This window comes from Epinephelus moara, chromosome 7 (assembly GCF_006386435.1).
Source record: "Epinephelus moara isolate mb chromosome 7, YSFRI_EMoa_1.0, whole genome shotgun sequence".
Classification (NCBI taxonomy): Eukaryota; Metazoa; Chordata; class Actinopteri; order Perciformes; family Serranidae; genus Epinephelus; species Epinephelus moara.
In genome coordinates this window covers 18,641,428-18,713,516 of record NC_065512.1, presented here as the reverse complement: position 1 = coordinate 18,713,516, position 72,089 = coordinate 18,641,428, and the positions used below count along the sequence as shown (strand labels likewise).

Here is a 72,089-nt window from a genome sequence, read left to right as displayed (position 1 = left end):
TGTGAAAACAGAAGTGTATTTTGAAAGAAGACAATGCATGTAACAGGCAGAACTTGACACGGCATCCCAGAACGTCAACAACCAACACACCCAGGGTACCTTTCATGTCGTGTCAGGATGTGGAAGGTCCATGACCAAACATTGATATGTGGTCGAAGTGAGAATGTGTTGTTTTAACTTGTTTTAACTAACAAAAAAGCCATGTTTTATGTTACAATAAGCATTTAGACAAAATTGTCCCTAACCCTCAGTAATTGATGTTGGTTTGTGTTTTTTTCCCTTTAATTTTGATAAATGTCAAATTGGTCATAATTTCATGCTGAGTGAAATTTAAAAAGTCTCAAAAAGTTCAGTAAATCTAAGGTTACAAATCCCAGCATCACATTTTATTTTTACCAACCAGTATCCACATGAGTAGACCAATTAAACAGATTCTCTTTTTTATCAATTGTCCTAAATTGGGATTCCCCTACCCTACCTCCTCAGCTCACCTTTGACACTGCGAAGAGAAAACCCATAGGATGAGCTGGACTTAACCAGGTAGCAGAGTTTGGGTTTTAGAGCCTGGCTGGTCCCACCATTGACAACTGGTGCGCTCTGAGGGTTGGACAGATTCACTCCCCGTGCTTTGGCCTGCACATAGGAAGCTTCATCCAGGATGTGGAACGTGACTGATGCGCCACTGTTTCTCACCATGTCCACCACCTGTCCCGGAGAAACACATACTCAGCTTATGGAGACCAATAACATAACTTTTTACTATATTTTGTCATTTTAGGGGCTCCATATCAGTCTAGGAGTCATCACTGATTTCATTAATGCACTGCGGTAATTCTACACCCCACTTACTTCTGAATGTGACATTTCATCAACAAATGTTCCATTGACCCTCAGGATGCGGTCTCCATCCTTCATGCCAGCCAGTTCAGCTGGACCTCCCATTTCCAGGCAGCGGATCAGGTGACCCTCCTCATTATGCTCCACCCTCAAGTAGAAGCCAAATGAATGACCCGGCCTCTTGGTTAGAGAGATCACCCTCGGCTTGAAACCGGCCATGTCCTAACATAGAAGAGATGCACACAATCACAAATTACATATCACAATTTTCTTTATCACACAGTTTGCTGTACGTAGTCACTACAGTCATCTCCAAATTAAAAAGAAGTTTATGGGTCATTCTTCAATTATGGTCAATTTTGTTGTATGGTCAAAAAGAACTCATGATTTGTTAGCTTGCTAATGTCTGTTTTAGTTAGCATTAGCAATACACAAATTACACAATATAAAATGTTGTCCTTCTTATTATTTGTACATTGAGGAGATATGAGCTGTTTGGAAATGACGGCTGGTAAATATTTTTTTGGATTAACATCATTCTATTTCGATTTCTTCTTATTTCAGTTCCCTCCATGGAGCTAGCTGCTTCATGTTCAGTCATAAAAAGGTGTGCACCACTTTGCCAAGGATTCCAGCTTGAACATCATGATTCCTCAAAATGTTGCAGTGGTGTGCAATGGGATTCCAGGTATGTGTTCTCTTGTTTGTATTTGTTTGTAGATTTGAAGTCACTATTAGGTGGCTATTTAATTCAAAATTAAGCAGACTTGAATGTCCAAAATGTGGCTCAGGTATAATGGAAATGTAGCAAAAACCACACATAGGCTAAAAGGTTGCTTTTTATATAATTAAAATAAATGACTGATTTATCATCTAATTTTTGTCTGTTCATTTTGGTGTCAAGTAAGTGTGTGACAAAAATAAAGAAAACAGAAATGTGTTTTTACTGACACAATAATCACAACTGTTGAAGATTCCTTCTTTTATCAGCTGCAAAAATCCATTTCATGATACAGAAAATGCTCTTAAAGGATTAGGATTTAGGGCATCTGTTGGCTGAAATGTGTCTAATATTCATAACTATGTTTTTATTACTTTTTAATCACCTGAAAATATTAATAACTGTGTTTTTGTTACCTTAGAATCAGCTATTTATATCTACATATGGAGCGGGTCCTCTTCCATAGAGTCTGCCATGTTGTTCTACAGTAGCCCAGAACGGACAAACCAAACACTGGCTCTAGATGGGCCATTTTCATTTTTGTATTTTTCCATTGACCACTGTTACTGCCCTACATGCCAGGCACATGGGAGACATTTTAGCTCTGCAACCTCACCGCTAGATGCCACTAAATCTTACACACTAGATCTTTACCATATAGACAATGAACATTTTGAGGCTGTGATATAAAAAGTCAAACAAGGGACAGACACACAGTAACATGCTTTGTTCAATATGTTAATCTACCCTTTCAGTAAAGGAGTAGCTGCAGTTATTGGGTTTATTTATAACCTTGAAAAATCCGTCCTCTGTCTCCCTCTTTTCCTGTCACCACTGTCACCCGTTAAACATCTTCATTTAGCAGCACATAACCCTGGACTTAAAGGAGCCATAGAAGTGTTGATAGCGTCAGATGAAAAGTTAATCTTCCATGTCAGCACTCTAGTGGCAGTTAATGGTTAATAGCGGGCACAGCTGACTGCGGTGACGACTCTCCTTCAGAAGACAGCCTGGACTTTGAATGCGCCGTGAGGAATGTCACTGTAATCCTCTTATTGGACTGTTATTTCCATACGTGAAGGTCGTAAAGGACGTGTGTGTTAGTACGTGGACAGGAGTGTATCCCTACTGACTGACAGTTATTATAGGATACTGTGTGCTCTGACAGTGTGTGAAGTGGTTTAAAGTCAGTTATTACCGTTTTTACTGATGCTGTCTGACGCTACATTCAATGCTATTATAAAGTCTTGAAACCCTATCCATGATCTCCCATACAAAATTCTCCCTCTTAAGTTAGTTTAAATTTTAAAAAAAACATTTGGCCATTGTACAGGAGAGGAGTATCTACTTTCTTGACACTGAGCTAACTAATTCATGCTCACGTCGAGTACGATATTCAAACCCAAGACATGTTTTATGACTAAAATGTAGAGGTCCTATACATAATTTTACACACATTTCTTTCAACATTCAGCCATATTAAGTGAATTTGTGCCTTATGAAACTTTGAAATCAAAATAAAATCGTGTAGGTTTGCACCCACTAGAGGGCACTTTGGCGATTGTAAGGTTATTAGGTCCAGTATCAGAAATAAAAGGCACGAGAGATAATAACACACCTCAGTTTAACTACAGTGCCTTTATAAAACTCATCCACACCATTTTTTAAAGTAATGTACGGCATGTTGTAACCCTTTGAAACGAAGCAATGTCTACCCGTAACACCTTACAACGTTTGTAACTATATCAACTAACAAGTGTACTTTTGCGCCATTTATAGAGGACTAAACGGTACAATTATCCAGTAATGTAAAAGAAATAAATGCAAATATTAAAGGAAAGTTTGAAAAATAAAATGTTCTATTTCCCTAATCTATTCATCATTTCATAATCCATCAGATTTGTGATCATATATGTCAGAAAACCACCACATACAGTATGGTGGAGTGTTCTGAAATTAAACTCACCAGCTCGTCTCTGCTCAGTGTCCCAGTCCAAAGGAGGAGCTCACCTGTCACTGCTTGGCTGATATCTAATGTGTCTTCAACCTGTTCTCCTCCTCCTCCTCCCTCCCTCCCTCCTTTCCCCCTCTCCCACTCTTTGTGGGGACTTTGACGGGCCAAAGGTGAGCCTAAAGGCTGAGTTATTTAACAGCGTCAGGAATGTCTCAGGAGGTGATGGCCCTGTGCAATCTGTACTAAAGGAAGATGGAGCCATAAATGAGTCATCTGTTTGGTGGTTAAAGGTGCATGACACAAGCGGCAATAAACAGTGTCAGGAATCATTGTGGTACATGTATCTAGACATCAAGGGGAATAGCATACTCATTTGCATAAATGTTATTGGCACAAAAATAAGTATGGATTCACTGCATGACTTGACAGTATTACTTTATGCTTCTTGAAAACAGGAAGCCAGTGTCATCTTGGGCGTTCTCTGTGAACCAACAAGCACATCATAGTGTGAAATTAAGGCTGCACCCTGAAAGTCAAGGATTCGATCATCAGTCAGAGACTCCTCAGTCGACTGAGATTCTTCACGTGGTTGTTAGCGAGATTTAGCATCAGAGTCAGCGCTCTTTGCTTTCCTGCTGCTCTCCAGGGTAAAATCACTGTCAAGTCCTCGCATCCGCATGGTGAAGGTGTCTGTGACGAGTACAGGCAGCTGCTGACCCAGAGTGAGTCTGAGTGAGATGGAGGCAGCTGCCTGGAAGAGGAGAGGCTTTGCCTGTTTGGGTTCTAAGATAACGTCATCGTCTGCCTTCTGCTAAAGTGGTGAACGTGGTTTGTTTACTATATCATGTGAACGTTGCTGTCACCCTGAAAGTTCAACCAAAACCTGGTTCAAACATCTGGCAGTTCAGTAAAGTGTAAATACAAGCGTAGTGGGTTGGATGTGTGGTAGTTGAGAAACTCTTGTTGAGAGTACACAGCAGGATGGAGACGGATATTCTTGTAAGCAGCACTTTACTCTTCTCCACACTTTGGCAGCTTCCCAACAACTTCATTCCTGGTTACACTTTATTGTTATGGGTCTCTTAACTAACCAATGAGAAGCTAGGAGGACTTAGACTGGGGTAAATGTGTGTGAAAATTACTGAGGTAGATCCAGAAAATTATTTAAATAAAGTAAAATAAATGAATAAAATAAAATAAATAAAATGAAATAAAATAAAATAAAAAATCACCCCCCCTCTATTTTTTTTTAAGATTCATATGCCTTGGAGAAATCATTCAGTTTGTACCATATCGTGTCACCTGTACACTTAATTGCTAGTTTATAAGCTAAAACTCATCCAGTCTAATTCACCTTCCCTGCAACAATAAACTCTACCTCCATGAAGGTTGTAATGTTCACGTTTTGTTTAACTGTTTTGAAGTGAGGTGATGATTTAGTTTTATGGTCACTTAGAAGGCTGTTGTTTGTGGTTCTCTCGGATTGTATTGTGTTATACTGCATGTTAGATTTCTTTATTGTCTCCTGAGGGCCAAATACAGCATTTGCCGCAAGGTATAAACACAAAAACAAAACCACAACAACCAAGAAAAAAAAAAAAAACAACTCAAATTCAACTCAGTGGAAACAGAGTTTTATACTCTGTTTTGTGAAGAACTGTTTCTCCAAAAATTGTAGAAACAAACCATCAGTGATATTCTACTGATATAAAAAAATTGCTAAACATTTGAAAAGTTTATTTAGTTTGTGAAAACAGTTTTTAACCCCTCTCCTAGTGGGCAGTGCCAAGATTTTCACTTAATGTCATCACAGGTTAAAGTTTAACCTCGCTGCCTTTGTGCATCTCTTGCAAAATATATTTTACATGTCAATATGATACAACAGTAAGAATATATGTACCTGAGCAACCCTCTGTTTGAGGGGACTAAATGGACAGAACAACATCCACTCAGTTCACAAAGTTCAGGGTGTAGTTTAGCTTTCCAGGTTTATGGTTGCTACGGCCGGTAACTGTGGGAGAGTCCTTCGGTTATAAAAGGCCTATTACGATACTGCTGTCCTTGGGATGGGACAAAGGTGACAAAAACTTAACCAAAGCCAAGCATAAATGAATCTGCAAACTAAAAGTTAATTTATTACTGTGCAAACCTTGTTTGTAGCATGGCTCTGTTTAATTATTGTACTCTGAATCCAGTTAACAGGATATTGATATTTTTCACAGCCTCCAGGAAAGCTATGATTTTTCGTTAAGGTAAAGCAATTTGATAACGACACCTTATGGTCCACTCATCCATCAGTTCTTCTCCTTCTCTTTCTAAAGCAATACTCATTTTGTGACATGAAGTAGAAACAGTCAAAACAAAGATGTAACTGCTGTGGACTGAGGAGACATAACCAAGCAACACCATCAATCATTGTTGGAGTGAGACTCTGCTGCTGCTGCTGCTGCCATCTGCTGTTGTCATGAGGAGTGTTTCTGGACATTTTCCAAAAATGTACAAACTTGTTGGAGAGGTGCAATTTATTTTCTTTGTATGCACATATTGCAACACATACATTCTATTTTGTATTTGAAGATGCAGACATTTTTTGTGTCCATGTATGTTTAGGGTATTTACTGACCAGTGTGTGTGTTTGTGTGTGTGCACATTGGAGTGTGTGTATAATGGAAGTTGAAGTGCAGTGCAGTAGGGGAAGTGTGCAAACCTTTTGGTGAAGTGAAAGAAGCTACAAAAGAAAACCTACTTCATCACAGGTATAAGCCCTGCATTTAAACTGTATATATCTAAGGTGCACAAGTACAAGTAGTAATGTTATCTCACCATCAATACAATTAGGGTTCTCATTCTAAACCTCTGTGCAATGTGTTCAAATCATTTAAGTATTGAAATGTACAGTAATACCCTTTTTCTACTGTCAGTTTAGACATACCGTGCCACGCCAAGCTGTGCCGGAGATGTACTTTCACAGGAGTAGGTCCAAAAGCCGGGCCACCCGCCCTCAAATGGGTCATGGTGACATCTCTCCAACAGCAGCCAACCCCCAATGACACCGTTTCTCCCCCTCAAACAAGTGTGTGTTGCACTTCACTCACCTCTGTCTGCAGGAGACCAGAGAGAAAAGCGTTTTTAAAAGTCTCTCAGTGCTTTTGTAGCTTCTAACTGAATCTCTGTGGTGTGGAGTTTAGTTTCTCTCCTGCTTCCTGTTTTCACTTTCGATATCTGCTTTATTGTACGTTTATTTTTGCAATCCACTGTATTAGAAGTTGTGTGAAGTCGATGCTTGAAAACTCAACATTTCCTCATTTTGGTGCTTGACAATAACAGTTTATTCATAACAAAATAATGGGAGAGTTTTATTGTGAAGAATTTATGGGAAATGAAGTGTTATTACTGCATCAGTGGAACTTCATTGGCGGCTTCTCTTCCATACAGGTAAGTCTGATAATGCCACAGAGAGGAAGAGTAAAAGCAGAAACAGCCACAGTGAGATGTTGATGAAGAGCTGCAGACAACAGGCTGTACTGCACCTCTGCAAACAGCTCACCTCCAACAGGTAAACCTTTTTTACCTGCCCTGCTGTGCGATGGAAACACACATGCAACAAGAATAACAGGGGACTTATACTATGGATCAGTGCTCTGCTTTCTAAACATCATCACTCAGGACAAGCCTTCATCAGGTTAAGACACACCTTTAAGAAGGTAGTCCTGTTGTAATGGAGATGCAAATCTCTGCTGTGCTGGGCTGATGACTCAAACCAAGCCAAGCCAAGCCGAACCAGCCCATGACTGTCGAAAAGGGGTATAAGCAGTGTTTTCTGCTTACAGTCTGATCGTTGTTTGACAATGTCGTATTATTGTTATTGTTGGGTAAAATCTTCACATAACCAACTTTGATTTGAATGCATTCATATGACTGGCTCCTTCACGGGTTGAAAAAAAAAATTAAGATGTATGACTAGAAGGACATGTTGGAAAAATCTTTCATGTCAACCATTTCAGAGTTCTTCAGCTCAGTATGCAATGAATGCATCATCCCCATCTGATTTTAATAGTCCTAAAATGTCGCACATTTTTAAGATTCAAAGTATCATGATTTTTTTTCCCCCTAACAACAACAATGCTTAAAAATGTATCTCATGTTGGTGTAAAGTCTCACTTTAACCAGAGCTGTCAGCTAAATGCAAGAATCAATACTTTTCTTTTAAATGTCTAGCAGAGTCAAAATCAGCTCCCCTAAAGACAACACTACACTAAACACTAATGTAAGAAAGTATCAAAGCCCTTTTTCAACTAATGAAGCTCAGTGTATCAGGAAGACTTTCTTTGTGCTCATCCATTCCCTATATCGACTATTGATTCATCACCCTCCTTTAATCATACCTTCTCTATGGAGTCTAATTTTTGATTCTTATGTGCACATGTTAATAAATATTCTTTTCAGTTATATTTTGCATCTCTCATGAAACATTCACTGAGTATCTCTGAAACCTGACAAACATCTCCTTTCTCATAAAGCACTTGCAAAGCTTCTAAGTTGATGCTCTGAAACCTGCATTAGTTGCACTTTTATTTTATCCTCCTCTTTTTGGCACACTGCTATCCTTCATAGAGAATTACCGCCACCAGCGGTAATGTATATTGACTGATATGCATAACTGTTGGTGGAAAGATCGGCAGATATCCATTACCATCTTCTGCAGTCTGCAGAAATGTGTATCGAGTTGGCCCATGCCCCTGCTGTTCAGTGCATATAAAGTTGGGGATATAAACAACACAAGAACCCTCTCACTTCCCACATCCCAACTTTAAAGCTGCAAGTGCTGTTTTTTTTTTGTCCACTTGGGGGCAGAGAAAAAAAATCACCTTTTTTTTAAGTTGATATGATGAACTTTTTAGCAAATTATTTATATCCAAGCAACATTATCATTCATTTGGAGTCATGTTTTTAGCCACTCTTTTAGCTCTGTTTTTGGTCTCCACCCACTCCTGAGGAAATCTTTTGGCTCTTTACCTGCCAAATGTTCAGCTATATTCACCCAACCTGTTCTCACTCCAAACTCGTCGGATACCTCTGCTTTGTCACTGATTTTGGAGTCAGACACCAATGTTCCGCGGCACCTTTCACCGCAGTATAACACACACCAGGCAGTGTGTGTTTTTTTCTGACGCTGCCAGCCACAACAGAACTCATCAAATACCGCCGCTTTGCCAGTAGATGTCAGCATCAGACAATGACATACTGAGACACTCTTTGTGATGGCATGAGACGCACGAAGCGGTGGCTTATTGTGACGTTGCTTGTGACAACCTTAGTGTAAAGAGCAAGACAGCCCATACAGTATAGTGCGTGTGGGAGGGGAGGGGATTGGGTCACACGAACACTGGATTTCCAAGGTTCAAGGTTCAAGGTCAATCCCAATGTAAAATCACAGCCACGTAACAGACATTGTGACAGTCAAATCGATCACACAATAGAAAAACAATACAATACAATTTTCATCCAGGAGCCCACTGTTTGTTTCCCATGTGAAACCAAAAGTCATTGTTATTTGAACAACGCAGTGTACTAGTATGTGTAGCATGCTACAGCAGTAGCGTATGTCACATGACGTATGTCACTTACATTACAATTTTAAGAACTGTACTTATTTTAAGTCAAGCCATTTTTATACCTAACCACGTGTTTTTGTTGCCTAAAGCTAAGGAAATATATAAAAACAGTGTTTTATGCACATAGTAAGTTTATTTTGAAAAGGCAGTATGCATGTAACAAGCGTCAGTTGAGATGCCGTCTGTGAACATCAAGAACCGAAACAGGAGGCTACCTAATGCACCATATTTTGATGTTTAGGTCCACTGACAAAGTGGTGGTATTTGATGAGTTGGGGGAGCAGGTTGATTCACCAGCTCACTTACTGTGTCTGTCAACCCTTTGGTACTGAAGAGGTGATGTACAGTGAGTTTTTAAGGCTTCTCCCTGAAAGCTATGACAGCTGTGAAGCGTGAGCAGGACAGCTAAACTGAGCTGAAACTCATTATAAAGCTCCATAAGAGAGAGGGAAGCTGCAGATTCAGGTGATAATTCTTTGTAGGTTCATCACTACAAGTGACCTCTTTGTCACATTATGATTTTATATCAATTAATTAATTCATTATCCGTAACTGCTTATCCCATTAAGGGTCATGCGGGGGTTGGAGCCTATCCCAGCTGACATTGGGTGAAAGGTAGGGCACACCCTGGACAGATAGCCCGACTATTATAAGGCTGACACGTAGATACAGACAACCATTTGCTCGCATGGGAAATGTAGAGTCACCAGTTAACCTAACCTAAGCTGAATTAAACTTACAAAAAGACAAGTTTCTGAGTTGACGAGTTCTGTCTAGCAGAAATTGCCACCACAGTGTTATTAAAAAATATTGATTATAGCCACTGCAAGAAAAGAGCTTACTCACTACCTCTAGTTCAGAAAATAACCATGTTTTTGGAAACAGCACTCAGGTGAAAAATCATGAGGGCGCAGCACTGTCTGCCACAAATCGAGAACAACAGCAGGAAATGGCAGAATCTGTGCAGGATCGAGGGCATCAGTCTCCCTGCTTGTATACACAGACACTCAGATACAGGTGTATGCACCTTGAGACCGGGCACTTAAGACTGCTGATGGATCGGTGCCCTGAGCTCCCCTTTGATAAAACACACACACACACATACACACACCTCCAACCCTACAGCCACACACTCACCGGCCTGGAGCAATGTTTGAACAATCGATCCCAGTGGTCCAGGAGCCACAACCAGAGGAGAGATGAAGTGAGTGGACGGAGACAGAAATTGTCTTCAGCTCGGCTTAGCACTGATGCATTCACTATCCATTACCCTCAGTCATCACCTTGTGTTTGCCGGAAAAAAGGAGAGTTTAATGTATTTCCATGACAGCGACCGCCTGGATTGATGAATCCTCCAGTGCTGCAGTTGTTTATTTGACCTGTAACCTAATCTTTGTGGTGTTTACAGTAACGGCAGAAAAGTATGCATATGCTGCAGCACCAGAGGATACAGTCATGAGCTGTATTCTGCCATCCCAGCAGTGATTATCTCCAACCTGTCTTCATCAGCAGTGGAGCATCAGTAATCAACACGCCATGCCAGTTTGTGATTACCGCACTCAACTGGGAGCACTAGGCTCTCTCCTCATCTTGATTGGCATCCTCACATGGCTTGTTTATCTGGGGTAAGTGGCCCCGCACATGACCTGCCTGAGCCAGCTAATTAGACCAGGAGAAAGATTAGAGCTGGGCCGCTTCAAATAATGGCCCCTTCTTTTTTTTCTCTCTGGGAGTCATTTGAGCATTCAGAGGCCAAGCAGTCGGTCCCCGCTCTCCACAGCAATAACACGCCTCAGAAAGCAGCGACATTTTAACCTCCCAAATGTACAGGTGGCAGGGAAGAGACAGTCTCCGCTCTTCTCCCCAGCTTGGTATAGCGCAATGATGCAGATGGACGGAAACACATTATCTTGATGAAATGATTGATCATAATGGCCTAACCAAAGGATTGTTCTCATCATGACACTTACCAGCCTTTAATAAAAGCCATTAATTTTGCGCAAACCTGTAGAAACATTCTGTCATTGAACATCATTCAGAATTCTAAGCATTTAAAGACAAAACTGAGCCATACATGTAATAAAAATGTTGAAAGTCAGAAACCATCAGTGATATTCAGGCTCTGAATATATCTGGGCGGCATGGTGATGCAGTGGTTCGCATTGTCGCCTCAGAGCAAGAGCGTTCCTGGTTCCTGGTTCGAACTTGGGCCCAATCCCAATACCCCCCCTTGTCCACTACCCCTTGGCCCTAGTAGGGCCGCCCTACCCCTAGCCATTGCCCACTACCCCTTGGCACCTCGAAATGAAGCAACGAGGGGTAGGGGTTGAAATCTTTCCCTAGGAACTGGGACACCACTGACTACGTCACTGCGTCGGTTACGTTCACGCATACGTAACTATTTTAAATAGGAAGCTGCGAGCCATCTATATTTCCAACCGGCATCTACAATGGAGTCTCCAGTTGAGTTCATCCTACCGATCGCGTAACTTGCATTATTCATCATGCTTTGTTTGGTGAACGACAGATGACAGGGGACTTCTGCTAGCTAGATAGCTAGCTAACTAGCTAACATTATGAGGCAGCATAGTTATACTAGCTGGCGTGTTATCGTAATGTGAAAAATCCGACAATTTTGCAGAACAGGACAGATGACAGACGCCAGATAGTGCGAGCTAGCTAGCTAGCTAACAAGCAGCCTGACGACGGTAGTGTTAGCTATGTATGAACTTTTTCCCCTGTCTCTTGCTCGGTGATAGCCATGGCGACGTCTACCCCTCGCTGGCAAGTCAGCATCTGAAATCCCTCGCTCCGAAGGGCTACCCCTACACGCAAAAAGGAATTGGAACACCCCTACCCCTTGTGGGAACGCGCAAATGTAGTGGTAGGGCCAAGGGGTGACATGTCACAGCCTTCCAAATCACATACCTGTACTGACCATTGCAGAACAGCACAGTGTCCAGAGGGAAATGTTGGCACTGATTCTGCACTGAGCTGACTCAGTGGGAGGTGCAGGGATGGTGGATGGTATTGCGCCTCGGTGAGACACTTGCCAAGCAGCAGACCACCGCAGATCACTGTTCGAGACCATCAAAGAGCAAACTGGTTGTGTTAAAGTGACCTGTGACTGTTTTTCCAATGGGAGTAGTGCCACGAAAAGTGATTGTTTTTTACCGAGACTTTGCTGTGTTTTCAACAGGTATAGTGCCAAGAAAGCGATTGTTTTGTACCAAGACGTCGCAGCATTTCTAGCTGGGATAGTGCCACCAAAAGCAATTATTTCTTACTGAGACATTGCTGCGTTTCCACCAGGGATTGTGCCACCAAAGCATGGTATTTCGCACCAAAATATGATCTTTTCCTAAACATAACCAAGTGAACTTAGTGCCTAAACCTAACCACACATTAACCACAGCATTGTTGAAACGTACAAATGTTATGTATCCGTGGTTTGCAGAAACATACAACGCCAAGATCTGGCGAGAGTATTGACTATTGGCAGGAGACAGATCTCACACAGAACATCTGTAAAATGTTTCTGAATGCAAGTGATGCATGGTAAAAACACAGAAAAAAGATGTGGAGGAACCACTGCAGACATTTTGATATCATAAGATGTAATTAGTCTCTTCTAGAGGAGAGGTTAATGGAGTAATAATGATGATTTTGATTATGATAAGCAAGATATAATAAGGAGGATAACCTTTCCAAACGGAAAACCACAATGACTCATACTGTACCTTTCTGCTCAGGCAAATGACTCAGACAAGAATGTGACGTGTATTTCCATATTCTCCAGAAGCTTTTTTATTCACGCAAAGCTCTATAACATGTTGATCTAAAAGACAGGAAGTGCACTCATACACCACATGAGGGCGGCGGTGCGCACACAAACAGCTACAGCTGCTTTTAGCCATGGCCCTATTAAGAGCATGAGGTCATCCATCCATCCGTTATACCCACCTATCCTTGAGGGTCGCAGGGAGGCTGGAGCCACCTCCAGCTGTCATAGGGGGGACGTCTACACCCTTGACAGGTCGCCAGGCCGACACAAAGAGACAGACAACTATTCACACTTAATTTAGAGTCGCAAAATAACCTGCATGCACAACGCGTGGACATTGTTTCCTCTCATCACTCAGATCCAGTCTCTGAATTCTTCGCATTGTTCATTTAAATTGCCCTGCAGTTTAACAATAGATCCCAGGCTATTTTTGTCAACCTAAAATTGAAGAGATATATCTTAAGGTTTGTCACTATGACAAGATGATGTGGACTCAGATATGACAGATAGAGGTGGAGCTATTATTAAAAAAAGGTATTAACTTATTCGTTAACACAGTGTTGCTGCACTTAATGCTTCCAGCTGAGCTCATTAAACTCCTCAATTACTTTTAACCCCACAATGCCATCCCTTCTTTTATACCTCAAGAAAATTAATTAACTCTTCTTGTGAGTGATTCAATATTTTTTTAACACCCGCACAGGGCGACTATGTTTCACACATGGAAAAACGATTCATGTTTTTTCATTTTATGGTTTTTATCGAGCTTTTTAGATTGAGAAAACACCCCTCACACACATACCCACACACACACCACCCACCCACCCTATATGACATTAGTCTCCCACTCCACTCTGCGCTCACTCGCTCTCCATGCGGTTCACTTGGCACAGGCGCAGCCGTGCGCCGCGCTCCTCCTTTATCCTAGTGCGCACCGATCCCTGATTGAGGCGTGTGATGCCAAGTGAGACACATCCACTACAGCAAAGGTGGGAACATAAGCGAACATTTAGTAAAGTGCAGTTTTGTTTTTACATTTGTTTTGCAGAGGTTTGGAAAGCGACAACTTGCCTCGGTCTGAAGTGCGAAGAACCATGGATGAAGAGTTATTTTTACCACTTTAGAGGTTCAGACAAAAACTGACAAAAGGTCTGGATCGAACTCTCCGTAACCTCAATGATCATTATTAAATAAATAAGACATAAACATGGATCTTTATGCGCGAAATGAGACATTTACATCTCCCGAGTGGGTCGGAGCGCAGACTGACGCGCTGCAGAGCGGAGCCGGTAACGGGAGTTTGGAGGCATCAAACATCACCAGCGGCAACGATTCCACACACATACCTCAGCGCGTGAGGTACAAAGGTGAGTGGACACGCAGATTACTCAACGTTTATCATCTGGAGGTTAATTAAAACGTGCAAATGTGACCTCATATTGTATTGAATTTCTTTCTGGGAAGGTGACCTGGCTTGGCTCTCCTGACAAACTCAATTGTGCTGCCAAGGATATTAGATTTCCTTTAAAATACCCTCAGTCTAATGATAGGGTGTTAATGAAGATTTGTTCAGATGTTTGGCTGTAATGGCAGAAGATTTTTGAACTGAAAAGAGGATAGACTGACTTCAAATAACTACAGATAAAAGAAGATTTTGTGTAAGGTTTGGCTCATAATTAAAAATTCTACTCTAAAAAGCAAAAGTGTATTTATCATTTTAGTCATTAATCAATCTATATTTATAACATAGCAGAATACCCTGATGCCCTGATGTGCCTGACTCTATTTTTCAAAGTAAAGCTGCATTGTTGGCCTCTCTTTGGCTTTACTTTACGGGTAAATTAATGGGAAAAAGACAAGCCTTTATTGATCCCCACATGTGCACATGCAGGTGTTTACAGTGAAATGGAGATCAGAGAGCAGTCAGGAATCAAATCCCGGGCACACAGGGAGATTGATTCATAAAAAGAAGTCAAATGGTTTCATACCTGGGCTGTGCTGCATGGCCGTGCTGCTGCTTTCTGCTGTTTTTCAATTTAATATCTTTCTGTGTTATGTACTGTATAATGGAAACATTTCCAATCCCTTAATTTAAACTGAGGGTATAGGATGTGTCTGCATATTGTAGGTTGGACAGACTGTAATATCATTGAGGCAAATATGTGATTTGGAGCTACATTAATACAACTGACTTGATTTGAGCTTGTGAACAAGAAAGAAGAGTGAAATGCGTCATCACTCCTGCAATTTCCTATCTCCACCTACAAGTACTTTTTATCAATCAACACTTGCTATTTTCATCCCTTAACAGTTGTCAGGGTTTCCATGTGTGATGAGGTGTGTGTGTGTGCGTGTATGTGTGGGCTACATGAGTGTAGCAGACACCGCAGAGATTGAGCACCTTCATTACGCTGCTGAGTGTTGACAGCTCAACATCATAAGTGAGAGACACAAGTTTGTTAACTGAATGATTTCGCTCCATTCCAGTGTTTACCTCGCATCTCCTCCACCTGCCACTGATGAGTAATTCCGAGCACCCCGCAGTGAGTGTGACCCATTACACTGAGCTAAATCAGTGTGTTGAAAACCCACTGGGGACACCTGGTGACAAGTACAAATCAAGACCGCCGTGTCTCGCTGTCTGGTGAGAAGTACAGGAAGTTAAGTTGGGAGCTGAAGCCATTTTTATGCTCCATCATTATGTTATTTCGCCCACACACACTGTGTCACTTACAGATTATCACTTTTCCCCACTTTGGCTTTTTGCTCTCTCTGTTAGCATTTCCGCTGTATCTTCCAACAGGACCACACGCCCATCTTCTAGAGAGAATAAATGAGGCTGTCTGACCCTGCACAGCTGCTGTCACCATCATTACTCACTCCGCCACCTCAGACTTTATTTCTCCACTACGTTCGCTCATCTCATTCTATCTCCTCTCTCTGTCCATCACTCTGACACTTGATCTTTATGGAGCAGTTAGAGTTGTGTGTCATCATCAAACCCCCCCTATTTTTCTGCAGACCAGGGATATAAGAGCATGTGCCACTAACCACTTATAGTCTTCCCACATATAGTCTGCAGGTTTTCATTCTCACCAAAAGGCTCTTAGAATTCAATCTTTCCTCTTGGAGAGATGTTACCAAGCAGTGAAATCAACTGAGGGTTGTGTTCAGACTTGATGAAACCAACAAGTCCGCCAAAATAAATGACAAAATGCATTGTTCGTAATTGACCTTTCAGTGTATCCTCATACAGGCATGCAAATACAGTGGTTCATATGGTATCTATTAAATTTTGTTCCTACAAATCAGTGGCGGCTCCCGCCAAATTTCTCAGGGGGGGCAATTGTTGTGATGATGGCTGAGGTGACCCGTTCAATGGGTAAATTTGAATTAATTTGGCTCTACAATGACTGAACAATCCACTGTGGTCATCAACAGACTAATTTTTATCAGTTTGCCCACACAAATATCTTTGAATGTAAACAGAGACCTGTTTTACCGTTAATCAAATAAAATTGAGTAAGGTATTCACTGAGTCATTCTCAGTCTTTATCAGAAAACATTTTATTATAGCTAAGTGGAAATTAATTCTGTGTTCTGATTAAAGATTCCCCTCAATGTTCCCCTCAATGTATATGGTGACTACGGCCCTGTCAGCATGCATTAGGCTACAGTTGTCTGGGTATGCAAAGGTGAAGTGGCTGGTCTTGTCATACAAAGTTTGATGGAGTGTCAACTGGACAATATGGAGATATTTGCATCTTGAAAGCCGGACTACAAATGTGGATAGACAGGGAGAAACACACGCAAGCCTAAGACGTGGTAAGATACGATATTCCTCACTATATGAAGTGACTGATAATGGATTGTAAAGAAATTCGTCAGGTTTTCATTTTGTAGACAATTGATCTGGATTTATAGCGTGATGGGATGACAGCACAATACTGTGTGTGGTATCATTGGAAAGCTCTGCTCCTGTGCTTTCATGTGATATGCGTGGCATTTCTGTGCGAGCCTGCATTTGCGAGTAATCCATCCAAGAGTAATGTGTGTGCAAAGCTGTATGAAAGTTCTGTTATACATCAATTTTAGTGTAACTTTATCATTTTTTTTTCGCTGTGAAAACATTGGACTACCGACAAGTGTCTGACAAAGCTGCAGTTCCGCTGTTTCACGTGATATGTGTGGCTTCTCGCTAACGGTCGCGGAGAAAATCCATAGAGAAGAACGAACAGGTGTGAATTTGGGCGCACTATGTGTCCTTTCTTTTTTCCTATATGGTTAACCTATATGGTTAAAAAGCCTCTTGGATCAGCTGGAAACTTTAGTCATGTTGATCTTGAATGTGACCGCTGCTCAGTGGTGCTGCCTCATGTGATGTCGGAATAATCGGAAAAATGTGTTTCCGACCGTAAAGCAATATTTCAGTGGAAACAGTTGATGACATGTTTTTTAAACATTTTGAGTGATAAAATACAACACATCTTCTTTGTAATGTCCATGATGTCTCCACATTACCACCTAAATGCTCATGAACACACAATGAAGTAAAAACGACTTCCAGACATGGGAAATCGGACCATCTGAAGAGCACATGAATGATACTTGGTGGTTTACGTGTAACGAAAACACGCCCCTCCCAGAACACATAGAGATTGCATTGGAGTGCCTGCATTTAGAAAAAAAAGCATTTTACATGGAAGTCTATGAGAGTGAGTCGGGGCGATTTCCAGCCAGGCTGATATCGCCCCAAAGGGCCTGAACGTGACTTCACACTGCATCTGATTGGATATTCAGAGGCAGGACGAGCTGTTTCAAGTGAAAATTATCAGCATAATTAACATTATTATTGACATCAAGTTACACACTTAACGTAAAGTTACATAGGTTAGATTTTGCAAAAGAAACAGTTGGGCATCGTCATGTCATGCACTTAATGTAGAGTTCCATACATAATGTTAAAATGAGTAGGTTAGGTTTAGGAAAATAAACATGATGACGATGTACTTTATAATAACTCAAAGTTCACTTGATTTCAGATGGGACATGAACACCAGCCTCCTGGGGGAAGTCCTGTGTTTTCCTTCTTCCTCTGACTTTCACTAGTTATACTGCTTCCTTCTAATTCTGGTGCATTACTTTCATAGCTACATGTACAAACAGTGCATGAGAACAGCCTTAACAATGACACAAAGCGTCTTTTTCTGATCTGACACCCCTTTTCAACACATTCTCATTCTGACCTCGTCACATACCGACGTTAGGTCGTGGACTTTCCATGCCCAGCAGCGTCGAGGGAAACGTGACCATCCAACAAACATCGACTTTCACCCACGAGAGCGGTCTTCGCGTCCTGTAAAATTAAAAAGCCAAACCATGTTCTTTTTTTCCTAAACCCAACCACGTGTTTTTGTTGCCTAAACCCAACCACGTGCATTAGTTGTTGAAGGAAAAAAAAACATCAATTCACAGTGTTGTAGCGACAAAAATACCAATAAACGGTATATTTCCTGTGAAAACAGAAGTGCATTTTGAAAGAAGACAATGCATGTAACAGGCAGAACTTGACGTGGCATCCCAGAACGTCAACAACCAACGCGCCCAGGGTACCTTGCACGTCGTATCTGAATGTGGAAAGTCCATGACCAATCAATATGTGATGAGGTCGGAGTGAGAATGTGTTGGTAATAATTTCTTTTGAGGTACATAAATTCTGAAGCATGATCACTCAAATAACCCACATTTAAATCAGTGAGTTTGGAGCTAGGGAGGAGTAAGGGGTGGATCTGACAATAGACTGGGGTGACTCATTGCAGACAACCTGTCACTCAAAGTGGCCACAACCTCAATTGTGCATGAGTTTAAACTTCAATAAAGTTTGAGCCAGTGAGTTACATAAAAATTTTACCCTGTACAGTTGCATGACAGGGGAAATTAGCTATAGAGACCGAAACCATTTTTGTACCAGGCTGTAAACCTGTTTTTTTCTGCTGTAAAGTTGAACACTTTAACATGGGGCTCTATGGGGGTTTACTTAATTTCAGAGCCAGCCTCAGGTGGCCATTCAAGGAACTGCAGTTTTTGATGCTTTCATGTTGGCTTCATTTACAGCCCTGGAGGTTGCCGCTTGAGGAATATGAATGTACTAGTCATCGTGGCTCTTGAGGAGCTTTGTGATGTTCGAGTAAATAACCTCAGAGATTTTACCAGGCTCTGAGACTGCAGTTTATTAAAGGAAAGCCTGCATTAGACACCGGTGATGTGGTGTTTGAACGACATTTACCAGACAGGGAGGGTCAGACAATCTTTTTTTATATATCTGTCTGGAGCACATTCCTCATTTTTATGGGGGTGCAGCACTAAATCACAATAATAGTGCACAATGCAACCCATGGGTTATTGATATCTCTGAGATATTTCAGTGTTTGGGAGATTTTAACCATGGATACCGGCATCCAGCAAACAGGAGCAAACACATCTCAGAGCGAGGAAAATCCTTGCCCATCGCTGGGAGGGAACATATCGCTCAACCACAAACACCTTTCAAAATGTTTTCACATTGGATGCAGCTCAGGTGTTACTTTGAATCTGGAACAGAAACCTGCAGACTCTCTAACTGCTTCATGGCACATGGTTTGGCACCCCTACTGTAGACTTGATATCAGTTATAATGGTTTTAAAGTGAGCCTGTCAGACACTGTGAACTGCACAAGACAATACTGAATAACTATTAATTTATAGAGTCAATAAACATGTTTACAGGTTGTCAGGGATACTGGCTGATCGGGGAGCAATTCATCATACAACAACAGTAGGAGGTCATTACTTTAGAGGTGATGATGATGGTAGCAGGAGGGGTTATCAGTCACTGCCAGGAATGAACCACCATTTTCATTCCTGAACACAAGGCAATCTATCCCTCACAAAAGGCATTTAGACAAAAAATATTAAACCCTCCACTGCTTTTCATTTCCCTCTTCACTCCCACCACACCACTTCTCTCGCCACTCCGTTCCCCCTGTTTGTGTGTATTTTACTATCCGTCGCTCACATCCTCTCATCTCACTGCTTGTTGGGAGCTGAGGTGTTTAATACATGCCTGCACTGTGAGCCAAGCCACCAACATGTTGTTTTGTAGTTTGACCGCAGTGACCAGGGACTCTGCGGCTCGTGTGTTGTATTCTGTCAGTCAACAGGAAGTGATGTGGTTCAGTGCCTCCGTCAACTGTTGGGGGGTGCAGTTGGCTTAGTGACAAGGCTTAGATGACATTTACTATGCTGGATTAGCTACTAGCTGTGACATTTACCGATACCTCGGTCTTACAGGAGCAGAGCCGGTTTTTCCCTGATAGGTGCAGCGAGACGAGGGGCCAACTGGGACAGAAAGTGACACACGCTGCATATGTATTAGACAAAAGGAGGGGGGGATAATTCACAGTCAATAAGAAACAGATGAAACCTTAAATATTCATGGATGAACCCCATTATTAATTAATCCAAGATTTCACTGCATATCTAACCATAGCCCTCGTCACTGCAGTTAACTTTCCACTTGAATTATTTTTTGAGTTATTGTTTGCAGGGAATCTGTTCATCAGCCTCTCACATCCTCTCACACGCAAAATGACATGATGCTTTCAAATCAGTGTTAGACAAGAGGTGGAAAAACTTTAATGGAGTGTACATTTGTACATTTGAACTCAGCTGTAAAATATGTCTAATATAGCAGACATGCTGTGTGTATGAGATGTGACTATAGATAGGGATACACTCCTGAGATAGTATGTGCAGGTAGTGCACTCAAATAAGATGTAAATTGAAGATAAATTGAGGCAGTGCTCGACAAAATTGCAGGACTATTTTGAATAACTTCAAACAACAAACCTCTGGAAGTTGCAACAAAGTCATTTTTCCAAAATCCTGCTCACAGTGCCTCTCGTCTGTAAACAGGGAGCAGACTGTGTGCCAGAGCCAATGGTCAGACACGGCTGATGGGCACTGCACACACACATACACACACACACACACATACACGTACACACACTCGTGAAACCGGCTTCCCACACCTCCAGTGCTACAGGCTTCCCTTCTGTCATTCGGCTTTTTAAACTGAAAATAGTTCTCCAAATAATTGGTGGAGCGGAGTGAAAACTACACGTTGCCAAATGGGAAGTGTTGGTTTCTTTTTTTCCCCCCATAAAGCTGTAGTAGTAAAGCAGCTTCAGTGTTAAATAGATTGGAGTATTTTACTACAATAGAGTGACCCCATAATGTGTTTTAAAGGGATAGTTCACCCAAGAATCAAAAATACATTTTTTTCTTCCCCCCTGTGGTGCTGTTTATCAGTCTAGATATTTTTGGTGTGAGACGCCTAACGTTTGCTGAGATGTCTGCTTTCTCTCAAACATAATTGAACTAGCTTGCACTTGGCTTGTGGTGCTTAAAGCAGCTAAAAATACATTTGAAAAACTCAACAGCAACGTCTCTTTCTCAGAAATCATGACCCGGTTCCTCAAGATAATCCACAGACCTTGTTGTGAGCAGTTTCATGCAGGAACTATTTTCTTTCTACAAAACTAAATCTGCCAATTGTATTTCAGCACAGAAGGAAGCATGCCTCTAATCACGGATAAGATGTTCATGACAGCATGAGCTGTAACAATTAATGGCGTCCTCCTCGGTTGAGCTGTAATGTTAGCCAGCTCAGTGGTGTGAGGTGAGCTTGCACCTTTACAACCTTTACAAAAGCGGCATGGTGGTGCAGTAGCATTGTCACCTCACAGTAAGAGGGTTCTTGGTTCAAACCCTGGGGTGGGAGGACCCTTTTGTGTGGAGTTTGCATGTTCTCCCCGTGTCAGCATGGGCTTTCTCCGGCTACTCTGGCTTCCTCCCACAAAGACATGCAGGCTACTTGGTGACTCTAAATTGCCCATAGGTGTAAATGTGAGTGTAATTGGTTGTCTGTCCCTATGTGTCAACCCTGCGATAGTCGGGTGACTTGTCCAGGGTGTACCCTGCCTCTCACCCAGTGTCGATGCCCCTGCGACCCCCAACATGATAAGCGGTTACGGAAAATGAATGTACAGGGGTGAATTTTTATTTAACTCATTCATTTAAATTCATCCAAATACGGTCTCCTCTGAGTCCACAAACCAATGGGTGATGTCACAGTTGCTATGTCCATTATTGTTATACAATCTATGGGATTCTTAAACCAAAGTATTGGACAAAGTTTCATTTTTTACTGGATAGTGGTGCTAGATGTTGCTACAGTCCATCCTTAGGTGGTACATGATAAAAAAAAAAAAATAAAAAAAAAAAGAATTCAGTCTGGACACTGCCATCCCTAATAAATAATTACATAAATAAATAAATAAATAAATAAAAGCTATAGTTACAATATTTTATCATGTCAGGCTCAGAATAATTTCCCCAGAAAGAGAACTGCATTGTCTGTGACTTAACATATTTTAAAATATTCCAACAGTAGCTTTTGATATTTGTCTGGCATCACTTTTATATTAATACTTTCTGACTTTGTCACCTTGATTTGTCACATTATATATGGTGTCCTTTTGCAGCTTCCCATCAGCGAGAGTATAATAATTTTCTCCTATGGTATTGTTCCAATATTAATGAGTCTGTCATGTCTAGAGGATCTCCAGACATCAGGGATTTGTCTGCCAGTTGTCTGTCACAGGTGGTGAAATACTAAAAGCTGAGCACTGTAGGTGGATTATTCATTATGTACCCACACCAGGAGCACCATGTGCGGCACAGCTGTGTAGACCAGCACAAATAGGAGTTCCATTCGAGCCATTCATCATGTCTAACTCTTTCTCAGCTAAATGCATCACCGTGTTCACCAGCTGGTCACTAAATCTGTCTGGCTGCTGTTTTGGTAGTGTGCAGTGTGTTCATCTGAGCTTTTTAGCTGTAAACTGCTGTTGTGGGCTTTAAAACCAAAACAACAATTCAAAAGATGCTAAAACGCACCTTCAACAAGTCTGGTCTTCACCCTTTTGTGATATATCAGAATGTATTTATTGATTACATTGTGTATTATTGATCTGACTAGTCAGTTTCACCAGGATTTTTTTCATGGCAGTTTTTCTATAAAATTGTGATGCATGTTGCGATGTATGGATGTTCATTGGCATTTCTGTTGCAATGAAATTGCTGGGGCAAGTGAAAGTTGCAAACATAGTTGCAATGCTTTCTTTGATTAGGGGCCTGATATTATGATAATTCAGTGTTTCCCATAGAGTTACAATCTATTTGTGATTGTCAGGGAGCAGCAACAGCTGATCCCTGACAATCAGTTGTTGCCACTGTTTGAGGCAGCACTAAAGGATTGTCTCTGGGAGCCGCTCTCCTCCTGGACTCTCTGCTGTCCAATCCTTACAGCAACATCAAAATCACTCGACTCTGTCGTTGAAACCATTAATAACTGTTGGGTACTGTTAGCCAAGTGTGTTAGTGTGTGTGTGTATGGGTGTGTGATTCTGTCTCAGGTGTGGAGCTTACTCTGATAAACGTAAGAGAGAGGGGTAAGGGGGCGCTGAGCGGGTCATTCTGTTGTGCCAACCCACTCAGATGTCATCGATTTCCGGCACTTTGGCGGTGACTTCCAGCATCAGACACAGACAAAAAAAAGCCGTCCTTTCATGTTGGCATGATACGCAGCTGGTCGCCGTTATAATTTAACGGCACCTGGGTGGAAGGGGTGGTGGATGGGTCCAACAACCACTGACTTTCACCCGAGAGGTCGGTGTTTGCTTCCCTAAGATTGTGTTCTTTTTTCCTAAACCCAACATACATCCAGATACATCAACTTTGTTTTCAAAATTCAATCAGGAGAGACTCATTTTTATAGTAAAAGATTAAGGAGGATGATGAATCCATAGTCGAATAGAGAACCCCCCTGGGGTCGAGGAAATGAGAAGAAGATGGAGAAGTGCTGATGATCTGGATGAGTAGAGGAATGAGCCTTTGCTGAGCTCGTCCTGGCCTCTGGATATGATGGCTGGAGGTGAACTGGGTGGAGGAGGGCGCGAAGATTCTGCCTAAAATGACAGCTGACAGCAGCAGAGGAGAAAGCAGGATTAAAATTTTGCAGTAGCATCCTGATTGGCTGATAGAGATCGTGGCGAAGTTTGATTGGATAACTAGAAGAGTGAGCACCCATAGTCAGCTGATTAGAGGAAGCAGTGGGAGTGGGAGGGAGAGAACTGTGAATGGATGAGCACAAAGAAAGTCTTCCTGACTGATCTTACGCTGAGCTTCATTTGTCAAATATATGTAAAGGAGTAAAAAAAGTTGACATTGGACAAAGTTCCCTCTGAATTTTTGTGTAGTGGAAGTATAATACTCAAGTGAGGTACAATTGCCTAGAAACTTTACTTTCTTTACACTACTCTGTCCTGTTGATATAAACGTTCTCAACCCAAATGTGTTTGCCTCTTTAAGAAACATTTACAACTTCATTTACAGCTTCTAGATCATAAATGCCACCATGCTCTGTAATACCTGTCTGTGTATATCATAACTTTACAGCTTTTAGAAAAGGAAATGTCTGTATGCCAAGAATATTCATTTAAACAGTCTTGTTGAGCACCAGTTTTATGCATCAGTATAAATCTGCCAGTGAGGCTGTAGAACAGAAAACAACAGAACAAGAGTGCTCAACTTCATCGAGCAGAAATATTTATTTGTGCCGCACATTGGCCAGCAAGCACAGGTAGAGCATTAGTGAGCCAGGTGATTAATATAAATGCTTCCGCTCTAAACACAGGAGCAGGAGCAGCTACTGGAATTGCTGGCCTGAAGGAACTGGTAAATGTGCTGAGGGAGTTATCAGTGTTTCCTGCACAGCCAGCGAGCACACAGGAAAGCTAATTGGCTTGGACTAGGTGGGGGCCAGTGTAACATATTTCATTAGGTACAAGAGAGAGAGACAGTAATAAAGAAGAGTGTTGGTTCCTCTCTCTAACCAGTCATCTGCCTGCACATTCTCATTATACTCACGCAGACAAATGTGCACAAACAAACACAAAATTAAACACTTTTGGTGTCTTCCATTTGCAAGCCTGCTGTGGTTAAGAAAAACTCTGATGTACTGTCAGCAGAACAGTAACCACCATATTAGAGGTAACTGCTTTTTATTTGCATAGGAGTGTGGGAGACAGATGGTGAAGCCTCATGTCAGTAGATGGAAGACTGTATTTGTGTGTGTTTGTGTGTGTGTGTTCCTGAGAGAGATGAGAGCAAGACAGAGGAAGACAGACTTTTGCTGACCAAGCTGAGCCTGAATCCATTGCTAAGTCTGCCAGTTAAACAAACATTTCAGAGTGGTTGGGTGGAGGCAAGAGCATTAAATCAATTAAGTGACATGCCAGCATCCTACTTTATGATCCACACATCTGACCATATGGATTTAGAGAAGCCAAATTCCATTTTTGATGGTCCTCTTTATCTTTATGCCAGCTTTTGTGCTGCAGATTTTTGCAGCTTAACCTGAACTGTACACTGCTTTTTGATAAACACACAGATTATGTGCCCCAGCCAGCTGAGCACAATTCATATATTTACATCCCAGGTGGGTGACTGTAAATCAATACGACTCAGGCTTAGGATGATGTCTAGCAGATGTGACACAGGCGAATGGGAATATATGTTTATTCTTTAATAGGGTTTATGATGTTCAGAGTCAGTGGGGTGTGAAATCTATGATACTGAGGATACTGATCAGCGGGAAAACATAAATCAGCTAAAAGGGCACTAGGAGAGTGCAGACCTCCACCAAGGACAATAGCCCAGTCTTTTATGATATGCAAATCGGCAAGCATAACCACTATGTCTGGATGCATTTCCAAAACTATTAGACTGATCTCAAACTATGGTTGTGCCTTGCTTTGGCCTTTTCATCTCAGCTGGGCATTTCTAAATGAGAAATATATTACATATAAAATATTTGCGAAAACCAGAAAACGCTTCATCATGTACACATGGACAAATATCAAAGACTGGAATGACATCATGAACATTGCAGCGTGTTATTAAAAAAAAAAAAAAATAGTTTTCAGTGTTAAATTTGGTGGTAAGGCTCTGTTCTGGGACCTTTCTGCCTTTCCTAGGCCTATGCAGAAAGTCTAAGGTGGAGAGAGCACACCTCTCTGCCCTTCCACGTGCAGACAAGGAAAGCCTGAGACGGAGAGAGCAAACCTCCTTGCCCTTCCATGTACCTACATGGAAAGCCTAAGGCAGAGAGAGCAGCAGCAAAAAACTCCCTGGGTACGGAAGAGAGAATGAGAAATGCATGGGCCTGGGTGAAGTGGGTATTGGTTGGAGAATACTAGAATACTAGTTGAGTCAGGGCCACTTAAATCAAAGAAAACTTCAGTTCCATTTGCAGTATTATATTTGGCAGTATGACTCTGTTCTGGGGCCTCTCTGCCTCTCCTAGGCGTATGCAGAAAGCCTCTTCCACGCACCTATGTCGAAAGCCCAAGGCAGAGAGAACACACCTCTCTGCCCTTCCACGTGCAGACCAGGAAAGCCTGAGGCAGAGAGCGCACACCTCTCTGCCCTTCCACGTGCAGACAAGGAAAGCCTGAGGCAGAGAGAGCACACCTCCCTGCCCTTCCATGCCCCTACATGGGAAGCCTAAGGCAGGGAGAGCAGCAGCAAATGCCCCCAGGAACAGAATAGAGCAGCATCAATGACAAACAGAAATGACATTGATGAGTCAGACACAGCATTAAAAGGAGGAGCTGGGGTGGAGGTGAGTTGCAAAGCGACTTGCAGAGGAAGACGCAACAGCAGTCAGGCCAGAGCAGTTTAAATAGGGCGCTCTGAATGAGATTTGCCAATTGGTTGCATAGAAAAGAATCATGTGATCTATCAGCTGACTCCCTTCCATCAATCAGCTGCTCCATCAGTTGATTGGGCTGTTTGAGATCAGCTGATGTAGCTGGGATGTATCTTGTCACAATTGAACTTTACTAACATTTACTGGATTTTAAGATATTCCACCATGGCCAAATGCTCTATCTGTAAACAGAATTGAAAAATTGAAATGTTTTTTCCTCGGGGTGTGTTACACATTTCCATGAAAGTGCCATGAAAATTGATCCAGTAGTTTTTCTGTAATCCTGCTGATAAACAAACCAACATAACATCCCCCGCCTAGGAGACTACCTCACCAGGGTGCTGCGTTTTCATTGGGTGAAATCAAGTTGCTACAGGGCGTTAACTGGAGGTCTGTGTCTCCCCCAGTCAGCTACCACCACAAACAGAATCTAATTTTGCGGCAAACACTGAATGTCATCAGATCTGAGTCACGTAGCTGTGCGGCTGGCTTTGCTACAGTCTTTGCTACAGTCTTGCTGTCTTCTTTGAAAGCTTTCCACTTTTAATTAAGACCGGAAGGAAAGGAAATAGACCAAGAAAAAAAGCAAAGAGAGCAAGATGGGAAAAGGTTAAAGATCAAAACGAGATGCCTGAAAGATGACAATGTGCTTTTAAAATACCCCCATAGAAACAGGAATGCAGCAAATAAAAAGACAAGATGGAGATAGCAGTACATTTGGTTGGTATTTTGCAGGAAACAAAACCTCTCTAGATGTCTTGCAGATTCAAGTCTACGTAATTTACCAGTGCCTTTGAGGCACTGTTGCTGTATTTTCAGGGGATTAAGAAATGTGTTTGGTTGCACACGCCTCTGCAACTGTGTCAATGAAGTGTGGTCTTAGGCATGTGATGTGATTTGTGTCCTGTGGCTGTTGGGTGTCTCTAATCCCCAGGATACAGAAGCAGTGGGTAGCCTGTTAAAAAGTGTTGTGTCTAAGCAGGAGGTGAGGTGAAGATAACAGAGAGAGCCAACAGCATAGACTTTACAGGATATGATATGGTGAACCTAATGGGCACAGAGAGGATTTGGGCTGCAGGCTATAGTACTTTTTGTAGGTGAAAATGTTTATGTTGGTACCCAAATTGATAAAACAGCAGCTAATTAATAATAATTGGTTGCTAAGAGTGAAAATCCACATGTGCACACACAAAATGATAATTGAGTTTGTCTAATTGTACTGTTTATACAATATGTACTTTTATGATGATTGGGCAGGTGCTTTGAATTTTTTTGTCAGTCAGACCTGGCAACGCTGGTCGCAACTAATCGGTGGCTTGCCATGCCAGCAGGAACATTTATGGAACAACAGCTATCAGAAACAGAACAAGCTAAACAGGCTAATTTGGTCTCAGACAGCAGAGACCTAGTTGGACGACAATGAGCAGCAGTTAGATGCAATTACGTGTGTAAATCTGTTCTAAGTGTGTCTTATTCTGAGAGGTCATCCAAGCAGATGGTGCAAGTTCACTATAGGTGAAATCACAGTGTTCACATAACTTATGGGTAGAAAACCCCTGCATCATGTGCACAAAATAAAGCCACAAAAACAAAGGCCCATATAGAAAAGTATGTGCCATATTTAGAACATGTTCACTGCTTTCCTTTAGACTGCCATTTCCAATGGGGAGCTGAAGCTTTTATTTGAAAGCCACCAGACCCCATTGAGAAAAACAGTCATTTTACATCACTGTACACAGGTGTTGCTGGTCAGCTGCTGCCTTGATTGGTTAGTGTGTAAGGTGAAGCAGAGAAAATATTCCACTTTGTGGGATATTACAAAGTAGTGATCAGGACAGAGTCTTTATGTTTCTGCTATACCTGACAGCAGTAAGTTTGTATCTGTATTGTTTAGTAAATTACAGAAGTAGCACTAATGGCTCCAGGCTTTCAGGATCAATCAATCAGGGTGATTATGTTGATCATCATGTAAAACAGGACACTTAACATATCCTCTTCTCCTGCCTTTCTCCATACCAGATGATGACCACACGCTGCGGATCCTGCTCTACTCGCTCATCTTCTTCCTGAGTGTGTTTGGCAACCTGCTGATCATTGTGGTGCTGACAGTCAATAAGCGCATGCGCACCGTGACCAACTCCTTCCTGCTGTCGCTCGCCGTCAGCGACCTGATGATGGCCGTCTTCTGCATGCCCTTCACCCTCATTCCCAGCATCCTCAAGGACTTCATCTTTGGAGCTGCCATGTGCAAGATAGTGTCCTACCTCATGGGTGAGAGAAGGGGGAGTGGCGGGGCAGACTTTCTATCTCTATATTTTCCATCATACTCTACATTCATACCCACGTCCAAAATGGCTTTCTTGTTCACACATTCACTTTTGCCTATGTAGTATAATAGACACTCGGATACAAGGCACTACTTTTTTTGTTCCATTGTTGGAATTTTTGAAGAGAATACATAAAGCATACATAAGTGAAGGAGTGATTGGGAAATAGATCTGGGCTCGGTTGATATGGCTAGAATCGTTAAATAGGGATAAACTGCAAAGACTGGTCATATCAAGTACAAATACTTCATTTAGAGCATCAGTTACACAGAAAATATACGTAAAATACCAATCGTAAATATGCATTTTCCATACAGGGTTTATTTTACTATCTTTCATATTAATGGTCATCCATTTTTTTTTTTATCTGAAGAATTGATATGAACAAAGCCACATTTAAAAATGAAAATAAAATCACTAAAAGCTGAGTTTAAAAAACAAAAATGTGGGGGCGACCTCTGAATGACCTTGTAGAGTGTGTGCATCATGTAGGCTGAGTCCTCTGCTGCAGCCTCATTTTGATTCTGATCCACGGCCCTTTGCTGCATGTCATACCCCCTCTCTTACCCACCTTTCCTGTCTCTCTATAGCTGTCCTATCAATAAAGGCAATGAAAACGCCCCCAATAAATCTTAAAATGAATAAATGAATTAAAAAGAATTCTGGTAAAAATTGCTTCCTGAAACGCTATAGACGTTTATGGACCAAGCAGTTATGGGGACTTCCTGAGAGGAACTGCCATGAGCTCCCCAGAGAACTACATATGTACATTTAAGGGCCCTTTTTTCTGTTTGCATCTGCAACCAGGCCCGCCATCAGGGGGGTCAAAGGGTACAGATGACCCCAACCCAAGGCCAAGGGGTGGCCTATGAAAAGATCTTTGGTTGACCTTTAACTGGGATCAAGTACAACAATTTACCTACTGATTTATATCACTCACAATACAAGTTATGTGTATTTACATAATAAATAATGGTGCGGTCCATCTGACATCAGTCAGGTGCACGATGTGCAAAACTAACTAACTAAGTGCCGCTGATGTAAAAATGTGAGGCACACTGCAACCTGACAAGTCAGAATGCCTCACCAAAATCAGGGACTCCTAAACGAGAAGCCAGGGTACAGAGAGAACAAGAAAACTACAGGAACAGGGAGAAGAGAGAGACAATCGCCAAATGTCTGGCAAAAAAAAAGAGGAAGACTAATTTTTAGTAAGAAAACCTGCTGTAGCAGGCTTAATGTTAAAGCTACAGTGGAGACATGGGTATCATATCGAACTAGAGGATCTAAGGTGGGAACTGTCCATTGGTCCAACAGCCCATTTGTCCGACATCCCATTGTTCCGACCATATTAAACCCATTGTTCCGAAGTCCGTTCCGAAATCATCATGATGCCCTGTGGTTAAGGTCTGGTTAGGTTTAGGCACAAAAACCACTTGGTTAGGGTTAGGAAAAGATCATGGTGTGGGTTAAAATGAAAAAGAAAGTGACAAACACATAAGCCGTGAGCCTGCTTCACCTCAAGCCTTTCCCAGCTGACCCAGAGCCGGTCACGACGCACCATCAAGGTAGAAATACGCCCGCCGGGAGCCGTTCAGCACCACGGACCGTCGGACTAATGGGCTGTCAGACCAATGACATGGACCCATCTAAGGTATCCATTGATACCCACCGTGTTATGCTATCATGTTGTAAAGGGGGCCAAATAATTACCCATAGTTGCACTAAATTTTTGCGAGAGAAAAAGGAACATTACCTGTTATAACAAAATGGTGTATTTAAATATTTCTGGGCCCCAAAACAGTCTTGGAATTGCATAAATTGGGGATGACTGGACAACAGAGAGTTGACAGCTATATACGGTACATTATTTCAGTTCTTCAAGACTGAATGAACCCCCTCTACTGATATTTCTTAATGGCTGGCCTGTTTGCAACACCAGTGTAAGCTGGCCAGTGGTTGGTATAGCAACGTCACATTCACTTTGATAAGTCAAAATCACATGTGCACATATATGCTCAGTAAAATAGTGACTTTTCTGTCAGTCCATTTTATCTGTGTTTTCTTCCCCTTTTTTGTTATGAGCTGTTCATTGTGTTTTGTACTGTCTGTTGTTTACACAGCTAACTGTTTTCTTCAAAAGGGCAGTTGCTGGTACTGTATTAGCTGTGTTTGACCACTCACCATACACTTACGTCCTTCATGGTTCCTCTTGTGCTTGGAGAGTATCTACTCTGAAATAGGAGCTTTGAAAGTCCCTCAAAATGGCATTCTAAGAACTACGATTGTACCGAGTTCTTGCAGTGTGGATGCAACAAAAGAGGGTTTATAGAACTATGAGAAAGTTTCTCTGCCCCGAAAATGTTTGCTTTAATTATAGTGTCTTAATGCAGGACCCTTTAAGCTTCATATGTACTGATGTTCTCAAATTCATTCATTCATTTAACTTTTAATATAAATCATATGACAGGGGCATTTCAGTAAATTAGAAGAGTTATTTATCTTGCAGGTAATGCAGTGATTTTAGAAAAGCAGCCTTAAAAAAATCCGTATTTGTTACGGTGAATACAGTCCCAAAAAGGGAACAGTGGGAGCAGCAGCATCCATCTCTATTGTTAGTATTATTGGATCAAACTAACAAATGTCTAAGGTTGTTGCACTGTTTATTGTGGGTCAACTAGGACATCTAAAGAGAATAAATATAACTGTTTCACTGCAGTTTTTATATGATAGGATTTAGGGGTAAGGGCTGGCATTAAAAACCTTTTTAACAGAGCAGGGTTATACAGTATGTTCTGTAGAGTCTAAGATTATAGTGTGTTTTTTCTGTAACCCTTTTTCAGTGGAATTTGCTGTGAAATGCTTTTTATACCTAACCTAATTTTAGGCGGCCCAAGCATACTTCAGTGCTTTGGGGTGAACACTTGCAGACAGGAGGTCACTCGCCTTTTGATGGAGGTTAGAAGTACATCTACCACTGGGACTTTTAGTAGAGATATGGAAAGATGTGTTTGGAATAGATTTCAGAAGAAATGTTAGCTCAGAATCAGTGCCAAGACTTTAAAAGAGGGAAGAAAAGAAGAAAGAAAATTAATTTAAAAATGTACTATCAAGGAGAATTACTCAGTCAATGTTTCAGCTAATGCCTGCTGTGGCATGGAGATCCATTACATTCATCAAACAAAGTCTAGAGACTTTTTTCATATTTAGGATTTCCATATCTACAACAGTGACTCACCATTTTGTAAGACTGAGAATCCACCATTACTTCTTGAATGAAACCTCTTCATGAGTATTCATATCCATATGTCTTACATACACACATCCACACAAGATGCCAGGCAGCTAACAGGTTTATATAATTGTTAGTGAAAAGTCTTTGGGTTTTGGTGTGTTAGTTGGACAGAACAAGCACATTTGAAGCCGCTTACTTGGATTCTGGGAAACAGTTTTTAATATTTTTGACAGAGTAAAATACACCCACTTTATTAGGTACACCTTACTAGTATCGGGTTGGACCCCATTTGCCTTAAGAACTGCCTTAATTCTTTGTGGCATAGATTCAACAAGATGCTGGAAACATTCCTCACAGACACTGGTCCATATTGACATGATAACATCAGATAGCTGCAGATTTGTCTGCTGCACATCCATGATGTGACTGTGGAGGCCATTGGAGTACAGTGAACTCATTGTCATATTCAAGAAACCAGTTTGAGATGATTTGAGCTTTGTGACATGGTGCGTTATCCTGCTGGAAGTAGCCATCAGAAGATGGGTACACTGTGGTCATAAAGGGATGGACACGGTCAGCAACAATACTCAGGCAGGCTGTGGTGTTTAAACCATGCTCAGTTGGTACTAAGGGGCCCAAAGTGTGCCAAGAAAATATCCCCCACACCATTACACCACCACCAGCAGCCTGAACCGTTGATACAAGGCAGGATGGATCCATGCTTTCATGTTGTTTACACCAAATTCTGACCCTACCATCTGAATGTGGCAGCAGAAATCCAGACTCATCAGACCAGGCAACGTTTTTCCAATCTTCTATTGTCCAGTTTTGGTGAGCCTGTGTGAACTGTAGCCTCAGTTTCCTGTTGTTAGCTGACAGGAGTGGCACCTGGTGTGGTCTTCTGCTGCTGTAGCCCATCTGCTTCAAGGTTGGACGTGTTGTTGGTTCAGAGATGGTCTTCTGCAGACCTTGGTTGTAACCAGTGGTTATTTGAGTTACTGTTGCCTTTCTATCATCTTGAACCAGTCTGGCCATTCTCCTCTGACCTCTGGCATCAACAAGGCATTTTCTCACTGGATATTTTCTCTTTTTGGGACCATCCTCTGTAAACCCTAGAGATGGTTGTGTGTGAAAATCCCAGTAGATCAGCAGTTTCTGACAGACCAGCCCATCGGGCACCAACAACCATGGCAATGGTTTGAATTTCAGCAGGTCGTCTTCATGCCTAAATACATTGAGTTGCTGCCATGTGATTGGCTGATTAACTATTTGCATAATGAGCAGTTATACAGGTGTTCCTAATAAAGTGGCAGATGATTGTATGTATCCTATTCATTCAGCTGAAAAACAACCAACAAATTAATGATCACAAAAACTGTCAGTTGCAGCCCTAGATATCTGTATCATGTCTTGCAGCAATCATGGCTTGATAAGAACCATTTTCTAAGCAGCACCTCATTATAGTCAGTCTTTGTAATTGTTGAGGTGGATACAACAAAAGAAACTGCTGTCTTTTGATGTACAGACATTTTTCCACAGCGGGGAAAGACAAAACTTCCTGACACACAAAGACATCAAATATCTTTCTCAATTTTTGGTGATACAGTACGGTACTTCAAAGTAAAATTGTTCAAAATGGCAGTTAATGTTACTTTTTTACTGTCATCTTCTTTCAGAACAAACTATACCACAATAGCCTGCCTGCAGATCTGACAAAACTGAATCACTGCCTACATCTTCATTTTTTTGTGTGTGATTTAAATAGAAAGAAAATTACATTTCAGTCTGATTATTAGGATAATCCTATGTTGCCTTGAAAAGACTGGCATTCAATAGAAAATTAAAAGGGGGCGACACAGCAGCCTCATTGTTTTACGACTGAAATAAAACTCCATTCAAATGCTCCATTCTTATTGATTTTCTTTACTTGTGAGCCTAAACTGCAACAACCAGGGAAACAAGCAGCACTCAAGAAGTTAACATGTTCTCTGACCTCCTGACCACCACTTTACAAAAGGTATAGATTACCACCAACAGTATCACAGATCATTTTCATTAGCTTCCCAATTTGTAGGAGGTTCATTGGTCAGTTTTAGGTTAATTTGCCTGGTTTACATCAAGGGAAAATCCATGCCTCTAGGCAATGAGTTCTCTCTCATCTACATTATCTGTCAACAAACGGCTTAAGATTCTTCCTTGTCTTGCCAGGACTAGCTTTGTTGCCTCCAGTTTCCAGTCTTGTGAATGGAAGGTGAAGACAAAACTGTATATGGTGTTGAATTTCTATGATAGACCTATTGAATAAATTAAAAAAAAAAAACATTTAGCTAACAAAATAAAGCGCATTAACATGTCAACATAGCCTACAATAAATCAAATGCAGTATGCCAAAAATACCAGGATGTTCTACTATATCCGGTCCGATTTTGCAGTATGCAAGCCAGCATGTTATTCTGGCTATTCTGACCCACAATCCTCTGCACAGCTGACGATGCGTCGCATCGAGTAAGCTGCAAACGTATGACAGCTCGACAGCTCAATGACAACTGATTGACAGCTGTCAGAAGTTACAGTGATGGATGACAGCGCATTTAAAGCTACTCTTACCTTTCTTGCATTTCACACAGCACTTGTGATTTGAACATCCACAACTCCCGCCTCCCTCCAAAGGCCTACACCCCCTTCAGACAGTCAAATGCAACCCTGGAGTTTTAAAACTCAAACGAAGTCAGTGATGACTGCTAACGTTAGATAGTAGCGTTAACGTTACTAGTAAGTGGAAATATACAAGGAAGATAACGGTAGTGTTTGAGAGGCTACGCTACAGTAGGCTAATGTTAGCCGTTAGCAACTGGATGCTGTGTTGTCATATATAACGTTCTAGCCTATGTTACATTAGAGGCAAACTAAAAATACCTGTCCAGGAGAAACTCTGTTACCACCTTGTCCCTTTTTAGCTCAGGATGAAGCTGCATTATGCGAGCGGTTACGGACGCTCGGCCAATCATTGCATTCGATCCGAACAATAAAACGACGTAACTGTGAAAATAACAACCACAGAGAGCTGCACAAATATAATATATTAGAATCCACAGTCTGTGCAGTTATAACTTTAAAGTTAAACTACACACATTGCAAAGTAACAGCAGCAGAGCTGTCTGGGTTGAATCCCGAACTCAGTAAGTGGCGTTTGTTTTATTTCCAAGGTAACGAATATAAAAGCAAGAGGGTCAAAGTTCAGGGTGTAATGTAATGATAAAGTAGTATGTCCCGATTATGTGCATACTGCATACTTAAGAAAAGGTATGCAATGCGGAACGCACCCAAAATTTTTTCTTTTCTGTAGACAACACCTTGCAGCCTGTGCATATAACAGCTGCTTCCTCAGCGTCTAAATTAACAAGGAAAGAGGACAAAACTCAGACAGTTAAACAGAAAATGACAGACATTAAATAAAAAAGTACTGTGGACACTGCGACGGTTGCATCAAACAATATTAAAATTAAATACTCTAACGTTTCTTGCAGGATTAACAGCAGAATAAAACATCACCAAGGCACACAAGGCAGACATGTATAAACAAAAATATTAGACTAGACAAACTAAACAGTCTGACACTTTTACAGAATTAACAGCAGAATAAAACATCACAAAGGCAGACAATATTATAATGTCCACAGCAGCAGTTAGTTATCATCTGATTGGCAGTGTGCCTCCTGGCCACAGGCAAATGCATGCATTCAATTAAGGTGGACCTACATTACTACAATTCAATTACAAGAGGTAAATGAGAAATAGCAGTATGTAATTTGTGTAATGGTTTTAGTATTGTTGTTCAAAGTAATACATGGCTCATCTGTCAAAGTAAATGCTTTAATCCTTCTGTACGTGTCTACTGTACACACAAAATGCATCCCCTCTCTGTAATGCACAAATTATGCCCTGCTATCAGGTATTATAATTTGTATGTACTTCACATTATGCCCAATTTCCATGGTGGATATAAAGTCTCTTCTTTCCTAGCAAAAATTATAGGGGGATAGAAATTCTTTCAGACTGCATTTTTAACCTGCTTCAAAATGTATTCCCTCTCCGTCATGCTCAGATGATGCCCTGCTATCAAGGTGTTTTGATAATGTTGTATACATTTGAGAACATGCCTGATAGTCTTGATGAATATGGAGAAGTTTCTTAGTTACAGGGTATACACATGCTTTCAGATGGCGCTTTAAGTCTGCCACAAAATGGATCCCCACTCCATAGTGCAGTATTTATCTTGTATGCACTTCACACCATGCCTAATATCCTTGGTGAATATGGAGACGTTTCTTCTTTCTAAGAACAAAGTTAGAGAGAGATTAACAGCAACATTATTATGATAATGTGAAAGTTAGAGATTGCTCTTTGATTCAGAGGGATCTGCTCTGAAGCTGCCCGTATTGGTACAGAATACCTCTTTCGACAGTCATGGGCTGGCTTGGCTTGGCTGTCCGTCTCACACACACACACACACACACACACTCACACTCACACTCACACTCACACTCACACACACACACACAGTCTGTATTCTTGCTGAGGACTTGGATAACGAAGGTAAAGAGTAATTTCCCGTCTTGCCCTGTCAGGAGGGAGATGGCCGATAACATCAGTGGACTAGGCCAACATGATTCCTTCTACCGGAGCTCAGATAACCGTCCCCACCTCCCATCTCGCGCTATATTCATTTGCAAGCACATCTTCACAGGCCGCCGCATTTTGTTCTCAGTTATGATTGCAGATATTACGTGAACATCAACAAACATGTTTTTGTTACTTTTTTTATTACTGGTCCAAGGCTCTATTCTGAGCGCAGAGCGGCAATAACTTTTCATTCATCAAAAAGAAAAGATAGCCTTTGTGTTTACTTGCTCTTTAAATAATCTGTTTTGTTTCCCTGCAGGAATATCAGTGAGCATCTCCACATTTAGCCTGGTTGCCATAGCGATCGAGCGCTACAGCGCCATCTGTAATCCCCTGAAGTCACGGGTGTGGCAGACCCGATCCCATGCCTATCGGGTGATTGCTGCGACGTGGGTGCTGGCCTTCATCATCATGATCCCCTATCCAATCATCAGTCACCTGGAGTCTTTTCAGCGTCCTGACAACACCACTGCCCACCAGTGTCGCCACAAGTGGCCCGTCGCAATGGCAGAGCAGGCCTGGTGAGTGTTTGTTGGTGCCAATTATTTAAAGGTAAACTATGCAGGAACTGTCTGTTTCTGTATGCCCCCTCCTTGCTACACTACTTGTACACACACTGCAAACTACTGTACTATTGAAGAATGTCACATTTTTGTAACAGAAAAGCCGATACCTTAGCAAGCTAACTATCACCAGTACCTCCCTGTCCAACAGAAAACAGGCCAACTCTGTGCTGTTCTTCATCCCTTTCCACCCCAGAGTCACTTTTGTTTGGGAACAAGCTCTGTCCGCTTGGCATTTCGCCATATTTGTGTTGTTCTGCACTGCGTCTGCCATTTTTGTAGCCTCTTCCTCTTGAATGCCTGCTGACAGAGGTCAGGGGTCTCTGCAGATACACCGCCACACATCTCGAGTGGATTACATTTGATGATTGAGAGGGATTCCTGATGTATGAAACTATACATAGTGTTAAAGAAAATCCTGCATAGTATAGGCTACCTTTAGCACAATTTTGGTCGAAATGACTGTTTACCTGCAACCATGTGAAAAGAAATCTTCTAAGTTTCTCAGTATAATCAGTAAATGTTGCAGGAATTTCTTTTTCTCATTATAAAAGGAAGTGAAAAAGAAGAATTTCTATGAAACTTTTGCTGAACAGCTGCTGTGGCCACAAGTGGTGATTACAGGATAATGACACATTCAGTTTCAGTATTTCCCAAGGTTGTCTTGAGGCAGTTGATTTAAAGACCCCGGTTCCACCAGGATTATGTAAATTAATGCCAATCCCTTGTGAATTCTACATGATCTTGCAATTTTGTTCAATTACCACATCTTTACCGCAAATTTGACTATTTTAAGCGATTAAAATCTAATTTCATTGCAGAGCTGCATGCAGCGTATTGATTCGCTCAGAGCAACTCCCTCTCTGTTTATCCAACACATTCCCACTCTGACCTCGTCATATCTCAATGTTTGGTCATGGAGTTTCACGTGGAGATCTGGCGTGCAAGGTACCCAGGGTGCGTTGGCAGTTGACGTTCTGGGACGCCGTGTCAACTTCAGCTCTCTTACTGTACATGCATTGTCTGTTTTCAAAATACACTTCTGTTTTAACAGGAAATTTACAGTTTGCCTACAGCTTCTTTCAAAATAAACGCACTACATCGGTACAACGCCGCGAATTGATGTTTTTGTCATTTAACGCATGGGGTTGGGTTAAGAACAAAAAGAACAGGGTTTGACTTTACATTCAAATGGGAAGTGAACACCGGTCTCCGGGGTGAACGCTGGTGGCTGTTGGACTCATCCAGTACCCCTCCCACCCACCCTACTTAGACTTTTTGCCCCCCTTAACCTTCGCTGTTGTCCCACTGTGTCGGGGGCGATTAAACAATACCAGTGACAGGCTGCATATCATGCCAGCATGAAAGAACGGCTGGTTTCCAAGAGCTTCAGAGGGAGACCAGGTGGCTTTATCATGAGATTACTTCAGTGGGGCTGGGGCTCTGTGCCTGGGACAGAGTCGCACACACAGTAACAGGGCTAACTGTTAGCATCACATTAGCACTGCCCAACAGTAATTAACAAGTCGAGCTGTTTTGGTGTCGGTGTTAGAATAACAGCTTGCTGTTGGATGCTAACACCTACTTTAGGGCTTCTGCCCTGCGGCAAAAATGATGACTAGGAATGAGATCACGCTGTGATGTATAAGCTCGTTCTGGGCAGAGACAGTCAGGAGGAGAGCTTCTCACCAAACCAGTCTGTCAGTGTTGCGTTGAACGGCATCAACAGCATCATGCTTGCCCCAACATGCATCGCAATTTACTTTTAGAAAAGCTGCCATGAACTCAGACAAAATCCCTACAGTACATATCACATTTATCTGACGTGCTTAAATGTAGCGCAACAGGAGCACAAGTACAAAAGAGCTGTAAAGTCAGTAAATACACTCATTAATGTCAGTCACACAGCATCCATCTGAGGTTTGCTTTCATCAGCATTAGCCATCATTTGCTACAGGTTATATCAGACCAAATAAAGCTATAAAGCAACAAAGACCTTGTGAAGAATTGAGAAACGGTACATTTTATTACACGGCTTCAGTCATTTTTTCCTCTAAAACTTGCATCGTCTCATTTAATATTTATATCATATTCATCTTTTTTAGTTTTAACAAGGAAGTACTTCTAATATATCCTGATTTTATATCACAGTGATGAGAAGAAAAAGATGCATTGATAAAACACAGTAGTCCATACATATAAATTAAAGATGGCTCATTTGGACAATGTAATTTAGTTTTATCTTCGGCTTTCAAGTAAGATATGGTGTGATTTGCATAACAGAGGATAGAATATCTTATGTATGCATACACTACATTAAAAATTTAGATGTCTGGGGCTGCACAGAGGGGAAAAATTAGTCTATGGTTGAATCATTTGTCATCGATCCACTGGGAGGACAAATACAGCTGCATGTATAGACAGTCCTACTCACAGATTAAGGTAGACGCAATTGATTATGAAGAGGAGAAGTGGAGAAATAGTTTTGGTTAATGCTAACGTCAAGGTGCACATCTCACTGACAGATTAAAAAGCACAAAATTAGTACAAGAACAAACAGAGGTCAATGAGAACGTCCAAACCAGTGAGGTTTCCTCAGTGTCCGTACACCACTGTGTCTTTTCTTTGGGCCTAAAGTGGATCTTTTTCTTGTCATTACATCTGTGTTTCCTTTTATAATGACACACCAATGAATCTTCTCATAACAAGAAAAGGGTCAGTTCAAACAAGTTCACCGGAAAGTTGGATACTTGGTAATTTTCTTCACGGAGAAGTTTGGTGTGTTGTAAATCTGACTGGAGATATTTTCTGTTTCCCTGAGCATTGCCAGTTACATTCCCAGAGTAACACAACAGCACATAAAATGCAATTTAACATAAAATTTAGACTCCGATCATCCATCTTCCTCGCCATCTGGACAATGTGCTGTTTTGTATCAAATAAACTTCAGATGACCTGCGTCTGGGACGAATGTGTGTGTGTGTGTGTGTGTGTGTGTGTGTGTGTACTTTCAGCAAGGCACGCTACACTGAAGCATCTCATTTGCCTCCATGTTTGAACCGGGAGCCTGTTTGCAGCAGCTCTCACTATCTGTCTTTTGGGTGTTTTTTGTGGAGACATTAGTGCAGATGAAGAGAACAGACGGATGTGTTCTTTGTTTTTGTTTTGGACCAAGAAGGAACAGGCTTTGGGGTAATTTCAGTCATCTCAGTGAAGATCTGTGTATATGTGTGTACAGCTGAAAATTATGTTTTTGTACGTGTGTGTATTTTAGTACTTTCGTGTTTGATTCTATGTCTTTATCTGACTGCAGGCTTCCTTATGGGTGTGTGAATCTGTGCATTGGTGCGAGAACCAGTTTGTGTCTCCGGTGTAGTATATACACATATTATGATTACTATACAATTCTGATGCACAGAGAAAAGCATATTTGAGAAAGAGAGAAAAAGAGTAGTCTTTCAACATTTATGGTTATGAAGGTATTCCCAAAATCTGTGAAGACTTACTATTTGGATGAAAGAAAGCTTTGTCTGCTGCATAATTAAAAAGAGAAACAGAGATAAAAGTCCCTATCCAGGTTGTAGTTTGTGGTTGACGTCTTAGCACGAGTGAAAAATACAAAATTATTTCACACAGTGCAATAAAAATATAAATGTATTATTTGTATGGAAATAAAAAAACATATCTAATTCCTTGCTACCATTTTTGTTATTAATTAGGAAGGACTAGCCACTTGGGAAACCTGCCAAAAACCTCTTTTTATCATGCAAAAGATGGGGTGTTCTTTCATCAAGACAGTTTAACTAGTGTCTGAGGATTTTGGAAATATCCTCAGAACAACAGTAAATTTTGCTGAACAACATTCTGCAGGTTTTTATTTTTCCGAGAAAGAAAAAGGTAATAGTAATAAATTACTACTGGACATGAGAGACACAAACTGGGGCTACATACGTGCCTGAATGTATGGACATTGAGATCTTTATCTCTCTCGTGTGTCTCTTGCAGGTACATTATGCTGCTGCTCGTGCTGTTCGCCATCCCAGGCTTGGTGATGATTGTAGCCTACGGACTGATCTCCAGGGAACTTTACAGAGGCATCCAGTTTGAGATGGGCCACAAAAAAGACTCTACTGGTGAGGCCATTTGCACTACATGCAGGAAACATAAAGAACACAGTAGGTAGAGCTTTAATTAGTGTTCCAGAGGACAATTTGGCTCACAGACAGCAGTCGATGAATAATAAAATATGCAAAAAGACAGCTAAGTACATGCTAGGATTCCAGAGGCATGACCTTAGACAGATGCTTAATTTAGATTTATGCCAGTGAATTTACATGCATACATTTTCGTTTTTCCAGAAGGTTGTTACCTAACTTACAAAAAAAGTGTCATGTTTGAAGTTTAAAACACTCCATTGTATTCTCACTTATTTTATTATCTTTCATAAAAATTAAAACAGCACAAATCTTACATTCTTCCTGATTCTTACTTATTTAAAATTAAAAAAAAATATATATATCTTAAAATAAATACAGCTATCAGAATCAGAATCAGCTTTATTTATTTAGCTATTTTATTGATGTACCAGTACTCAAATCTAATAAGTGGAATATACAGAATATACAATATACAAAAAATATACAACTATACATCAAATTAAAAAAAAACAATATACAATATACAAGGATACAGTGTTGTTTGTCCTGCCACTCTGTGACTGTTAGGAGTTCATCAGAGCGACAGCCTGGGGGAAGGAACTGTCTTTGTGACAGGTGGTTTTGGCAAACAGTGCTCTGTGGCGTCTACTGTAGGGGAGGAGTTAAACAGATTGTGTCCGGGGTGTGAGGAGTCTACATTGATCTTTCCTGCCCGTTTCCTGACCCTTGACATGTACAGGTCCTCAATGGAGGGAAGATCAGTACCAATAATCCTCTCTGCACACCTGATTGTCCTTTTCAGTCTGTTACTGTCCAGTTTGGTGGCAGATCCAAACCAGATGGTAATGGATGTGCAGAGAACAGACAGGATTATGGCTGTGTAGAACATGATCAGCAGTTCCTGAGGCAAGTTGAGATTCCTGAGCTGTCGCAGGAAGTACAGCCTCTGCTGGGTCTTTTTCCGGTATCGAGAAACCTGAAGGTGTCCACAGTAGACACTGTGCATCATCAATGTTACCTTGAATAGGAATGAAAAAATTCAATAGTGCAGCTCTTCTAGACTCTACAAATGTTGAACGATGGTATATCTTGTGGGGGTTCTGACACTTAGAACAATTTATTCAATTGAATTTTAACGATTTTGTTTAATTTACAGCCACAACAGTAGCAATGGAGTAGGCTACAGTGGAGCCTTTGTCCTAAGCCCAGTCACAGTACATGCACGCAGCACACTGACATACCAGGCCCCAAAGTAACAGTGCCACACTTTGGAGCCAGTGGTATTACAACTTCTGTCACGACTTACAATGGGAAAGGGACATCTGTAAATTTGCAGATATCTATTTTTATTTTTAGGTACATTGACTTCCCAGTATGAGCACTTAAATAGCTCAATTTAAATCATCAAGTCTTTGTTGTAACATTCACTAATAGCAGAATCCACGGTTATTTTCCTACTGTCATTCATGTGAGTGAGCCTGACATCGTGGTTTGGAGCCAGAGTTAAAGGACACAGTGGTGCGCTTGCTCTATGGGCCCTGTAATGAGGAGGATCTTGATGAATTTATGCCTGGAAGTCAAACTTTCTTCACTTCAAGCACCACTGAGCAACTTGGAATGAACAAGGCCCTGCCTCCAATGCTGTACCTGAACTTTGGTCTTTTTGGGCCCCATTGCATCACGTGACAACACCCAGAAGTTGTAATTATGCTGTTTGGCCACCCATATCACATTGGCTTCAAGGCCTGGCGCTGTCTCTGTGTGCTTGACCCTGAATAACAAGCACACAGAGAGGGCCAGACGGCTGGTAAAAACGTTACGGATCGTTTGACGGCCCATCAGCCCACTGATGCTGAGGCCAACAAATATTGTCCCAGCATGCAACATGGCCAGTACACCAATGGATCCTAGTACAAGTAAGAAGTGACTCAATAAAAAAGAAGTATAAGACATATGAACATTTTAACTTATGAGCTGAGAAAATAAGATGTGAACTTAACTGTACCTATGAATACTATTACATTTGATTATTCTATGCCTTTATGCATATCCAGAGGGGAGTTTAGTCGTGCATGCAGAGTAACAAATAAAAGAGTAGCAAATCAGACATGTTATAGCAGACAACATACTGTATGAAAGATACTGCCACAACAGCAGCAGTACGACTAACACACATACTAACACATGTTCCAAGAGGGCATTAACGTTGCTCAGCAGCCTGTCACTAATTAAAAGAAGTCATTTGATTGTTGAGTCAAACTGTGTCTCTCGATAAATGTCATCGCGCTATCAGGGACCTACCAACCTGACTTTAATGTTAGCATTTACATTTTTTTTTTCTAATTCATGTGAATGATGAGGAATTTAATTTTTAATCACCACGGTTTCATTAGCAACACAATCACTGTAATGTGTGCGGGTTAAGTGGAACATAACCTTTTGTGGTCCTGTGAGTGTGTGTCTGGGATGATAGCAGCGTTGAGTGTATTTGCAGGGGCTTCCATTAGAGGATGGAATTGGCTGGCAGCTGCGGGCCTGGACATCACCATCTGCTTGGTCTCAGAGAGATAGAGGATGTCAAAAATAAAAACAAAGTTTGAGAGACAAAGAGCATGCGGTTAAAAAAACAGGAATAAAGGTCAAAGAACTTCTAAAATAACCGTTTGGAAAATGTGTTTGATTTAATAATCCAGAAGTGGTTAACTACTTTACCAGTTCCTGTTTGTATTTGCTTGCTTCAGGACTCTTATTATTGTGTTCAGTGTACTTAGTCCTTTGAAGAGGGAAAGATGGACTATTAAATTTTGTCAATAGATTGCAATATCCCCTGATGGATGATTACTGTAGCTCAGCAAGAATTGTTAGTCATTCTTCTTTCCATTAAGGTGAGCTGCTGCTCTTTAAAGAGCTATGATTCACTCCAGAGAAACCTCACAGATGGGTGCGTGTAATACCGCAGAGCTGTGGTGCTTTGGCTCAGTTGTTGATTTACCTGGTTATTTTTTAAATCTTTTTTTAAGCCAGTGGCAAAATATCAGTCAAATAGATCAAACTACAAGAAGTGAATTTCATAGGAAAAAAATAGGAGCCAGTGAGTCAGGCAGGCACTGAAGTCATTTCATAGTCACGTGTTCCACATACAGTACTGTACCATCCAGTCATACATGTCCAGTCTTATCTCTAACACTAAGCTTTTCACATAAACATTCTGAACACAGACCTTTAGATCCTTTTTGCTACAAAACTGCCTGCCAGTTGCACTTTATGTGAATGTTTCTGTCAGGCGAATTGGTGCCAGGCAATAGGGAAGGGCACACCAACCTAGTTGACAAGAACAGTTCAGTAATTTATTGAAGAAGTGAAGATACATAAGCCTGCAGGCAGGCAGGTACAGGTTTGTTAGCCCAGGCATGAAGCAACATTGACAATCTTCCATGGAATGAGTGGAGAAGGGCCAGTTGTATTCTGCTAGGCTGATGAGGCAAAATGGGAAGCAGGTGAGAATGTGGGCGGGGAGGGTCAGGTGAAGGAATCTTTCCCGGATACTAGGGTTACTGAGGGAAAGGAGAGAGTGGTTGGATCTGGGAGTGTGAGACTGAGACAGGTGGAAGTGTCTGAGGACATCTGGTAGACAGGTGGAGAATGGCAAGTCTGGATAGTTCGATGAAATGCATGGGCCTGGGGGATGTGCAAAGTGGCTGGGGAATACTAATTCAGTCAGGACCACTTTAGTTAAAGAAAACTTTACTTTCATTTGCAGTATTATATTTGGCTGTACAGCTAAATATATAATATCTGCTCAAGGCAGAGAGCACACTTCTCTGCCCTTCCATGCGCCTACATGAAAAGCCTAAGGCAGGGAGGCAGCAAAGACCCCCTGGGACCAGGTCAGAGCAACATCAATGACAAACAGAAATGACATTAATAAGTCCGATACAACATGAAAAGGAGGAGCTGGGGTGGAGGCAGGTTGCAAAGCAGCTTTAAGAGGAAGCAGCAACAGTAGGCAGGCCAGAGCAGTTTAAGTAGGGCGCCCTGAATGAGATTCGCCCAACTGGTTGCATAAAGATTCGCTGATGTAGCTAGGATGTTAGCTGAGCTTGATATTGTGTCCTACCTGAACTAACATTTAATGTTTAATTATTAGTACATACTTCTTTAGTATAAGTAGTACCAGTTGTACTAGGCTATCCTCTTCAAATACTGATTAATTCTGCAGTTTAAACATGAACAGTTCTTGTTGTCTTTTAAGATTTAAAACGTGAGAAACGTGTTAATGTGGCCACAATGTGATCTGGTGTGATAATGATGCATTATTGTTGTTATTTTACCTTATTGACACTAGTACATTAATATTCAAATCAAGGACTAATTTTAGAAATATCTACACTTTCGGTATTGGGTATGGAGAGTATATCTGGGAGTATCCCCTACTGCAGTCCCGTCTCCCCTCTCTGTCTCAAGCCCCTCCCACCAGATGAGCATTGGCATATGCACATGCTTCATACAGTAACCCAGTGTTTCCCAGTCTTACTATTTAAAATGGGTAAAATCTTATCTCATTGTCGAGTTGCATGCAGCCCCTCCTTGCCCCAATCTGGCTCTCTCTGTTTATCAAACCACAACAGACGTCTTCACAGCAGGCAGCAGCTCTGGAGACGGACCTTCAGTCAGCAGCTGTAACAACTGCAATTCAGCCAACGCAAACCCCAGAGTCGGGGATCACAGCGGTCTCTGGCCAGCTGTGTCACGACTCTGAAAGTTTGCTGATCCAACAGGGAGGGGGCAGGCAGTCTAGGATCAGACCCCCTGTACTGGGGTTTGTGCTGGATGGAGTTGCTGAAGGTCTGTGCCTATAAAGCCCTTTGAGATGACATGCTGGGATTTGAGGCTCCAGCAAAAGTTAGCTACATTAACATGAACTTGAATTAGTCACAGCCATGAGCCCCAATTAGCAGAATGCTAAACTGTTAGCAACATTCTCTCCCCATCTCTGAAACACCTCACCAATACTGAAACATGTTTTATCTAGTTTGTTGTCAGACTTTCCTCTAGACTCTCTTTTTGGTAGTTCCATCTTCCTTTTTTGGGTTGCTTTGCAGTGTAGGCAGGTGTTGCCAAGGCTGGAATAGCAACTTTTTCTGCAATACTTTTCCACCATTGAATCAGGCTTTAATCAGGCTTTAAGCCCTCTCTCTGAAATGACCTGTGAGTGGCCAAAGTCTCACATCACGGGCTTAATTTCCTGATAACAGAGCCAAGAGGAAGTGTAGAAGTCTGGTTTTCTCTCAGAGAACTTTTATTGCAATATGATGAAAGGTTGTTGTGGCATTTTTGTCCAATGATGCAAAGAAACAAGAAACAAAAACGGCCTACCTCAGCTTTAACAGTGCCTACAATGTGCAGGGAAAGCATTAAGTGTCACAACATGAAAGCGTTACTCACACATCAGGGGATGAAGTTTTAATTACAGATAACTGACAGAAGTATCCCTCCCTTTTAAACCATACAGATGTGAAGAATGGACTGACCTCCACTGTGTCGACTGGCAGTGATGATGGAGATGGTTGCTATGTGAACGTCGTCCAGCGGCCACACTCGATGGAGATGTCCACCATGTCCTCATCCAACAGAGCCGTCAAGGTGGAAAGACCGCGCAGCAACACATCTGAGGCCAAGCTGGAGGCCAAGAAGCGAGTTATCCGCATGCTGGTGGTCATTGTTGTCCTGTTCTTTCTCTGCTGGATGCCACTGTACTGTGCCAACACCTGGCGAGCTTTCGATGACATCTCTGCCAAACAAGCCCTCTCGGGGGCACCCATTGCTTTTATCCATTTGTTGTGCTACACTTCCGCCTGCGTCAACCCAATTATTTACTGCTTCATGAACACACGCTTCCGCAAAGCTCTGCTAGCCACGTTCTCGTGCTGCGCTGCACCTTGCCACCGTCGCCATCCTCGCCGTGGGCTACGGGACAACGAGGAGGATGTTATGGCAACGGGAGCATCCATGTCCAAGTTCAGTTACACTACAGTCAGCACCATGGGAACCTGCTGAGGCAGATGGATGCAGGCACAATCCAGAAGAGACAGTTACTACGGCAACACAGCACCCCACATCCTTTGTCTTTAGGCCAATTCTGTACTCATAGGGACAGTGATGTGGAGTGGAAAAACAGGCCATATAGTGTAGCAGCATAGAAGCTTCACCCATGACTGTGAGTAAAGTTACGTAGGGATCATTTATGGAAACACAGTCTTACAGTGTAAATACCTCCATACAGTAGCTATATTAAAAACAGCACAAAAAATTATAGTTATTTCTTGTCACAGTGGACCAAGGCAAATCTTTGCTTAGATGTTTACGGTGGGGCGTGTGTGAGTGTGTGTGCGTGAGTGTGTGGTGGTGGTGGGCTGTATGATAACTTCATCACGTAGCTATAAACACAGGAAGATCGTTTGCTATGTAATTTTTAAATTGTGTTTTATATTTTGCTGTCAGTTGTTCATCCGTGTTAACGATGGTGAAGCAATTGCCTTGTGGACTAAGTGCCTGGTTCTAAATACTAGTGTGTTATATTTGTCTGCTGTTGATTCGCCTCATTCATCACAGGCACCATAATCACAGGCAAATTGTAACCTGAGGGGTTGTGGAAGTGGAGTTTACAGACTGAAAGTATGTTCTAAACAAACTGAAAATCCTCCTCAGAAGATAAGAATTTCATCCAGACGGGACCTGATAAATGAGTCTGAAGCTCTACATGGTTCCACGGTTCGCAGGAAACGTGCTATAAACAGCTTAGATGGGCAGTGGTGATGCCTTGTGTTGTGGTTGTACACTAGCCAACTTTGTGTTTTTGAGTTTGTAGAGGCAGATTTTCTGTGTGTGCTGCAGTGTTTGTTTGTGTTGTGTCCTCATAGGTGAACACAGTAGCAAATGTTAACAGGGTGACTTGAAGGGTTGTGTTTCTTTCTAGTATCAGGACTCTTGTTTGAGGGCAGTATACAATTCGCTGGAGAACATCTGAAATGGAAGTTGGGATACGTCAGAGACTACTTCACTATCAAAAGACCACTCCATATGTACGGTATAAAAGTAGTTTTATTCGGGGTGATGAGAGGATTAGGGAAAGATGAGGTGAGGATCGAGTTTGATGGTTTGATGGTGTTAAGGGAAGGGTTGAAAACGGGGTAGATGGACTGGTCCTGAAGGTGGGTAGGGGTCATGTATGATGGGGTGATTGTGGTCAAGAGGGATGAACAGGGTTTAACAGAGTCGTGATGAGGCTGGAGCATATTAAACTGTATTAAATAATGGACGTAGCCACCATGACATCACCCATTGGTTTCTGGACTCCCATTTTTAAGGCTCAAATTTAGCATTTCGGCCTTTGCTATCTTGATGTTTTGGAGCCACATTTGGATGAGAGGCTGGAGCTGGGGAGGAGCAAAGGGTGGATCTGACTGAGGAGCTGAAGACACTGTTGGTGTCCCGCCCTTAATTATGCTTAACTTTAAGCCTTAATATCACTTAAAGGGATGAGTTATATGAAAACTCCCCCCTGTGCAGTTGTCATGAAGGGGAAATAGCTAAACAGGCCCAAACTGTTTTTTGTGCCAGGCTATAAACATTTTTATTTAGGCTGTAAAGTTGGGCATATTAACATAAGCGTCAATTGGGACTGACTGGCTTCTGGAGCCAGCCTCAAGAACTGCAGTTTTTGGCACCCTGACGGTTGTTGCTTGGTCGAGTCTCAGGGTGGGGACACGTCCTTTCTGACCTTCGCCATGCCCTTGGGGGTTCATATCTGGGGCCTTCTTTTTGTTAGTAACGATGCTAGCGGCAGAGCAGGAAGAGAAGAGGAGAACGACGTTTGGGGGAAGGAAGGTCATGAGATCTGAGAAAAACAGTAGAGAAAGGGATAGCCACACCTGAGACCAGGTTTAAACAGAATTAATGGGCACAGGTGGGAGAGAGACACATGCTCTCGTCACATTAGAAAAACTCCCCTTAAAAAGAGGGTGCTCTATATTTCTATAGATACAAGGACTTTGATGAAGTCGCCAGAGGTAATCTTATATCTTGAAAAAAAAACAAAAAAAACTTCACTGCAGCCTCACAGTATGTTTTATGGAGGCAGCAAGAGGATTAAGTAACTACAGTGAATACAAATATGTTCAGTGATAGTTCAGTGACTTGCAGTTCCTGTTGAGCTCACCTGCAGGCTACAAAATGGCAGCCAGGTTTCAGAGGTCTGTGTTTGTCAGGCCCTGTCTAGCACGCTTGACTCTGGCTCTCCTGCGCACCTCGCACTAATTGCATTACAACCTCAAACCTGCCAGGCTGAACAGATGAGCGTATTTCACTGAGTGCACCAAAGCACAATGCTGTCAGCCTCTCAACTAATAGATGTATGGACTTGCTTTTGTGAGCATTTTTTTAATATTTTTTTTTTTTGGAGGAGGAGGAGGATTTTAGATTGGCCTGCAGCTTTTGTGGTTTATTGTGTGCACCTTTCCCTTTGTGTTTAAAATATAAATCATAGTGAAGCCTTTCTATGAGACTAAAATAGTGTAAGAGGGAGGAATTTTATCAGCTGAAACCTCTGTGTTATGGAAAGTACAGCAAATGACAACCTTGTTGACAACCCTAGACGATAAAATCGTACACTTATGTGCTAACAAATTAATATCTGCAGCTCCTGTTCCTATGTCATTAAAATGAGACAACCGTATATTCTTTCCGCTTCATGTCAAGTGTACGAAGGAAGGCAAAGTGACAGCAGAACATTGCCTTCACCTTCCCCTTGGCTCACTGTGCAAACTCAGCCCCCATCATGTTCGAAGCACAAGAGGCACACATTCATCTAGATGATGATTGTCTCTGGGCTTCATGACCCACTGCTGATTACCATTGGGCACTGGGCCTTTGTATATATGGCTCTGGTTTTAAATGCGCACATACAATGATGCCATAGTGAGATCATGTGTGTCCTCAAATTGAAATGCCCGTCTGGTCTCGAAATCTTGCTGTCAAACCTTGGAAAAGCAGACATTTTGTATGGTGAATAAAGTTCTCCCGCAGTAAAAAGCAGACAGAGGGATTTATGTGTCTGCTAGAAGCATTTCCCACATAGAGAAATACTGTAACGCTGCTGTCTGTGTTGTTGTTTATGAGAGACGCTTGGAAAACTTATTTTTTTTCATAGAGAGTGAGGCTGTGAGAGGCTGATTTCCCTGCGGTGTCATAGAGGCCGTTTGACGTTATGACTTGCTCCCCAATCTACTGCATCTCATCCAGTCGGCACACACACATACACACACACACACATACACAGACTACTCCTGTTTAAACTAGTTATTATGTACTTGCTCACAACCAATTACAGACATGCCAATAATTAGTTATTTTCCTCTTTGACCAAATTAATACTACCCATTAAATTAAAGCTCAGTGTAAAAATAACTGTGATGACTAATATGCAGTGGGTAGTGATTGTATCACTAATTACCATATTCCAAATTATGTATAAATGTCAATGTGAACAGAGGTACTAAAGGTTACTTTAAATGCCACCCTCAGTCCTCTGTTTTAAATTTGGATGTTAGTGATCCCACTCACAAGTTTCATATTATATGTCACATTTATTCTGCGGACAGAAATGACTGTCCTGCACAATAGCTACAGATGGTGTTGCCAAGGGTGCCATGAGTTCAAAGCTGCACTAATTCACATTAACAGTAGATCAGTCTTCTACGTGTAATGTGAAAGGGGTCAGTCACAGTGACAAACCCACAGAGGATTATCAGCCATGTCCACAGTTCCCTTCAGCTACTGAGAGTGTTTTTGCCTTTTTTTTGGATCATATTTTTGGTTCTCCAGCCTGTAACTCTGCTCTCATCAATTCTGCAGCAAGCTGTTTTCAGCAGATAATCCGACCAAACAGCAGACTATGTGTTTGTGACTATTTGGTGACTATTTGGTGAACATAAAGGAGAATCTAGCTGCCCGTATATTTCCCTCAGGAGCTGGTGGAGACCAAAACAGAGGACAAAGGACAGCAAATATTGGACTTAAATTCACTGGGTGGCCACAAACATAACTGAATATATGCTAATATAGCTTTGTTTCTGCTGGATGTGCACGGCAACTGTTAGCTAACATGTTAGCCATAACAAGTAAAAAAAATTGTCAATTCTATGAAAACAAAACAAACAAACAAATACAAATGGTGTTGCCATACATATGTATATGAATAGAGCTATATATTTAAATTGCAAAGGTCAACCCTTTAAAACCTGGAGCGACACCACTTTTCTTGTGCTGCTTTCAGACACCTTTCGCAAGTATTTAACCCCAGCGATTTCTTTAAAAAACATGGGAGAAAAGGCAATGAGCAACTTGATAAGAAATGTCCCACAAATCGCCAAAAAATTAATAGATTTAGAAAATTATTATTTTTTTAAATAGAGGGAAAATAGCTAGGAAAAAATCTATTTATGATTATCATTATTATTATTACAACATATATAAAATTATGATACAGAATTATTGGAATTTTTTATGCCTTTTTTTCAGGTCATTTCTTTGTTTGTTTTTAAGTTTGTTTTTTCTATTTTTAAAATGTTCTCCTTTAACTAATTTCTTGCAGATTTTTGGGGTCATTTTTTCTTTAATTGCCTACTTCCCATGATTTTGAAATAAATCAAGCCAAATTGCTCAGGTTTCAAAGGGTTAATTGGTGACTCTAAATTGCCTGTAGGTGTAAATGTGAGTGTGAATGGTTGTCTGTCTCTATGTGTCAGCCCTGTGATAGTCTGGGGACATGTCCAGGGTGTACCCTGCCTCTTGCCCAATGTCAGCTGGCATTGGCTCCAGCTCCCCTGTGACCCCTAACAGGATAAGCGTTAACAGAAAATGAATGAATGAATATATATATATAGATATACTCGGTTCATCCAAATTATAAACATTATCCATATGAAGCATGCCATTCCAATCTTGCGGAAATGTTAGGGCCTTAGCATTTTTTCTGAGCGTCAGCATCTTTTTTCAGTTGTTCCCAATGAGGAGGGAGAGTATACAGCTGCATGTGGCGGCTTAGAGAAGAGTGCTCTGACTTTTTTGTGCTGCCACTCTGCTGAGCGCTTCTAGTTGTAAATCTCTGCCCTTTTCAGAAAGGTGCTGGTGTCGTCACTGCCATTCCTGTAGCTACTGTCTATCCCAAGCGTTATGGTATGCCAGTAAGAAACTATCACAGCAAAGACTGAATGTTGTTGGTGAGTGTTGTGCCTTTACTACTGTACATATTGTAAGCTTTGTTGTTAATTGTGTATTTAACCCTCTGTTAAAGTAGCATGTTATCTATATAGCTAATGATAATGATAGTGTTGGCATTGGCAGCTCTGTTTTTTTTCTTTTTTTTTCTAAATAATGCGCAGGGATGAAGCACTCCCCAGCGCCCTGCCACTACTTTCCTGCCAAAGAAAAATGCTACATGGACACACACTCTCAGTGAGATAAATGACACCCTTTAAGTTTAGTCAAGACGACAAATATGGCTGTTATTATAATTAACACTATGATGTGACAATACACAACACACTGTAAGAGGGGTAAATTGTTCTCTGCAATTAGGGATCCTTCTCACATTCACACAGCTAATCAATCATGTTCAGTCAAGACAATGAGGTGGCCTTTATAAAGTGACATGTCTTCACTCACTCCTGTGATTATTATGCCTCCTCCCCACAAAGCTGTTACCGGCTGTGTTGACTGATTTTTTCCCTCTGTCCACCTTGCCCCCCCCCCCTCAGTTCCAGCCTATTATCATGCTTGATGATGGCATCTCATACCTTTAGCATTATGTGTGCCCATATCTCAGTGATATGTCTGTTGAGGGGTTTATTGGATGCTCTGCTGAAACTCTCACTGCCGCTTGGATTGCAGAGCAGCCTCATGAGCAGAGCCCATTCCTCCATATAAAAGTGTAACCATTTGTTACAATAAATGGTCCTTTATTCTTTGACACCAGTGTCACTGATGCTGTGGTCAGAGAGAGGGGGGAGTGCTGCTAGTGAATGATAAGGACACTGTCCACAGGTGTTGCAGAGGAAACCTCTGGGGCACAGGTGCTGGCAGGGTCGGAGTTGTTTAATGTGAGCAAAGCTGATATTTGATGAGCAAAATTGCCTGACTGGGCTGCACACCCAGGTAAAAAAAAATATAGAAAAAAAAGCTTGGTTATCTGAGCTTTGCCTCAAGGTTTTGGCAAGGTTCCCAACTGAACATGTAGTAATTGTGGTACTGCTGTGATAAGTATTACTTTCAGCTTGCCCTTCAGATATTAATATAAGTAATTTGATAGTTAAGTTACATTTAAAGCAGCTCTATTATTATCATCACTATTAGACCAGCCCAATCCCAGGCAAAAAATGTTGGCATTGTACTTTTTTTGCAAACCAGGAATACATTATATTTTCACGTTTCATATGTATCATATCAACATTTCTAAAGTGACGTATATGAGCTGATTTTGTCATCAGGAGGTGGAGGGGATGGTGGATGCCGTGTTACCTAGGCAAGATGTCTACCAATACGTAGACCACTGTTCAAGACCAAAACACAACAAAACAGGTTGTTTTGCTTTTTGTTTTTTGGGGGCGTTCTTTTAGCAACCAGTTGCTGTTTTTCCCAACATGGACTGTGCCATGAAAAGCAGTTTTTCTTCCAAGGTATGGCTGCGTTTCTTCCCAGGATTGTGCCTCCAAAACTAGATATTTTAAGCCGAAACATGATCTTTTCCCTTACTATAACTGGATGTTTTTTGTGCCTAAACTCAACCACATGTTAACCACAGTGTTGTTGACACCTAAAGTTTCAATGTATCTGTAACATAATAACACGCAAATGTAACGTATCCATTGTTTTCAGAAACGTTCAATGCCAAAAAAATTTTCTGGCAAATGGGTTAAAGAGATATTAATTCTAATTCTAGTTTGTCCCTTTTACATGGTTGGATTGTCCTGTTAGTTGGTCTCTAACAAATCCTCCACATTAAATTACATAATGTAATATATTATCCTCTTCCTTTGCCCCCATCAAAATAACTACGGCCGCTAGAGTGCTTTGGAATGTAAATATTGTTTTGGGGTATTTGATGAAATAACTGCTGCTGTTCTTCTTAAGCCCAGTTCAGATCAATTATTCACAACAAGACGAAACTGTTTGGAGCATTAAAGAGAAAAGTTGCAGCGGTGTGAACTCGACGTCTGAGCTCAACTCAAGCCGGCTGATAGTGTCACCTGTGACTTTGCTGGTAAAATCGCCAGCAGCTGGTTTTAGAATGTAAAGCACATCACCTGTTTCAACAGCAAATCGAAATCAAATAATCAAAATAACAACAGACTGCATGTTCGAACACACACACACACACACGCAGTTTCATGGACTGATTAACTGGCCCTGGTTATTCATATTATTGTGGCATATTTTTTATGAATTCAGTCCATCTGGTGCTCATTTTGTTTCTGCTTTTCACCGTTTCATTACTACAACAAATGCAACTGTAGCCAGTATCTCACTCTCACTATCCTCATTCAAATATTAAGAGACTAGAAATTATATTCTGCCACAAAATAATCCTCAAAAGCTGGAAATCTGAACAGCAGTACAGAGTTGTTGCATAGAGATGATACACCGTCCCATCTAGTTGCATTGGTGTGAATCGGCAGGTTTTTAGAACGTTGCAGAATGGCGCATTGCAAGTAGTTGCCTGTTTCAACTTATGTCATTGTGAATCTTTGGTCTGAACTGGGTATTAGGAGGACAGTCTTGAGGCCTCAGGGCAAAACAGCCAGTCAGAGGGAGAGTAGGGCAGGTTATTCCTTTGCTATCCTGGGGTTTACAAATTTGCAACCAGACCAATTTTTTTTTAAAGGCTGTCACAAACACCTTTGTTGTTTAGTCGCTTAGAACTGACAGCTCTCGTGCACATGCGCAGCAAGTCAAAGTGTGAGTTATGTTTTAATATAGTCTTCAGGGTTGTATCAAAACTGAAGATTCATTAGGCATTAAGCCATCATATGATCCGTGCAGAGTGAGTGTAGAAATAATATTGTGGAACATGATGGCGGGGATTAAAGACTGTGTCGTCTGGGTATTGTTTCATTAGTGTTGATGCCTACCGTCTCTGGGGTGAATTTTGGATTAGTGCAGCCATCTTCCTGTGAATGTCAGCGACGATATGACACAAGCGTTGTTTAAAAACATGCAAATATAAATTGTGCACCCATACAGTATCTGCTCATCTGTATCCGTATTAATATTCACACAGTATTCTGACTTGTACTGAAATCAGGTGTTAACATTATGAAATAAGTATTTTCTTGTATATTTGCTTGGTGATGTTCTGTGAAGGAAAGAGCTGATCTTGTGTTTCAGTGATCTGTAGTAATGTTCCATATTTCCGAGCAGCTTGTTGAGGCCGCAGGCTTGACAGGGACGAACAGGGATGAAGGGTTAAAGAAGCATATGAGGGCACATTTAGATCTACTCGAACGGTCACAGTTGCCTGGCCACCATTGCCTTAAGTGTGTTTTGAGTGTACAGTATCTGTATGTCTATGTGTGCAATGTGCATGTGTGTGTGTATATGTGTCCCTCATGCATTTACTGTGCGTATACATGAGTCACTGTTTAAGGGAAAACGAGAGCAGGAGAGGAAAGCGTTTGGCAGCCTCGGTCCCCAGAAATGCAGACGGAGCTTGCTGAGACTACTATCCTCTCTGAAACAGTGACAACTTTGAGAAAACAACCTGTGAAAAATAGTTGATGTGGTTTTCTTGGCTGCTGTTTACGCTGTTTTCTTGACAAGTATGTTTGTGCTGCTATGACGCTATAAGGCCTTAGGCGTTTAGTCGTGGTTTGGAATGTGTAGTTTTCCGCTCTGGTTTATGCTCTAGATGGAGGAGGTTCAACAGGTCTACCTCCCTTATGACAGCGCAGATTCATCGCTATTATGATTGTTATTACAGCCACTATTCGTTGTTGCTGACTTGGCAGACAGAAGGGACGTGCTATCTCTCGGCATGAGGATCATCTGGATAGCATTTGTATATTTTAAGTATGGAAAGTGTGAATGAGTATGTGTGTGTGTCAGAGATGAAGCCAGGATCATAGCGTAGAGGCAGATTTTGTGCCATTTGTCACATGTGATCTTTGAGATTTTACGCTGGCTGCTGTCTCTTACTAAACTGGTGATCCTCATGTCCGACAGATGCACGTTTTCTGTTTTCCTGTCTGTCTTTCTGTCTCTGTGTCTCTCTCTGTAAGACAAACACACACAGTTATAAATGTGTATGTGCAACTGGGCCACCGTCCAGCTGGTAGTACTTTGCTTTTGCTTTTTTTGTGTAATGTTATTTAATTCTAATAAAGTCTCTATGTCAAATTACACCAGGATCTCGTTTGTATTCTTTGTCATTGTAATGCAAATATAAGTGCTTTTTTTCCTGTGCTTTGGATACTTTTTATGAATTTGAAAATACTTTACTGACAAGTTTAAGGTATACTTTGCACAAATTGTTGCTTGTCTGTAAACAAGATTCAGACTCCTCCCTCCACTACTTATATGTACACTGCAAAACTAGAAGACTTCCACCCATCTCACTCCCAACTTGTCAAATACCGACACTTGGCTCCGAACAACCGCTGTAGAATAAAGAATGAGAAGGTCTTCATAGGGTTGGTGGGAGGAAGATGAATGGCACAGACACTGGACTTTCACCCAGGAGACAGCTGTTTGTGTCCCGTGTGAGAACAAAAATCAAAGTCATTTTTAAAAGAATTTTATTGGTGACATATTGTGGCAGAAAAAAAACAAGGGTGGCACATGTATATACAAGGGGACAGATAGACATAAAGCTGTTATGATGATGTATGTGGAGATATGATAAGAGATTAGATTGTCTCAGATAGGGTACTTGTTGGTTATGTGTGTGTTCATGTTTTAGTGTTTATGTGTGAGGCAGCTGTGTGTGTGGTTACTAAGTCTAAACAGGTGTTTGTGGGGTAAGCAGTAGGCCATGGGATGTGTTGCAGAGAGGCAGAGCAATAGGAGCTGTATTGATGTTAAAGTGACTGGAAATATATCTTATGTGACAGCAATATAATTTAATAGTAATATATTAATGAAGTGATATGATAATAATATAATAGTCAACAATCAATTGTAGTAAACTTTAAATTGCACAGTGATGAGGAGTGGGCCCAGACAGGTACAGGAGAGAGGCAAACAGGAGGTCAACCCCCACCCTGAGCCCCGCCAACAGTACAACCAGAAGCCCTGGTGGGACACAGCTGGCGTGGGGCAGCAAAGGGCCATCCACTCAACCTTTTTTAATTTTGTTTTATGTTATTTGTTTTCTGTGTTATTGACAGTTGAGCTGACATTTTTAATTATGGAGAAAACTTGCCATGAGCCACTCCAAGGCCCAAGGGAGGGTGCTGGCTCATTGCAGGTGCTTTGGTCCAGCTTTGAACCAGCTAGTATGAGCAGCATACTGCACTACTGACGTATGAACATATGTGATGCTTGTCTAGTGACGTTACATTATGTTATTATCAAACATAGTCCTTTTAAGCCAAACCATGATGTTTCTTTTTAAACCTAACCATGTGGTTTTGTTGCCTATGCGTATGGAAGTGAACCTAAAAACTTTTTTACCCATGTTCTGAGTTTATTTTGAAAAAACAGAAGAGTGCATGCATTTAGAAAGTGGAAACTACATTCTCTGTGAAAATGGAAGTTTATATTGAAAAGACACAATGCATGTAACGAGCATAAATTGTTGTTATGAAAAAGTTCAAGGTTCAATTTATCAAGGTTCAAGGTTCAGTTTATTGTCGTTCAAACATGTTAAAGAACATGAGGAAACAAAGTTTGTGACCCAAGTCCAGCAGCATATAGAATAAATAACATTTAAGATAGACATGTAATAAATAATTTAATAACCTAAAAGCCTATAATAAATACAACACATTGGTAAAAAAAAATAATCAAGCAGCCACACACAGTCGCAGCGATATAAAGTGCAGAGGAAAGACTGAAGCCAGAGAGTTCATAAGCCTCAAAGCCCCCGGGAAGAAGCTAGACTTGTTGCACACTCATTGTTGGTACTTTGAGGCTGTGCCTTCTGCCTTAGGGGAGGGGGATGAGCATGGCGTGTGCCAGGTGGGTAGAGTCCTTCATGATACATGACGCTCTGCTTCTGCACCTGCTGACATAAATGTCCACCAAGGAAGAGAGGCTGCTGTTGGTTATTCTTTGAGCAGATTCAACCACTCGTTGCAGTGCCTTCCTGTCAGCTGCAGAGCAGTTCCTGCACCAAACAGTGATAGAGGATGTCAACGTGCTCGCCACAGCCTCCTCAAAAAGTATGGGCTTAAACTTGCTACAGTGATACTTTAGCAAGCTACCCATCAACACCTACCTCTCCAACAGAAAACAGATCAACTCCTTGCCACTCTTTATCTCCATTCTCTCCTTCAGTGCTCGCCAGCAAACAGTGAAAGCCAACCCCAGATTCATTCTTGTTTGGGAACAAGCTATGTCCACCTGGTGTTTTGCCTCACTATATTTGCATTTTTTTTTTTTCCAGCGTTGTGCTTCCTCTCAGATGTTATCTGTTGCTATCTGGACCTCACCTGTGTGCCATTTTTGGATGCGGGTTATACATCACTGCCCAAAGACTGCAGCCCAAAAGTCTTCCCAACACAACAAAAGAAGAAAATATGAACATACAGGCAGAGGGCAGGGTCTCTGTAGATAAATACATCGCCACAAACCTCTAGTGGGTCCCACATATGTGATGATTAAGAGGGATTACTTTTGTGTGAGTCTATATATTTGTTTTAGGAAAATCCAGCATGGTATTCCTTTAAGTGGAGAGAGAAGAGCAGCAAATTCATAAAGCCCCATATGTCCGTTTCAGCCCCTGTGAGCACTTTACGCAAAGTACAATGCAGTGCTGAGACTCTATAAGGTAAAGTGCACACAGGCGTTGCCATTCAATCATTCTTTTGCTTATGTGGTAGCTGTGCTCAGAGTGGCCTTAATGGAATCAAAAAGAAACTCAATGTTGGCTTATAGCTCTTTACATAGATCCTGTATAGCTTCTGCAATCACCAACCAGCACATAAAATGTAAATACATCTATGTCATGTAAAATAAGCACTCGGCCTTAATGAATACTAAAACTTACAGAAAACTGCAACAGGAGCATTCAATCACGCAGTAGCAGTGATGAAAAATTTCATGCATGAGAGCCAAGCAGAGATGTGCTGATTTAGCACCGTTAGCTTGACCTTCAAAACACAACTCCCTTCCAGTTGGCATCTCTTGGCAGCATTTTAACCGTGATAGATAACTGTGTGCATGAAGAGGTACTCACTAGAAAGACAAATATAATTGAGATGACAAGGTTATGTGTAATGGATGACTACTGATGAGGGGAGTCCTTGCTATCGATACAGCGACTGACAGGGATTAGCACTGCCTGGCTACATTCATGAACGGACAAGCATTTAGCCCAGAAATCAATGTGGAGTTAAAAGGATTTCGTCATTACGCCAACCTGTCAATAATGACACAAATCCTTTTAGCCCAAAGTGAGGAGAATGTCATTTATCTTGACTGCTGCTTCCACTGAGACACAGATGAAAACAAAACACTCGAAACACTCAAAATGGTGGGGGGTACAGCAGGGTTTGCTTGTTTCTAAGCAGCAACTACATTCCTCGTTTAAAAGAAAAATAAAGTATTGATCTTTGGTCAGATCATTAACTACTGATATTATCTCTGACTGAAAGGCAGTAAATCTTAGGCAACAAATATCAACAATGGCCATTACCTCCTAACATCCTCCAATCATCGCCTCAGAGCACCTCAAGTGGGGTCACAGAGGTCACAGAATGCCTCTTAAGGTGATGGGGGTTGGAGATGAATGTCTCCGTCAATGCACATTGCACAACAAATAGTTGTCACCAAGCAATCTGATTGGTCGACAAGACACTTAGAATGTGCTCAAATTGGCATAACAGCACACCTTGCTCCTTACTAAAACTATTACTCCGCCAGTTCCATAGTGATGTTGTGACTGCCAAAGCTGGAGCAAAAACCAGAAGGCTTTTATACAGCATACTTAGTTTCGATGAATGGTTGGAAGAGGATGAGAAGAACACAACACAACAAAAAAAGGAGAGATGTGGCATTTTCAGATAAAGAGCTCAGAGGTCCAGGAATTAAGTCAGAACATCCTGACTACTAACCACACCCACCTACACACTAATAAATCTGAAACATTGTTTGTTCTTTATTTCAAATGACCTAAAAAGCTAAAAGCCAACTAGAATGGGTTGTTAGGATATCTTATAAAGAAATAAGACTATCCAACAAATGCTCATCATGGGCTATTTCTTGCAGCTGATACAGTAACTTTTATAGAATAATTAACTTAAAAAAGACCATTTCAGAACTTGAACTTAACCACTGCATTTGTAGAAATTCACCAACATACTTAGGCTATATGAGCTAAGTGGTGCATCAGATTGAATGAGTTAGTCTTATTGTTATTAAATCAACTTTCTATTACTAATATAATTTGTGGTGTTGTGAGTGCAGTGCAGGTGTGTGCCTCCCTGGACTGCAGCAAGCCAGAGTGTGACAGCAGTGGAAAAAGTTAAACAGTTGTTTTTGAGCAGCTAAACGCCACCAAATAGGGATTGAAGCAGAACATTTTTCATTAGATAAAAACATGTTGTAAATTTTGGAAATTATTAAAAAATGTTTGATTTAGTTTTGACTTTTGGTATTAACAGTGCTCTTGGGTTATTAATAATCATATTAATAATTATTAAAACGTTTGGCATCCTCCAGCATCTTCCATCAGCTGTGCCGCTGACACAGCACTACACTATCTTAGCAATACATGTGAAGTTTGCAGATGTTGTGGCTAAGTCTGTATATGGAACATTATTTATTTCAGTAGATATTTTAGTCATAACAAGACTGAGCTATGCAGTTTTGTGTTTATATCTGGGGAGTATTTATTTAGTTTGGGGAAACCCCACTATCTTGAAGAAGTAATCTACGAAGCTCTAGCTCAAGTCCTCACAAATACAACATGCTAATGTTTTTAGCACAGGCCTATGGCATTTTACATTGTATAAATTAGCCTAGTGGCTAGCGGACTTTTCCTCTACACATATGAAGCCAGGGACAACAGCAAAAGTCAACAGGTTCCTGGCTGAGGACCTCGGACTGTATGCAGTCTGTGTGTGTGAGTTTGTGTGACAAGGAGTAATTCAGAGATATAATCTGGGACATCTGGGGTACTGAACAAAATCTAACAATCGATTCTGTGACATATTGGTAGCCAGTGTAAAGACATTAAAGGAGTAATATGATCTATTTTCTTGGTGTTTGGTGAGTAGATTCTCTGCCTATCGCTGCATATGATATATAAAAACACAGTCTCCACCCACCATCAGTAACATACTTTGTCTCACACTCTGAGATAAAACCACTGCAGGTAATCTCACAGACAACTATGTTTATTTACACACATAATAATGAAAACAATACAAAGCATTGTCTTCCAAATCTGCATTTTTATGAGCGGTATAACCCTGAAACAGCCCCTCCCATTTGCCTCCATCAGCCAAGAACATTACCTTGAGAAAAATCCCTTCTTTTTCAGTGATCCATTTATCACTGCTGATTTGCTTCATCACGTCACCAGATGTACAGATTTGTTGATACGCCAGTCTGAGTCATGTTTCATGCGTAAATGATCTCCCCGAGTGTCAGCTTTTACTGAGTTGGGGGAAAAAATTATATGTCAGTCCGTGATGTACGGGTTTTACGTAGGTGAGGGATCACTCCTGAGGCCTGGATGTAACCTTGATGCAGTATGAGCAAAGCAGTGCTGATGTTGATACTTTTCACGCTTTTGCAGCATGCAGCTTGTAGCATTGTGTTTGTACCTTCAGGCATCAATGGAGAGCATTGCCACCCCGATACCTTTCCAGATATGTACAGTCCTGCCTCAAAGGAGTATAAATACAGTGTTCTTGTGTCTTATAAGCTTTTCATTTTCTGGTTTGCATTTTAATTGGTATCCTGTGGCAATACATCCACACCAACACAGACTCTTGTGGTGACGTTGTCAGGAGGCTATTGTTGGTCTAAAGAAGGTCTTAGTTCAGTTATTTGAATATAGAAGAACTGAAATGGCCATTATTCTGCGTGAAAGGGCCTGATGAGGAATCGTGTTCCTCTGTGACTCTGTGTGTCCCACAGGGCCTGTCGTGTGACAGAAATAATTGCTCCCTCTAACCCTCCTTGTACTGGACACATTGCATACTGTGAATTGAATGGAGATTCAGCCTTTGCCTCCCTGGAGAGACGAAAACCTGCACAGTGACAGGATGACCTAAACATCTTGGCAATAAAGATTTGGACTGTAATGACTGAAAGAATTGTCCCCTGTAGTGATTCAGAAAACTGTGAAAGAAGATTTCTGAATGAGGTTAAGAGTTTATGTTCTTAGAAAAATGTCAGGACTCTTGTGTACAGAGCCAAAGGCAGTAATACAAGTAAGCAGTGGACAAAAAGGTCTACAGCTCCACTTGTTCTTGCTGTGAAGTGACATTTTAGCTCAAGAACCACTTTACAATGTTTTCACAAAGTGTTGGGACTGCGTGCCCTTGGGCACTTCAGAGTAACTGCATTGTGGACTGGGGTACTATCATCACATTTATATTCTCTATACCAAAATCTCCTTATGGGAATGAATGCAAGGAAAGGATGAGTTATATAAAATCTTTCATATTAGTGATACCAAACCAACTTCAGAGAACTAACAGGGACAACAGCCCCCTGCTGTGTTGCCTCACGTTGCCTGTGTCTCGGCCAAAAAGACTACAGCCAGCAGCCAACCCGCACATACGTTCTACATGAGAGGAAATAACTCTCCACATTAGTAGACAGCAGTCGTCTGTAATCAATTCAAAAAGGGAAACTGGTAGACCGTCTTGATGCTAGTTAGCCACTTAACCCAATAACCAACCCAAGTAATCATGTGCCAGTAATTTGTATTTAACCCACGTAATTGTGAAGGCTGCGATCATGTGATGAATGCGCTTACAAGAGTAAAGTAGGAAGTAGTATAAAGAGCAAAGGTCCGCATAAGTAAGTGGGTTGTAGGGGTGGATGGGTCAAACAAGCACATGACTTTCCTATTGGTGTTTGAGTCTCATGTTAAACCAAGTGAACTAATAAGTATTTTTAACGTATAGTTGGGTATCGTCACTTGACATGACCAACGTAGAATTACATACGTACGTGCAAAAAAATAAATTTGTGATGTCATACGGCATAAAGTCTGAAGCTGCTTCATACACAATGAAGGGTGAAAGATGTTATAGTACATATGTTATATGTTATATATAATGTATATAATGTATGTATTTATATGTTGGAATGAGACGTGTATGAGAACTAGAATGAATTTCCTCTTTGAGGATAATAAAGTTGACATTGACCTTGACCTTGATGACACTGAGAGCACCCAGGGGGATGTTCTGACTATATCACTATATATTTTCTGTTTCAAAACTGAGACCACTTACATAAAATAAAGCTAATTGAGGTATAAAAAAGAAAATAAACATTTTGTGTGAAATCAGACTCACGGTGTCTATGGAGCAGCTCCAGACTTGATACCCTGCATCAATACCCTGATATCACAAGCTTGATATCAGGGCTTGAGAGAGTGGCTCATGTTCACAAATATTGATCGAATTTTCCTAGGCCATGGAAATAACAATGGAATTCTTCATGCAGGTGGTGTTCCCCTTTAAGTACACCCAACCATGATTCCTGAACCCAACCGAACCGGTAGGGACACCACTTTGTTGAGCGCTATTTCATTAGCTCATGTGATAGTAACCAATGTATGAGGGTATGTTGTTATATGAGATAAAAGCAGGCAAACTGGGTGTAGGGTCTGACAAACTGCAGGCAGGTAGTTATGCTAATGCACACACTAGCATGCAGGCAAGCAGAAAGACAGACACACAAAGCAACATAATGACTCACATCGCTGCAACACAGCAGCCTGCTGTTTACAGAGGCACAGTAAAGGTAACAAGACCCCCCAGAGAACAAATAAGAGAAACAGAAACACAAAGCATTTGGGGGAGTCGTTCTTTCAGTAGGCTTTTTTTTTTTTTTTTGAATGGAACATTTCATCAGTCGATTTCAGTAACTTAGCAACTAACTCGGTGATAAAAAGAGGGAAATAAGACCTTTTGTTTGTGTCACTGTGGTGAGATGCAAGCAACATACCAGACAAATGTGAAATGATTTGGCAGCTTGGACAAACATTAGCACGCCTGCCATTAATTTAAAAGTAAAGCATATACTGTGTAAGATCACTTAAGATTAACTACATGTGCTTTCATGCGTAAGTGCAAAAACTTCACAGAAGTCATTACAATAATGAGCAGACACCTACTGAACACCTTTCCTGAAGCTGGGTGAAAAACATTTCAGAGCTTTATCTGAGCAGTCTGGAGTTTATTTACAAAGGTTTCTGTGACATGATTGACAGAAAAATTTAAACAATTAATTTAATAATATTCATTCATTCATTCATTTTCTGTAATTGCTTATCCTGTCGGGGGTTGCAGGGGTGCTGAAGCCTGTCCCACCTGACATTGGGCAAGAGGTAGGGTACACCCTGGACAGATCACCAGACTATCACAGGGCTGACACGTAAAGACAGACAACCATTGACACTCACATTCACACCTATGGGCAATTAAGAGTCACCAATTAACCTGCATGTCTTTGGACTGTGGGGGGAAGCCGGAGTACCCAGAGAAAACCCACACTGACATGGGGAGAACATGCAAACTCCACACTGAAGGGCTCCTCCACCTTCTTGTTCTCAGCTACTGTAACTGAGCCATAAAATGCAAGTATATCATAATTTTCCAAAGGATTACACTTCTTTACAAGTTGTTACTGTATTTATTTCCAGGACCCTCATAAACACAACTGCATGCACGACATTATTGTCTGATCATATTTACTCCATTTATGCTCTTATGTGTGGCAAGGATACTAACATGTCCATCATACTCAATAATTCAGGTGAGGAGGACCAGAAAAGACGAGAGACGGAAAGGGGAAGCTGACCATGTAACACCTACACCAAAGTAGAGCTGTAAAAAGGAAAAAGGGGCATATGGGGGGGATTGGTTAGTGACTCTTCCATCTCCACTTACCTAATTGCTACATTAAAAGACAGGATGGAAAAATGGACAGAGCGCTCTGGAGAGCCATGGAATACAGAGAAGAGTGAGTTTTAATGCAGCACACAGCAATTCCACGGACCTGATGGAGGTCCGTGTAGATATTATTTCCACATGGCTAAAAGCCTACCTCAGAGAAGACCGAACTCTCTTATTTTCCAAACCTTCTACTTTAAAATCCATTACAGAGCCCTTGCATTTCCTGCCTAGAATATAGATTTCCTCCATCGACTGGAGTTAATTCACAAAATTAGGCCGTTTGAGGATTTTGACAACTTCTCTGCTGAAATGAGTGCCACGACAAATATGCAAAGTGACTCTGTAATGGAATGTCATTGGAATCAAAACTTGAATAAATGTTTTATTAACAACCCTCCTCTCACTCTGAAGCACATGGCATGTGCTAACATTGCCTTGTTGTCGGAGTGGCAGCTGTCTTACTGGGGGAGTTGGTTGTAAGGAGGTTCAGGGATGGAGGGGCATTGTGCAGACCTGCCAAAGAGACAGACAGGTGACTTTTAGGTTGTTAATTAACGCTAACAAGGTTTGTCCGCAGGGAGAAGTGAAAGTGCACCAGAGTCATGGCCGCCATCATGAGCCTCATGGTGTCATGGAAGGCTGATTATCGTTCTAAGTCACTTCAAGTTGCTATGATTAAATAATAAATGACTAACTAAACTGATATGTTGTAGTCTGTTTCTTTTTCAATCAAAATGTAAAAATCTCTTAATTTTGTGTTGCTTTGAACCAATAATTTAAAAAAAGATGCTTCAATTATTGTCGCCATCAGCTTTATAATTGGTTGCCATGGCAGAGAAATGTACTCCCCATTTGTTACAGACAATTTAACTGGAAAATTGTCATGTCAGTGTAGCCTTTCTGTGTAATTTATGGTGTGTCAATAATCACGTGTAGCCTGCATATTCTTCAGTACAACACCTACATAAATAAGTATAGCAAGGCGAAACACCAAAAGAAAGCTCGTTCCAAAACAAAAGCATGCAGGTAGGTGCTGACATTTAGCTTAATAAGCTTGCTAAAGTAATGTCTTTTCCATTAAAACAAATGTTACGTTCCTACCAGTGCTGACCTAAGGCAAGGCCCTTGGCAAGGTGCTTGCTGCAACTCAACAGTCAAAGTACCAAAATGCAAATAAACTACCTAGCCAACAAAAGGCAAGATAAAAATATGTGCTAATTTGCTTTCAGTAACATGTTCTACGTGTGTTATAATAGTCATATAAATTAATAGTCAGTGGATAAATTAATTACAAAGGAACTTAATATATGACACTGTAAAATAATTATAAAATGTATAAATTAACTTTATAATTGAACTGGGGATGCACCGATTTTGAAATTCTGGGCTGATACTGATACTGATGTTTAAAAGAACAATTTTGCCAACAGCAATGTTTTTACATTGGTGATTTGGTTGTTGTTTATTCTTCTTTAGTTCCAGGGAAACACAGAAATCTACACTGTAAAAAAATAAATGACCAATTTTAAAGTCATTCAGTCCTTCATTACACTACCTTTGAATGAGCACAGATTTAATAATACGCATTTATGGAACAACATTTAACATAACTTTCTTTCACATTAAAAGCATCTTTGAAAAAAATTAAGCCATAAGCCTTTTCACTACATATGATACATCATAATTCCCTCTCTAATATCTAATTTATAGTGCTGTGAAAACATCAACACATATCTCCTTTAAATAAACTGGAATTATTCAAGTTTCTCACCCAAAGCTACATTTTACAAGATTACATTGAACACATCATGACAGCATTTTAATTTGCCTTTGCCAAACACTAATTTATACTGAATAGAGCTCGAAAGCTTCACATTGTAAATCAGTGCAACCTCTGTGAGCTGTTGGATGCAATAACTAGCTCTTGTCCTGCCGATTTCAACACTGATTTGTTGTTATTGTTGTTTTTTAATGTTCTTTCTCTCCACATCCACTCCTCTCAGTAGTAGCTGAGTGGGCACCCATCTCCCCTCCAGAGCAGGTAAGTGTAACGAGCTGGGGAGGGGGGGAGGGCGGCCGGGGGGCGGCTGGAACCCAGAAAAATAGTATAGTAAAAAAAAAAGGAGTAAAGATTAACATTTAGATTTTTTTTCTACCCCCTTTAGTGGCGCCCCGGATGGATAACGGCACCTTTATGTTTAAAATCAGTTACCAATATTTCCTGCATAGAATACCTTTAAAGGTCATATGTATAGCTGTTTCAGCAAAACAAATATTTTTTCAAAAATAATACATCCACAGCATGTCTAGAAAGGTGTAGAATTAAAGTCTATATTTTCCTGAAAAAAATAATTACAGTAGAGAAATAATTGTTTTAGAAATTTTTACGGGCCCAAAATATGTCAATATTTTGATTTGGTTACGTGGCAACCTGTAGAATTGAAGAGTGGAACAAGAGCGGGCGAGTGTGTGTGTGACACCTACTGGCCAGGAATTATGAATCCTATATCTATCCCCTTTAAGGTACGCATACTGCACTAACATTTACATATGAAAACGATTTAGAACAATTTAGTTGTGGAAATCCTGTGCAAGGCATACATTTCTGACTGCGGAACAAGATACATTAAGTTTGCTTTGAATGTTCAACAGCTCAAACAACATTAGAGTGAAAGCAAATTCATTTGTTATTCAATTTCCTGTTTCTGTGTTAGACCACTTAAGACGAGGTCAAGTTTCTCAAACTTTAAGGTTAAAGGATGATAAATGAAACTTTGACTCTTCATCTAGATCATTCAATTATGGCGAAAACCGGCTGGTTAAATTGACATTGAATTAATTAGTGTCCAGAGAGGCACACACACACATCAAAACGATTAAATGTTTGTGTGTGCTTGCGTGCAGACACACACACACACACACACACACACACACACACACACACACACACACACACACATTGAAATCCTAATTTTCCTCTGGAATTCATCTCATCAAAATAGTTAAAGGTAATTACTGCTGTCACCTGCACCTCATTCCCTAATGATGACTGATGCGGTCGAAAGGAGGGAGGGAAAGGAAGAGGGAGGAATGGGCAAGTGCAATATGGTTGCTGTGTGTGTTCAGGATCTCATCTGTCTGCCTGTGGGATGCTGGTAAATGGCGAGAGCAGAGCTGAATTCTAAGATGTTAATCAAAGAGTGTGAATGTTTCTACCAAAAGGGAAATCAGTATTTAATTTAGCACTGGGCAGAACATGCACAGACACTATAAACTCAGGCAATACAAATGCAGGCACTCTGGAACAAACAAACACAAACAAAGAACATCTGCTACCACACTTAGATTTGTCTATTCCAAGACCTGAGATAGAAAGCAGATCCAAACTCTGCTTCAATGTAAAACCCTTGCTGCTGCATATATGATTCAGTATTGGTCCAGAAGGTTGTTTCAATGCGCAAACAAGTGGCTCATAAAGTTTAACGAGCCAGCAATGGCCTGATAAATTACCTCTGTCATGTAGTTACAGCAAAGACCTGCCATGAATGTCACAGGCATGAGGACTGAGTCATGGTATCTTGTTTTATTTAACATTATGTGCTTTCTGCCTCGGGCATGAAAGATCTCATCAACCTGCAATTAACCTTGCAGCTCCTCATCTCCTCCTGCCCCTTTCCTCTTGTTCTTCGAGGTGTGGATGACCGGAGGCTGTTTTTACAGATGCACACCGCAGGTCGACAACTCAGGTAATCAGATCTATCAGCACTAATTGCTGGCTTCCCCTCTGTGCCTCTCACTGGAGGTAGAATGAGTGCTGGATTAAAACGGAGCACTCTTGAAAAAGCAGCGAGGATGATGGCATCAGTTAAGGTAACAAGGTGTCTTTGCTTTTCATCTTTCTGCTTCCCCTTTAGAGTCAGCATTTTCCTTTTCTGACCCATCTGAGCTCACTTCCTGCTTCTGTTTGAGTTTTCACTGTCTTTCTCCTCGTGTCTCTTATCCTGTCCACCTGCTCGCTTGATCTTACCAAGCTGTTGTAAATGTTGCACCTTTCATTTGAAAGTTACAACCACAAGAATAAAGGATTTTATTTAAAAATGTATATCTAAAGTTATGCTCATTTTCTGTTTCATACTTGTATTTTACGTTTCTACTTGAACATTTTTACATGGTTTGATGATCAAAAAACGCTTTATTTTCCTCTTACTGGCTGTGCTGGGACACCTGTATTCACCCTCTGTCTAAGGGTGCTTTCACACCTGCGCTGTTTGGTTCCGTTCAATCCAACTCAAGTTCGTTTGCCCCCTAAGTGCGGATCGTTTGGGCAGGTGTGAACACAGCAATCGCACTCGGGTGCACACCAGAACAACTGCACTGAGATCTTCTTGAAGAGGTGGTCTCGGTCCGGTTACAAACGTGAACGTCAACAACAGACACACCCTGGCTCCCTTGCACATCACATGTCGACACAGAAAGTCCATGACCACACAGTGATATGTGACGAGGTCAGAGTGAGAATGTGTTGAATATCTTCCCAACGTTTGGTACTGGCTTTCATCCAGAGTCCTACAGGTGTCATCCTTTCACGCATCGTTGATTTTGTGTGAAACTTCCTCAACTGTTTTCATGCATTACCATGAAATTTGTGCTGTGTGTCTCAAATCGCGTACTTCTGTACTTACACTTAATATTTTGAATGCATAAGTGCGGTCACACTAGTATGGAAAAATGCAGTGCACTATGAGTACCCGGATGGCGCACTCAAAACGGACAAGAAGTTGAGTGTGAAACTATGGGCACTTCTCGCCTTCAATGGTCGCCATCTTGGCTACGTAGCGGAAGGGGAGGGACCACTTTTCAAACTGGAAATGGCGGCCGTGGACTGTGCGACCATGAACGTCGCTGCATTGTACAAATACATGTGTTTTTTGCACTAAGCACCACTATATTGTTGTCGGATATAAGCCAGCAGTATGTTTATTGGGTTAATTTATCAGGCTGTAATGATTTGGTGCTGCGAACGATTACGCAAATGCTAATGCTAGTTTGTTAACCAGCTAACAGCTGCACATTTTGACGTTGAAGGCAAATGGTGGCAGTAATGCTCCACTGGCCGGTTACAATTACGCATTAAAAGAAGAAGAAGAAGAAGAAGAAGAAGAAGAAGAAGAGGTCGAAATTTGCTGTCGTCATTTCCAGTAAGTGCACAACAGCCGTGTTTGGTTTGAGACAACACTACTCTGTCGAAATTCATGCACTACGCCATTAAGTACATAGTGCACATAGTATACTACATGGAAGTGTACTAACAGAAGTATGTGATTTGTGACACACCATTGGTTTGGATATTTAAGGTTTTCGGATAATTAGTGCTATCGACGATTACTTTTAAAGGAAATTTTTTTTCATCCGCTTTTCCACCAATTACTGTCTTACAGTACAAATAGACAAGCTAGCAAGGCACTGAGAAACCTTAAGCTGTCTCCATCTGTTAAACTACCCTGGCCTTGCATGAAGTAGCGGATGCTTGAGTCTCCCCTTTTAGGCATTGATCCTTGACACCAGGCCAGGTTACATCATGTATCATTACAGGTTTGAACTCAGTCACTCATCTGGGCCAACACAGATCAGACTAAAACAAGATCTTTTCCTAACTATAACCTAACTTAATTGTTTTTCTTTGTACATAAACCTTACCACATGTATTCACCACAGCATTGTTGAAAGGTAAAGAAACATATCCACTGTTGAATAACGTACAAATGTCACATATCCAAGGTTTGCAGAATTTTTTTTAGCCATTGGGTTGTACCATGGCCTTTTTTTTTCTTAAATGTACTATGATTTGATGACCACTGCATCTGCAAAATCATTCAAGCTTTTTGTTTATATTTAAGTGGACTTTCAAGGACATGGATATCAGGGGTGTTCCAGGTGATCTAGACACCTGCCATGGAGACTTACTGTAGCACAGCCTCTGC

The 72,089-nt window shown here is 41.2% G+C and overlaps 2 protein-coding genes across 2 annotated transcripts in view; one reads left to right on the top strand and one right to left on the bottom strand.

The window, feature by feature from the left end:
• The window catches only part of pdzk1 (PDZ domain containing 1), a 7,921-nt gene extending 4,316 nt beyond the window's left edge, over positions 1–3,605 (bottom strand). The window contains exons 1-3 of the mRNA XM_050048942.1: positions 3,525–3,605; positions 850–1,059; positions 492–705 (exon numbers count right to left, since the gene is read on the bottom strand). Of these exons, the coding sequence (XP_049904899.1) occupies positions 492–705; positions 850–1,056 (421 nt within the window). The 5' untranslated portion in view covers positions 1,057–1,059; positions 3,525–3,605. The remainder of the gene's footprint in view (positions 1–491; positions 706–849; positions 1,060–3,524) is intronic.
• Positions 3,606–13,838: 10,233 nt separating this feature from the next.
• LOC126393018 (cholecystokinin receptor) lies at positions 13,839–52,128 on the top strand. Its single transcript, XM_050048843.1, has 5 exons — positions 13,839–14,278; positions 28,804–29,055; positions 37,289–37,550; positions 41,598–41,725; positions 47,262–52,128. Exons 1-5 carry the CDS (start codon positions 14,119–14,121, stop codon positions 47,804–47,806), a joined length of 1,347 nt encoding a protein of 448 aa, XP_049904800.1. The 5' UTR covers positions 13,839–14,118; the 3' UTR covers positions 47,807–52,128.
• Positions 52,129–72,089: the final 19,961 nt, after the last annotated feature.

Bases quoted from the DNA above. Each gene is read 5' to 3' on its own strand.
- LOC126393018 (XM_050048843.1), top strand. From the start codon at position 14,119: ATGGATCTTTATGCGCGAAATGAGACATTTACATCTCCCGAGTGGGTC. The intron at 37,551-41,597 runs GTGAGTGTTTGT...TGTCTCTTGCAG, and splicing joins GCAATGGCAGAGCAGGCCTG to GTACATTATGCTGCTGCTCG. The intron at 41,726-47,261 runs GTGAGGCCATTT...TAAACCATACAG, and splicing joins CCACAAAAAAGACTCTACTG to ATGTGAAGAATGGACTGACC.